Below are 72,089 nucleotides of genomic sequence, written 5' to 3'. Positions count from 1 at the left end.
TGTTGAGTTTTAGAAACTGTTTATATGTTTTGGATACTAACCCTTTATCAAATATGTCATTTGTGAATATCTTCTCTCATTCTGTAGGTTGCCTTTTAGTTTTCTTGATTGTTTCCTATGCTGTGCAGAAGCTTTTTATTCTGATGAAGTCCCAATAGTTTATTTTTGTTTTGGTTTCCATTGCCTTAGGAGACATACCTAGTAAATAGTTGCTATGGCCAATGTCAAGGAGGTTAGTATTTGTGTTCTCCTCTAGGGTTTTGATGGTTTCCGGTGTCACACTTAGGTCTTTCATCCATTTTTGGATATATTTATGTGTATGGTGTAAGAAAGTGATCCAGTTTCATTTCTTTGCATGTTGCTGTACAGCTTTCCCAACACCATTTGTTGAAGAGACTGTCTTTTTTCCATTGGATATTCTTTCCTGCTTTGTTGGACATTAACTGACCATATAGTTGTGGGTTCATTTCTTGGTTTTCTATTTTGTTCCATTGATCTAAATTTCTTTTTTCTTTTGTGCCAGTACCATACTGTCTTGATCACTACAGCTTTGTAATATGGAAGTACAGAATTATGATTCCTCCAGCTATTATTTTATTCCCAAGGTTGCTTTGGCTATTTGGGATTTTTGTTGTTCCAAACAAATTTTAGGATTCTTTGTTCTAGCTCTGTGAAAAAATATTGTTGGCATTTTATAGGGATTGCATTAAATCTGTAGATTGTTTTGGGTAATGTAGATGTTTTAGCAATATTTTTCTTCCAATCCATGGACATGAAATGTCTGTTCATTTCTTTGGGTTGTCTTGAATTTCTTTTTTTTTAAGATTTTATTATTTATTTATTTATTTATTTATTTATTTATTTTTTATTTATTTATCTATTAGAGAGAGAGAGCTAGTAGATGGGGGACAAAAGGAGAGGGAGAGAGAATCTCAAGTAGACTCCGTGCCGAGTGCAGAGTCTAATGCCTGGCTCAATCTCAAACACCTTTAGATCATGACCTAAGCTGAAATAAAGAGTTGGACCCTGAACTAAGTGAACTACCCCAGTGCCCCTGTCTTGAATTTCTTTAATCACTGTTTTATAGTTTTCAGATTATAGATCTTTTATCTCTTTGGTGAGGTTTATTCCTAGATATTATGGTCTTTGGTGCAATTGTAAATAGGATTGATTCTGTGATTGCTATTTCTGCCACTTCATTATTTGTGTACAGGAATGCAACCTATATCTGTACAGTGACTTTACTAAAATCTTGTATAAGTTTTAACAGTTTTTTAGTGGAGCCTTTCAGGTTTTCTATATACAGAGTATCATGTCATCTGCAAATAGTGACTTTTTCCTTGCTGATTTGGAAAACTTTTCTTTCTTTCTTTTTTCTTATTGCTGTGGTTAGGACTTCCAGTACTATGTTAAGTAACAGTGGTGAGAGTGGACATTCCTCTCTTGTTCCTGACCATAGAAGACAACCTCAAAGTTTTTCCCCATTGAGAATGGTGTTTGCTGTGGGTTTTCATATATGACCTTTATTATGTTGAATTATGTTCCCTCTCACTGTACTTCATTCAGAGTTTTTTTCATGAATAGGTGTTGTACTTTGTCAAATGAATTTTGTACATATACTGAAAGTATCATAATGTTCTTAGCCTTTCTTTGATTAATGTGGTGTATCACATTGATTGATTTGCAAATATTGAACCACCCTTGCAGCCCAGGAATAAATCCCACTTGATCTTGGTGAATGATTCTTTTAATGTACTCTTGGATCAATTTGCCCCATATTTTATTGAGAATTTTGCATCCATGTTCATCAGGGATATGGACCCGTAGATCTCTTTTTTAGCCGAGTCTTTGTTTTGGAATCAGGGTAAGGCTGGCCTCATAGGATGAGTTTGGATTTTTTCCTTTTTTTCTTTTTCTTTTTTTAAATAGTTTGAGAAGAATAGGTATCAACACTTTTTAAAATGTTTGATAGAATTTCCATGTGAGGCCATCTGGCCCTGAACTTTAGTTTGTTGAAGATTTTAGATTACTGATGTAATTTACTTGCTGGTTATCTGTCTGTTTAAGTTTTCTATTGCTTCCTGTTTCAGTTTTGGTAGTTTATATGTTTCTAGAAATTTATCTCTCTTTTCCAGGTTGTTCAGTTTGTTGGCATATAGTTTTTCAAAATATTCTAGTTTTTGTATTTCTGTGGTGTTGGTGTTAGTTCTCCTCTCTCATTTGCTGTTTTTATTTATTTGGGCCTTTCTTTTTTTTGTTTTTCGATAAGTCTGGCTAGGAGTTTACATTATTTTTTCTCAAAGAACTAGCTCTCCGTTTCATTGATCTCTTCTACCTTTTTTTCCCCCATGTCATTTATTTCTAGCTCTAATCTTTATTATTCCCTTCCTTTTGCTTTGCTTTAGGCTTTGTTTGTTCTTTCCCCAGCTTCCTTGGGTATAAGATTAGGTTTTGTAATTTGAGACTTTTTTTTTTCTTCTTGAGGAAGGCCTGTATTACTTTTGTCTTAAGACTACTTTTGCTGCAGGCGATTGGACGGTTTTATTTTCATTTTCTTTTGTTTCCAGGTGTTTTTTAAATTTCTTCTTTGATTTTCTGGTTGACCCATTTATTCTTTAGTAACATGCTGTTTAACCTGCATGTATTTGTGCTCTTTCCAAATTTTTCCTGTGGTTGACTTCAAGGTTCACAGCATTGTGGTCAAGAAGTATGCATGGCATTTTCTCTATCTTTTTGTACTTGTTGAGGCGGGATTGTGACTTAGTATGTGATCTATTCTGAAAAATATCCCATGTGCACTTGAAAAGAATGTGTATTCTGCTGTTTAGGACAGAAAGTTCTGCATGTATTTGTTAAGTCTATCTGGTGCAAAGTGTCATTCAAAGCCATTATTTCCTTGTTGATTTTCTGCTGAGGTGATCTGTCCAATGATGTAAGTGGGGTGTTAAAGTTCCCTACTATTTTTGTATTATTTTCAGTGAGTTCCTTTATGTTTGTTATGAATTGTTTTATATATCTGAGTGCTCCCATGTTGGGGCATAAATAGTTACAATTGTTAGATTTTTTAAAAGTATTTTATTTATTTGAGAGAGAGAGAGCATGAGTGAAAGGAAAGGCAGAGGGAGAGGGACTGGCAGATGCCCCACTGAGTGAGAAGCCCATAGCGGGGCTCAATCCCAGGACCCCAAGATCATGAATTGAGCTGAAGTCAGATGGTTAACTGACTGAGCCACCCATGCGACCCTAGATCTTTTTGATGGATAGTCCCTTCTAGTGTGATATAATGCCCTTCTTCATCTCTTGCTACAGTCTTTGGATTAAAATCGAGTTTGTCTGATGTAAATATTGCTACTCTAGCTTTATTTAGACATCTTCTTCATGATAGATGTTTCTCCATCACCTCATTTCAATACGCAGGTGTCCTTAGATCTAAAATGAATCTCTTGTAAGCAGCATATAGATGGATTTTTTTTTATCCATTCTAACACCATATGGCTTCTGATTGGAGCACTTATTCCATTTACATTTAGAGAATTATTGATAGATATGTATTTACTGGCTTTTTATTACTTGTTTTGTTATTGTTTCTTGAGATTTTCTCTGTCCTTTTCTTGCCTTTCTGCTTTTGGTCTTTCCTTTCCACTTAAAGAGTCTCTTTTAATATTTCTTGCAGGGCTGATTTTGTGGTCACGAATGCCTTTAGTTTTTGTGTTTCTGGGAAAATACCTCTTCTTCTATTCTGAATGACAGCCCTGCTGGATAGAGGATTCTTGGCTGCAGATTCTTCCCATTCAGCACCTTGAACATATCATGCCACTCCCTCTGGCTTGCCAAATTTCTGTTGAGAGATTTGCAGCTAGCAGTATGGTTCTTCCCTTATAAGTTAGGAACTTCTTCATCTTGCTGCTTTTAGGATTGTTTTTATTGCTATATTTTGCAAATTTAATTATAATATGTCTTGGCGTTGGCCTACTTTTGTTGATTTTGATGGGAGTTCTCTGTGCCTCCTGGATCTGGATGTCTGTTTCCTTCCCCAGATTAGGGACATTTTTAGCTATTATTTCCTCAAACAAGCTTTCTGCCCCTTTTCTCTCTCTTCTTCTATTGGGAATCTTAAAATATGAATGTTATTACATTTGATGGAGTCACTGATTTCCCTAAGTCCATTCTCATGTTCCATAATTCTTCTCTTTTTTTCAGCTTCATTAATTTCCATTATTTTGTCTTTTATGCCATTTATTCATTCCTAGGCTTCTTCCACCCCTTGTGTTCATTGTGTTATGTATGTTTTGAATCTCAATTATTGTATTTTTCATTTCTTACTGATCATTTTTTAACTGTTTTATCTCTTCGATAAGAGTCTCCTTGAGACCTTCCATTCTTTTCTCAAGTCCAGCTAGTATCTTTATGATTGTGGCTTTAAATTCTCCATCAGGCATATTACTTATATGTGTTTTGGTTACATCTCTGGGCATAACCTTTCCTTATTGTTTCCTCTGGGATGAATTCTTCCATCTTGGCATTTTCTCTAAGTCTCTGTCTTCTTCTCTGTGTTAGAAAAGTCTATTATGATTTCTGCTCTTGAGAATAACAACTTTATACAGAAGAGGCCATATAATTTCCAGGGCCTGGAGCTTCAGGAATTGTCTTTAGTATGTGCTGTATGCACTCTGCTGGTGTGTTCTGGCTGCTCTATCCTTCAGGCCAGACATCCACAGAGGCTCATCTTGCTGGCTCAGGGCAGTGTTTGGTCCTTGGCCAGTGTAAGGTGAGTTTTAACTAGGTGTGCTATGGTCTGCTTGTTAAATGAGACTTGATACTACTTTCACTAGAACTGAAGCTGTGCAGAACTCTAATGTTGGGAGACATGGTGTGGGCAGGAGTTTCTGCTGGTCTTCTGGGGAAGAGGCCTACTGCACTGGGACTGAGGTAAACATGCGTGAGGGGTGTGTGACTTTGGTGCAAGGAGGTGAGGCAGCCAGTGCCAGTGCTCTGCTATTTATTGCAGGTGGTTCTGTGCATATGCTGAGGGGAGGGGTAGGAAATGGCCACCAGCAACTTTGTCCCCAGGGAAGGGTCTCCATGTTTACTGGGCTCAGGGAGTTACTCCAAGCAAAACAAATAATCTCCCCTTGGTCATCTCTGGCATTTTTCAGATTGCAGTTTTCATGTTGTCTACCTCCAGATTGTTTTCCTTTCTTCACTTCAGGAGCAGTGAAGTGCCCTCCAAGCTCTTTACCATTTGAGACTGCTGACTTTTAAAACTCTAGGCTTTAGGCATCTGGTGTGGTCAGGGGCCTTTGCTGGTCTTGGGGACGGTCTCAGAGTGCTGGGACTGAAGGAGGTTTGACTGAGAAGGGCAGTTGTACCAGAGTGCAGTGTGTGTGTGGGGGGGGGGGGGGTCGGGCTTGGAGCAAGCTGGCTAGGCAGCCTGTGTCTGGGTTTGCCGTCCTCTGTAGATGACTCTGTGCCTATGGTGAGGGGCAAGGTAGGAAAACGGAACCCATTGGCTCTTTTGTTTCAGGAGAGGTTACTCCTCTCAGATGTGCTCCAAGAAGAGTGAATAGTGTCTCCCTGTGCACTTTAAGAGATCCTCAGATCAAGCCATCTGCCCCAGCATTGCTTTCCTACCTTCTCTCCAGGAGTAGGGCAGTGCCCTCAGTGCTCTATCCCAGCCAAGCCAATGTCTGCTAAAACTCAGTTTTCAGGTCCTGTTTTTTGAAGAAACTCATTAAAATTAGCCCCCCTCATTTCCTCTGTCAATGGCATTGGGGAAGCATTCTCAGGCTTTGGGTAAGTGTTCTCCTTGTACTTTCCCCCTCTCACATTTCTCCATGACCAGGACTCCCCCTCCACAGCTCCCGTGATCCATTACTTCCCCAAATGATGTTTCTGCATTTCTTACTTTCCTCAATGTGGATTCCTCTCTCCCTCTAGTTGTAGAGTTAGTTCTGTCAGTCAGGTCAATTTCTTCGGTATTCAGAATGATTTGATAGTTATCTAGTTGTTTTCAAGGGATGAAATGAGCCTAGGGTCTTCCTATTATGCCACCATTTTAGCATCTCCCCCTCCCAGCCATCTTACTTCTGATTAAAATCTCAAGTGATAATCAGCTCAGTACCTCTCACATTTTTAGATAACTCAAATTTTTAGAAAGGTCTGTTTTGCATTCTGTCCCTTTCAAAATGACATTAAAGATAGGTGACTAGAAAACAGGAGAGTCTACCTTGACATTTCCTGTAAAAACATAACTGAGTATTACTCATAATTGGATATATGATGGTGAAACAGCAAATTCAAAAGTATGAGAGGAAACAAACCTTTTTTTTTTTTTAAATGATAGTTCTGTGTTTCTGCTGACAGCTTTACTAAACTAAAGATTCTTCTTGAAACTAAGATAAGAAAAATGCCAGTAGACACGATGATTGGAGAAGGCAAATCAAGGCCTAAGTCTTTAGCTACTAAAGGCAAAAATGTAACAGAAATGCTCCCAAATAATTTGAGATTTAATGTACCAATGTATGTTACTCTTCAAAGATTACACCTGGAAATATTCTAAGGATCAAAAATAGAGCAAACTGTCTCCCTTCATTGTTTTCATTCCTGTTCATACAAGCTCCTATTTGTTTTCAAAGTAAATCATTTGTTCCTATTCCTTGCCTTAATGTAACCAAGAATTTTGGACTCATGATGTCTTCATACTCACTTAACTTTTATCGATTTTATTATAAAAACAAATATGTAAAAATAGTATATAAGAAAAACACAATATAAAAAAATTAAACCTTTGCTTTTGGAATATTCTTTTAAAATTTTATGCATTCTATCTACTTTAATATAAATTTCACACTAATTGACTAGGTCCTGCTGTCATTCTGCTCTGTTTTATTTACCTATGTTATCATGAACACCTCTCTCTCTCCCTCTCAGTTTATTTACTTATTATTTCATCTTCAGGTTAAATTGCAGTTTCTACTACCTTCAGGTTCACTCAGTGTCATGACAGTTTTTACTTTTCTTGGACACAGGCTAGGCTTGGTGAATATCAAATTAGTGAATACGAGTGATATTTTAGTGAAATCTTACATGATAAATAAAAGTTGAAGTAGAAAAGAGGTATAGGAAACATTTTAAGAAGCACTAAAAATACATTGACATTGGTTACAAAAGTGTGTGGGTGTTTTAAAGACAGAAAGATCTTTGTGTATATGTGTTTATAATTAACTAATTAGTAATAGCCTCATTTCTAAAAATAGTTAGAAAATCAAAAGTCAATCCTAAAAAGAGTCATATGCCCATAGTCTGACAATAATACTTTTTATTTTTGATTGTTATAAATACTGTTGATAAAATATTTAAAGGTATATAGTTTGATAGGTTTTCTAGAACCTATTATATCTGTTTTAGTTATGATAAACCTGGCATCTTATTTAAAAAGCCCTAACAACTAAAATTGCTAATAAGTGCTTTTCTTTGGTGGTTTGCCCCAAGGTTTTAAGGATATATATGCATTGGTTGACCTGTTAATATTAAACAATGATAAACCTAATCTATACAACTCTTAAAAAAGATCAGAGGCAATACATTCCTGTAAATGTATGCTAACTTGTAGAGTCAATTTTCCACTTGGTTCCAAACATATACAAGTGTTATTCAATACCACTTAATAGGTTCTGATCTTAAGGCTCAATCTCCCAGCAGACTCATTTGCATGGAAGGTATGCTGGATGCTGCTGAAGAGAATGGGGCTTCCAAAGTCAGTCACTTCTCTCAGCTGCTGCTTCAGAAGCAGACAAGTATAAACTACCGTCAGGTCTTAATGCCCCACACCACGAAAGACAGTGCAGAACTCTCTGCACTGAGAATTTAGAAAGTCATACTATTCACCCTCTAAAACATATGTTCACAATCAGTTTGCTGGCTTACATCATTTACGTGTAAGGTATAAGTATTTAGTAGCAAAAGAAAAAAAAGAGTTTTCAAATATAGTTCTGTTAAGTGATGTATTTTGGTATCAGGGAATTTGACATAAGGCATAGATGGAGATGTGCAGCTTTCATGCAGAGTAATCACACCAAGGACCTGGAAGATCTTAGTGCATAGGCATGCCTGAAGACCATGTCAGCCTTTAGGAGAAAGCCCCATTGCATGGAGAATTTGCAGAATGCTTTTGCTCTTTATGTCAGAAACCTACTTCCTGAAAACAATTAGTTAGATCTTAGCAAAGGATCTGCGTGATCCAAAGGCAGACTTACAGGAAAGAAAGCTAGAGACTCTCACAGTGCTTCTACCATTATTTACAAGAGGATAAGACAGTTGCGCTTTGGGAGTGATGGAAAAGGAAGCTCAAACCATGGGAGAGTGTTTTGAAAAGACTTCACCTGGTGTAGCTGGCATAGAGGTGGATTTCAGTTGTTATTACTACATATTTCTAAGAAGAATTTTAAAGTATCAGAGCACTGGGGCCCTCGAGGGTCACAGATTAATGTGGTTGATATGAAAAAAAAACAAAACAAAACTGTTTTTGTTCCTGCCTAACACTGACTTCTAGGGTTACATGGGGCTTAGATCTGCTCACTGAATTAAACTCGTAATATATTTTTAAACATACTCTGATAGAACTAGTAGAATAAATGAATTGGCTGTTGATGCTTTAAAAGGGCTACGGTAAAACCTATTCAAAATTTTCTGTCTCTATGTTTCTGTCTCAGTTTTTATTAAAGGCTTTCTTCAGGCAATTTTAAGAGAACACCAGAAAGAATTAGAAATGTGATGTTCTTCAAGTTATGTATATCTCAATTTTTAGGTATTTAGATTTACTGTGATATATGAAACAATCTGGCTATCCTTAGGATGTTTGTTAAAAATAGGAGCTAAAATGTGTACACATTTTGACATTCTTTATTTTTACTATATATATGTAACAATTGGGAACTTACTTTCACTCCATAAAAAGAAAACATATGAATTATGTCAGGTTGAATATGGATATTTCTCTATTTTTATAATTTTTCAATTTTACTGTGAAGCATTTTCTAATCTCATGAGATTTTGAGAAAGCTTTTCTTCCCCCAAAGATTAAAGTTACTGCTAAATCCCAGGTTTAAACTGATCTAGAAATTGTGTATAATATTAAGCATTTAAGTTTTCTATGACTCTTGTCTGACACAGAGAAGAGTTAATAAGTAGGAGTTAATGAGATACTGATACCACTTATTTGGATAAATATACATAAGCTACATATATATACATATATATACACACACACACACACACACACACACACATATATATATATATACCCACACATATACTTGAACTAAATATATATTTATATATATTACATGTCTTGGAGCCTCAGTTTTCTTCATTTACAAACAGAAATGAAATCACCACTGTGCAGCATAGTTGTTAGAATGAGAGGTTATGCCTCCCTCATTTAATATTACTTCCTAAACTCCCTTTCCTTGAATCCCATGATTTCCACATTTTCCTCACACTCTGAAATGGAGTCATGACCCAGTGGGTATGAAGTTCATGTGAATGAATCAGTGAGGTCTGACATAAGCCATGTAGCAGGTGTGGAGTTTCTCAAATTAGGGCATGTGTGTCCTTACTGAAGAGGGAGTTACTCTTTTTGGTGTCAATATAGTGCCCACTGGGGCATAAAACAGGCACTAAGTGATCAAACATAATTTTTCCAAAAATGCTATAAATCTAGATTTTTAGGTGAATATGGAATAAACATACATTTTTAAATTTTGGCAACGAATTCCAGTATTTTAAAAACAGTGAAAGGTTAACATAGCATGCCCATAAACAGTAATGGACCTTTATTTAATTGTGTACGATTGCTATTGTAAGGCATTACAAAGAGAAATGAAAAACAATTTTCTTTCTAATATTCCCAGATATATATATATATATATATATATATATATATATATATATATATATATATATATTTTAACGTGCTTATTTCAGATGATCATGCTTATCATTCGTTTAGCTGTCCCTGTTACTTCATGATAAATAATGTTATTTTCATGCCCCATGAAACATTGCCTAGGATTTGAGCTGTGTTCTTTGACTGCAGCGCTCAAAAATGAGCGAGCAGAGAGTGACATACACAGAGCTAAAATTATCCCATTCAAGGAAACAGAAGGGCAAAAGACGTCCAATAGATAAAAGGAGAGGTAAAGGTTTTTCAGTTTGTTTCCTTGTTTTCTGAAAACATTATGATGTGAAATAAGAAAAAGTGAAATCATAATAATCGTGTCTATATTTATTTGATATTTTATGTCTGGCTCTTTATATCAATGGGTATATTTAAATGTGATATTCAGTAAGTTTTATTATTACAGTGAATAGGGACATTCATTTTAATTCCAGAATGAATTTCCATTTCATTCTAATTCTGGGGGCTTTGCTGTGCTCAATGCTTACTACATATTTTGCTTTCTGATTTTGTACAGAATTTCCATGGCATATCGTTGCATTAACCCTAGGAGTTATATGTTTTTTCCTCTTGCTGGCAATCACAGGCTTAGGAGCTGTATGTGAGTATTGGACATACACAGTTCTTAAGAGAACATGAACTAGAGTGGTAAGTGAATTGTTGTAACTACTGAATTTCTGCAGAACCTTTGCAAATTATAAAGTCCGATAGAAATGTTAATAATCATGATGGCATTGATGATAATGTTGATGATGATGATTTTATTATTTTGCTGTCACTTAATTTTTATGCTACACAAAATAGGTTATGTAATAGTTGTAATAGCACAAAATTTGGCTGAAATGTGCCGTGAAGATTACATATATACTCATCCTTATATTTTGTGTAGAAGGAGGTTTTCTATATAGTCAGAATTGGAAAAAATCTTTACTTGAATATTACATTCCTTAACGTACCACAGTACTGTTTAAATCACAGAGAAATATTAGGTTGATCTAGTTTCTATATCTCTTTCTATATATTTTATATCAATTTCCTTTTTTAAAAGAATTTATTTATGTGACGCAGAGAGAGAGAGCACAAACAGGGGGAGTAGCAGGCAGAGGGAGAGGGAGAGGGAGAAGCAGGTTTCCCACTGAGCTGGGAGCCCCCTACATGGGACTTGATCCCAGGACCCTGGGATCATGACCTGAACTGAAGGCAGATGCTTAACCAACTGAGCCACCTGGACAAATTTGTCATATTTGTCAATTTGTACAAATGTCTATACAACACTTCCTTTTAATATCTTTTTCCTGATGTTTATTAAATCTTTGTTTCATTCATTCAACACAATTTTGGCTCAGGAACTATGGGTAATAAAGATACGAGAATTTTAAAAAGTCAGCTCACAATGAGCTCAGTTTAAAGGGGAAGATTTTTTTTAAATGAAGCATTTCTTAAAATAAATATTCTGAGTGCTGGGGCAATGGCATGAAGATATCAAATGGTTGGAATGTTCCATGCTGAGGTCAAGAAAACTTTCCCCCAGGAGATAATAACTGATATGATATAAAGGATAGATAGGACTTAATCAGGAAGTTCAGGGAAGAGAAGACTCATCTAGGCAGAGAACAATATGAACAAAAGAACATATTGATGTGTGAGGAGATTTAAGTTTCTGGGCAAATAAAAGAAGTAACTAGAAATAGGTTGGCTAGGTATATAATTTATGATAATTTTAATATCATGTTAAGCAATTTTAGATTTGTTCTAAAAACACAAAGAAATTTTGGGAAGATTTTACAGAGGGAAAAACATGATTTATATCCCATGAACACATAGGGATTTGGGAAAGGTCAATTTGAATAGACTGGAAAGTGGGTGGGGGGACCAGATAGGAGGATGTTTCAGGAATCAGGGTTAGTTAGAACGACTGAATTAGTGCTTTAAAAGAAGTAATGAAGCATTGGGACCATATATGAGAAATATTTAACATGTAGACTTGTTAGGATATGACTTTTATTGATTGTGGAGGGAAACAAGTGAATCGGTGATACCATTTGACATCAGGCTATATACTTCGGCAAATATATTCCATTAAATGTTATAGAAAACACAAGAGGAACATTAGGCTATGAATTGGGGTGTGTGTGTGTGTGTGTGTGTGTGTGTGAATAATGGTGAGGAGTGACGAGCTTGTGGCATATCAGTGGAGATGACCAGAAAGAATTAGATTGGTCTGAGTCTCTTAGAGTGAGCATTTGGCAGTAGACACAGACCATCAGCATGTATATGGTAGAATTAAAAGTCTGGAGATCAAGAGAGATGTCTAGATTAGAGATATGAATTATGGTTCCATCAATTAATGTAACTAGTATTGGTAAACATAATAGAGGAAAGCAGAAGCTAGAACATGTTTTACCTTATAAAACCAGAGAGAATAGATTTTCTAGAAGAACAAGAGTGAGGAGGATGGTTCTTAGGAAAATTAACATTTAGAAGTCGGTGGAAGATGGGTAAACAGTGAAAAATGGTGATGCTTTGGTTAAACAAGTAGGAGGGAATCTAAAACATAGCATCATATGGAAGGAGGGTAAAGATAGTCGTGGGTTCCAAATAGTATAAGAAGATCAAGTAAAATAATGGCCAACAGTATGCTTATTAAATTTGGCAAGAGCGAGGTCACTAATGACATTTGCTGGAGAAGATTCAGTAGAATGGTGGTCAAAGCCTGACTGCAATGGCTAAAACTTCAAACATCAGGAAGTAGAGACAATGAATACAGAATATTATTATTTTTTAATTATGGCTAAGCAAAAACTTTACCAAGTATTGAAAATATGTGGATCTACATGACCTCAGACATTGTAAAGGGACAATAAAGTGATAAAAGTACTTTGTCAGTTTGGTATTATCTCCTAAAGCGGAACACGAGTCAGTCGTTCTCACCCTAAGTATATGTTCAACATATATCCTTGCACATGCACAGAAATGCACATCTACAGGACTGTTCGTAGCAGTGCCATTCATAATATCAAACACCTCAGAACTACACAAATGACCATTAATGGGAAAGTAAATGAAACCTCTGCAATTCATTTCCCGATGGAGTTTATGTAGCAGTTAAAACAAACAACAGCAGAAGACACGAACAGACACTTCTCCAAAGAAGATGCAAATGGCTAACAGACACATGAAAAAATGTTCAACATCACTAGCCATCGGGGAAATACAAATCAAAACCACAACGAAATGCCACCTTACACCAGTTAGAATGGCAAAAATTAACAAGACAGGGAACAAATGGTTGGCAAGGATGTGGAGAAAGGGGAACCCACTTACACTGTTGGTGGGAATCCAAGCTAGTGCAGCCACTCTGGAAAACAGTATGGAGCTTCCTCAAGACATTAAAAATAGACCTACCCTACGGCCCAGCAATTGGACTACTGGTATTTACCCCAAAGATACAGACATAGTAAAAAGAAGGGGCACATGCACTCCAATGTTCATAGCAGCAATGTCCACAATAACCAAACTGTGGAAGAAGCCGAGATGCCCTTCAACAGATGAATGGATAAAGATCCCGTTCATATATACAATGGAATATTACTCAACCATTAGAAAGGATGAATACCCACCATTTGCATTGACATGGATGGAACTGGAGGGAATTACGCTAAGTGAAATAAGTCAAGCAGAGAAAGACAATTATCATATGGTTTCACTCATATGTGGAACATAAGAAATAGCACAGAGGACCACAGGAGAAGGGAGGGACAACCGAATGGGAAAAATCAGAGAGGGAGACAAACCATGAGAAACTCTGGACTCTGGGAACCAAACTGCGGATTACAGAAGGGAGGGGGGTGGAGGGATGGGGTAACCAGGTGTGGGTATTAAGGAAAGCACGTGTGGTGATGAACACTGGGTGACATATGCAACTAATGGATCGTTGAACACTACATCAAAAACTAATGATGTACTATATGCTAATTGAACATAATTAAAAAAAAAACTACAGTGGTATACAACAATGTGAATGAATCTTAGCAAAATAATAGAAATGAAAAAGGAGCAAGAGCACAAAATTTCTTGTATATTGTTATACTTTTTAAATAAGCTTAAATAGTTAAAAACAAACAAAATAAATAGTATTATTTCAGGAAATACATAAAGAATCAATGAAGGTGTATGTAAAACTATCAAGGGAGCAATGGGTTTTAGTTACACTGTTTGAGAGAGGCAGGAAGATGGGATGAAACGAAGTATAAAAAGTAAATAAATGTTATAGTTAAGGTGTTAGCTACAATTCTGGGTGGTTAACAAATTGGCTAAGTAAATAAGTAAATAAAAAGTTCTGAGAGTAATGTTGAGAGTGTTTCATGGACGAAGTATTACAAACAATCTTATGCTATCCCCAATCTAAGAGTTAAAAAAACAATTCTATTATAAAAAATATGAAAAAGAAAGCACCAGAAATTTTGTGGGATAGGTGACCTGAGATGGACATATGAAAAGAAGGGACCTGTGAGAAAGAAATATTGAGGGTTCAAAAAGAAATATAATAGTAGGAGATCACGATCACCAAAGATAAGAGGGTGAAATCCACAGCAGGGGTGAGAGTTTCAGACTTGTTCAATGAGAAGCACTTTTTTTTGTTTGTTTGTTTTTTTCCTGAGATAGATTGAGGAATACCTGTGTATTTATAGAAGGAAGTTGAGAGGAACATCTACTTGCTGGTGACTGTTTCCATGTGAAATAACAGAGGAGGGCATCTTCTGGAGAGGGACAGTCAAGGAGGTGCAGTAGATAATTTAGGAAAAATATAAATACTTGAAATAGCTGGTGAATTGAGAAGAGTGTGACTCAATAACTATGTTGTGTCATGTTGAGGTAAAATAGTGATGAAAAGCATAAGTGTTGGTCAGCATTAAACTGTATGTGTACAGTTTTGTGATTTTTTTGAATCTGATTTTCAGAAGCTTGTGTGGAGATGAGATGGTGAATGACAAGAGTATTCTGAAGTTGGCTTTTTTAAATTTTTTTTACATTTTTTCCTTATTTTTTAAATACACTCCACACCCAACATGGGGCTTGAACTCATGACCTTGAGATCCAGAGTCATGTGTTCTACTGATTGAACCAGCCTAGTGCCCCAATGAAGTTGGCGATTTAAAAAATATATTTAAAAAGACTATGTTGCAAGGTTTTTGGAGGTCCTTCCAAAATTAGTTCTGTACCATTTGTGCTTGGATAGACAGAAAGGAAAGGACACGGGAACTGGTTAGTCACAGAAATGGTAGAATTTAGGTAGTATTAGGTACTAGAGGTCTTAATGTGTCTTTTTATTTTAAAAAAATTTTTAAAAGATTTTATTTATTTACTTGAGAGAGAGAGTACAAGTGAGAGAACACAAGCAAGAGGAATAGCAGAGGGAGAGGGAGAAGGAGACTCCACACAGAGCAGGGACCCTCATGTGGCATTTTATCCCAGGACCCTGGGATTATGACCTGACCTAAAGGCAGTTGCTTAACTGACTGAGCCACCCAGGTGCCCCTTAACGTGTCTTTTTAAATTCAGATCCAGAATATGAGCATTGGAAAGGATGGCTGAATTGAAACAGTAGTTATATATATTGCAATTGATTACATTAAGAGACTGTGCAATTGATGTTGGAGTTTTACAAGTCGACGTTGCATTTGGCTGAGTGATGGTGGGTGGTAGAGGAATTGGAAATTAAGATTCTCAGTTGTGTAACAAAATCTTAAAGGATTTTTCTTTTAATATTCACACACTTACAGAGCAGTATACTTTCTGCTTTTGCATTTTTTATTTGTGAGTTTTGGGAAGATATTGCTATTTCTCTCAGATTTTTAACTTTCCTTTTGTATATTAGAAGTAGCTATCTGAGCTCTTGGTCCATGTAAATTCAATGAATCAATTATAAGCTTATTCTACAAGAGAGTCAATTGCTAAATGAATACTAAATACAAAATCTCACCAACTTTGAAATCTTTATTTGAAGAGTAGATGACATAGAAACTAGTTAATGTTTTATTTCCAGTTTATATTTTCTGATTTATATATGTTTTATATTTTGTGTTTTATAAGTCTTATATGCTTAAAAATAATGGAAACAAGTTATATTTTTATTTAAAAATCTTTTATTTTCTGAAACTTCAAAATATTTTAAGCTACCATTTTCTCTGTACTTTCATTTAGTCAACATTCACTATGCGATTTAGAATTAGAGTAAGCAAGTATTATAATGTGATCTATGAAAGACATTCATGACCCTAAATTTATAATATGGATTGATTGAAGCTTTTCAGAAGTGTTCTGCACACACAAAGAAGGATATGAATGATAAAAAAGAAAAAAATGTTTCCTTAGGAGAGTTTGAAGATCACTCAATTTTACCACCTATTATAGGTATGTACTGAATACTTACCGTAATAGTTTACAAAAAATTTTTTATGGAATTATCCCCTCTGTCCCATTTCAATATACAATTTTAAAACTTTATGTTGTGCTTTGTCAGGTCCTTTAATTTTGCTCACCCTTTTTTATTTTGAAATCAAATTCATTTTCTTTATTATAGCTAATTGAACTCTTGAGTTTCCCAGAGTCATGTTGATTTGATTATTTGAGTAATTTATGCTCATGGATAAATTTTCCCCAATACAGATCCCTTGGAATTAACACCATCTCTGTATATTCACTTTGTCGGTTTCCTCCTGCAAGGATATCTGCTCCACATGGCTGCAGTTTATTTGTTCTTGAGAAGTCAAAATTTTCTCAGTGCTATCCTAACAATGGTCTGAAGTCTGTCAGAGACAGTCCCTGTCTCCACAAGTTGGCCAAAGAGCTATTCCCAACATTCGACTTTTGGGAAATGGGAAAACCACCTATTATTTGATCATTCAGTCTGAAGTAAGTAAGAAATACGTGTAAAGTGCAGGTCTGTAAGTGTCTTGTGGTTGAGGATCATGGTGGCTTTTGTTTTCAAGGTAAAGACTATGACTTATTTCAAGAAAAGTGGTACTGCTGTGGAGAAAGCTGTTACTATTTTTCAAAAGAAGAGAAAACTTGGGAGAGGAGTAAGGAGTCATGTGAAGACCTGTGTTCTAGTCTCATTAAGCTTGGTAATAAAGAGGAGCAGGTATGTTTACTTTATTAAACCTGATTAAATGCTTTATGAGAAGTCCTATGTCTTGAGTTAAGATAATCAATTTGAATTTCCTCCAATATTATTTGGCCACTTTGTTTTGAAGCATTTGTTAATCCGTATAGATTTCTCTGGAGAGGAGATGAGGTTAACAAAGACCTGGAAGAACCATTGTTTTATTTATTTATTTATTTATTTATTATTTATTTTTATTTATTTATTTATTTTTTAAGTAGGCTCCAATCCAGCCTAGAGCCCACACGGGGCTTGAACTCATGACCCTGAGATCAAGACCTGCACTGAGATCAGGGGTCAGGTGCTTAACCAACCAAGCGACCCAAGTACCCCAACATCCATTGTTTTAAACAATGAAGAAGAGAAATGGCTCTGCTGTGCCATTTCATTTTTAGTCTTTTTATTGTATGTGTTGCATCTTCACATCTAATATTCATTAGATGGTTCAGGGCTAATACAGGGCAAAGAAAAACTGCTTTCAATGGTGTGAGCAATCTAAAGAGATAATTCTCATTGTACTGAGTTCTGTTGTTCCTTCTCTCAGTATTTGGAAGGAATCACACTTGTAAGGGAAGATGAGTCTCTCACTTTCATGAGTGGCCATGGGGAAAAGGATGAAAAATAGAGATTGAATATACTGGAGTGATTCTTTAAAAATGAACTTTTATTTTACTTATAATCCAGAATGGCAGAGGAAGCATCTCTTTTCTAGAAGAGACAATCTAGATCAAATTCACCATTCCTTATAAAGTTTAGGACTATAAAGTCAATTGAGTGGATTCTGTATATGTCCTTCTAATGATTCCATTTAAACACCAAATTCCAGTTACACTGTTTAGTCCTAGCAATGTTACTTCCAGTAGTATCTTGTGAAGGATGAATTAAAAGCCCTATGTTTGAAAAACAACAAAACAACAACAAAAAGAACAATACTCAGGGGTGCCTGGCTGGCTCAGTCAGTGGGGCATCTGATCTTGATCTCAAGAGTTGTGAGTACAAGCACCATATTAGGTGTAAAGCTTACTTAAAAATAAATAAATACATAAATACATAAATAAATAAACCAAAAATACCTATATTTTCTTGTTTATAAAATTCTTATTAAAATAACAATATGAATGGATCACTTGTACCTAGAAGAAACAGATGAACTAAGTAATCACATAGGGAGTCAAATAAATTTTAAAATCCAGCTACATGTTATTAATACCTTGTTTAATTTAAACCTCAATTGTTAACACTTAGTTCCTAAATAAATTGAGTTTTCTTCTCTCAGAAATTAACTTTATTTGTAATCTGTCCTTTCCCTGTAATTTCCAAATCAGTATTCTTCAGTTTTAGTGCTGCCATTGAAATTTCTAGGCTTCAGAGTTTCAATGAAACTTCCTATAATTGTTATTCCTGTATTGCCATGAACTAATCTAGAGCCTTTGAAATTCCTTGAGACTTTTGCTACTCATTAGAGCAAAACCTGAGTTTCATAGTCTATTTTCTGACAGCCTTGCTGTCAGGATCTAAACTGGAATACTGACACACTATACAAATCCTGCGACAGACTTTGCTGTAGGACAGCATTACTCTTACACTAATGGTTTAAGATTTTCAGTCTTTTGCTTGTTTCACAAGGTCTAGAAGTGTAATGAAAGCAGTGTCTTAAATCCATTGATACAGAAAACTGAGATTGGCTTTCATACATTTATGTATACCCTTAAATCTAACCAAAATATGTGAGTGAAAGAATCAATAAACATCTAACTTTAGTGTTTCTTCAGAGATCTAAACATGATAAGGTATATTATATTTTATATAATACCCATCCATTTTCCCTACTCTAAAAGACACACTTTTGAGATTATTGTCTTATACAATTTAATTATAGTAAAAAAAAATATTGGAGTGTGTGTGTGATTGTGTGTGTGTGTGTGTGTGTGTGTTTGAGAGGAGAGACAAAAAAAGAGTGAGAGAGAGACAGAGAGAGGTAATAAATACATTGCTTTTAGGAAAGAACATTAATTTGTTGCTTCACACTTGCATCCATAGGGAAATTTGAAGTGAATTAGATATGCCAATTGGAATAATGATTACAAATGATTTACAGGTTTTTTTTATGTTAAAGATATTTTTGACACTGCATTCATTATTCAGTGCACAACATTTTCAAAACTGAGTGTATTATTCCCACCTTGTAGTTATGGAAAATACTCAAAGAAGTTTTTTTCCCTTCATTTCAGTGCTTTAGTGTATATAGCAAATAAATGACATAAACTGTTGTAACACTTGTAGTTATGGTTTCTTCATTTTCACTGCTGTATAAGACTCCACAGTGTGGATATGCTCCATCTATTCTCTAGATGATGGGAATTTGGGTTGTGTCCAGCTTTTGTTGTTATGAATAGTCCTCTATTAAACATTCTTAGACATGTCTCTGTGCAACATTGTTCCATGTGTCCTCTCTTCTCTTTATGACAAATCATCCTAGGAGTGGAATCATTGATCAATAAGGTTTGTAGAAGTGCAATTTTATATGATTATTCCAGATTATTTCTCAATATGATTTCAGCAACAATTTTAAAGATATCTTTGATCTCTACTATCCCACAAACTTGGTGGTGTTGTTTTTACTTTGTGCCAATTGAATAGTAGTAAAATATACCCTTGTGACTTCAATTTGCATTTTCCTGATCTCTACTGAGCTTGGCTATTCCTATATTTATTGTCTATATTCTATGTTTATTTGAAATGGGTACTTATGTTTTGACAATTTTTTTTCTTATTAGGTAATTTTATTTTGATATTGTTTTATAGAAATACCTATTTGTTCTTCACATTACTGGAGATGTCTCCAGATTTGAAACTTGTCTTTTCACATTCTTTAAGGTAGAGAGAAGTTCTAGGTTTAGTGTGATCCTACTTACCTATCTACTTTATCATATGTGAAGTTTTTTAAAGTTCATGTCCCTTTCTGGGTATCCTTCATTCAGTCACAAAGACTTGAGTGATTTGTTCATTGAATCCTTTCCATATCCATTTCTTCTCTGCACCATGGAGAAAGTAGCTTGCCTCCTCCATTTATCATAGTGGTATTTGAAGATAAATGTGCCCAGTATTTTATGAGTCCTCTGTGGATGAGGTGTTTTCATTGATGTTATGGATAATACCAATAATTCTACTTTTCCCAGCAACCAAAAGCAAATCTCAGGCTTCAGACAGATCCAAAGAGCATTATTTATTCCCACGTTCTTTAATGGAGGGTCCTTCCAAACACAGTAAAGTGACATTTTGCTTTTCTATCTTTCTCTTGTATGTTCTGTGATACTAGCATGTTCACTGGTAGCAGGAAATGGTAAAAATGTAATAAGGAAAGAAAGGTTGCCTCTAAACCCAGCTCTCTCTGTCACTGAAACTTGTACCTATTTACTTGATATCATTCAAGAACTAATAAGAAAAGAGCTTTTTCTAATAAATCTCCTAGTAATCTTGTATCTCTAATGTGGTCACTTAGTGTCTTTCATGCTATTATTTCACACAAGTCTACATAATTTCTGATAGTCATGTCTCATTAGTAAATCCCGTACATTTGTTGGTTGATGTCCAGGAACCTAGTTTAGAAAAAAAAAAGATCTGTTATAACTAAATCCAAGTAACATGGGGGACAGTATGAGAGACCTGGGCAATTTAACATGCTGTTTATTGTTTGCCTGTAATATACCAGGCACTACTGTAGCCACTGAAGCTACAGTGATGAGTAAAACAGGCAACAGCATCCTCCTCTTATGGATAATATATTCTAATGCAGGCATGATAGTGCTCCTGAGGATGAGTGAGGACAAACCAAATATGCCAAGTAAATTATATGGCACATTTGAAGAAGATAAATGCTATGGAGTATTTTGAAGTCTCTTACTATTTGGTCCATCATAGTGTCTTTTGGGTATGAAGATAAAGAGGAAGAGATTTCACTGTTTTAAATGGGATGGTCAGAAACAGCCTCTTTGAGAAATGATGCTTGTACAGTATCTTGAATGAGCTAGGTCTGTGGATTACCTGATGGGACAGCATCCTAGCAGAGAAACAGCTGGTGTAAAGACTCTGAGGTAGGAGTGCATTTAACATGCTTGAGGAAATAGCTAGAGGGTCTGTGATGCTGGAGTTAAGTGAAAAGGGGAGAGAGAATTAGGTCAGAGAGTTAATAATGGTGAGCGTGGGTAGGGCATCAGAAAAACGTAAGAACTCTTTTTTCCCCCCCATGGGGGCAATGTGAGGCTATTAGAGGGTTGTTTTTTTTTTTTTTTAAGATTTTATTTATTTATTTATTCGACAGAGATAGAGACAGCCAGAGAGAGAGGGAACACAAGCAGGGGGAGTGGGAGAGGAAGAAGCAGGCTCATAGCAGAGGAGCCTGATGTGGGGCTCGATCCCACAACGCTGGGATCACGCCCTGAGCTGAAGGCAGATGCTTAACCGCTGTGCCACCCAGGCGCCCCCTATTAGAGGGTTTTGAACAGAGTGACAAAAGCAGACTCCCTGTTTTAGAGACTCCCTCTGGACACTCTGTTCAGATTAGATGGTGTGCGTTCCTTGGTGGGGTGAAGAGTGGGGACTAAAAGTTAGGATGCAGGAGAGTACTTAAGAGTCTGTTGGAGTCATCCAGGTGAGAACTCGTGACCTGATGATGATTGGTAAGGTTAGTGCTGGTAAAAGTGTCAAGATTCCACAGTTCTTTCAAAGATGTGTGAGAGACAGACAAATCAGGTATGCCTCCAGTGTTTTTGGTCCAGAAGTTGTAAGACTGATGTTGCCATTAATGTTAATACGTCATAACTGGAGTTCAGTTTTGGATACAATTTTAATGAATCTATTAAACATTTAGCTATGTATAGGGGTGTCACATGGGGCATTGTGATACATGATTATGAAGTTCATGTGAGAGGTCTGTGCAGGGAATGCAGATGTTGTACGCAGCCCAGCCATGCACAGAAAGTCTGATACATAAGGGGGTGGAAGTGATTCTCAGGAAATCTAAGGCCTGAGCCCTTGGACACCCAAATGTTTAAGATAATGACAAAATAATGGGTAGCTGAGGATAATAGAAAACATCATTGAGAAAAGTGCCTCAAGATATAGAAGAAAACCATGAAGGATCAGGTAAGGTAATGGAATCGCTGTAAAATAAGTACCACTGAAATAACAGGAGAGTTTAAAAGGTTGGTGAGTTTCCACTGACAATTTTATTACTTGAAATTGTTACTTCCTATCGGTTACATTCATGAACATTTGGAGGAAAGTTAAAACTAAGTAACATTTTTTTTTTCTGCATACTGTAGCGAATTCCCAAATTTAAAATCCAGGTACCTTAGTCTCATCAGCCAATTTCACAAAATTTTCATGCTATGTTTGCTGTGGAAGACATTAGGCTGAATAAGGAAAGTGCACTCTGTTTTACATACATATAAGCACCTTCTATTAGTTTTAGATACAATTACACTTTATAATCTTACAACTCTATGTCTGTCACAAGATTTGTATGTCCATTGAAATAATTGCACATATGTTTTAAATTTATGATAAATTTTGCCTGAGAAATGACTTTCTAAAATAAATATATTCTCTGGGGCGCCTGGGTGGCACAGCGGTTAAGCGTCTGCCTTCGGCTCAGGGCGTGATCCCGGCGTTATGGGATCGAGCCCCACATCAGGCTCCTCCGCTGTGAGCCTGCTTCTTCCTCTCCCACTCCCCTTGCTTGTGTTCCCTCTCTCGCTGGCTGTCTCTATCTCTGTCAAATAAATAAATAAAATCTTTAAAAAAATAAAATAAAATAAATATATTCTCTGATGCAGGAATTTCCAGCAGAGTTTATTGGAAGTAAAATGTGGACACCTCAAGTCATCAATTATTTTTACTGCTGATTGTAGTAAACTCTTTCGTTACATTTGTGAAAAAGAGTTCACTGACCCTGGTTATTAAAAGAATTACTGTCATCAAAGTTTTAATATTTTTTCTTTAACAGCTATTAAGGAAAAAACTTAGGGTACTCACTCAAATTGGTCCTTTATGCATGATTTATTAAGGGTTATGATCTTTCAAACATTCCTCAGCAAGGTTAAAACACTAAGGTTTATAAATAGGAAAATTATACATCCAAAAAAATGGGTTTATTGTTCAGAAATTTCAAGAACCAATACATCAGAGAATGTGAAATAAATTCATTTTGAGTGTAAGATTTTACATTTAAAAATAATTAAATGATCCTGATATAAATAGATAATTAATACATTCATATTGTTCAAAATATTAGAGATACAGAATGATGAAAAATTCTCTTAATCCATATTGTTCCCTACTCACCTAGTTCCCTTCTGTAGGCAAATATGTAACAGATAATATTCCAAAGATATTCTGGGAAAGTACTTGCAGCCATATACATGCCATCTGCTAAACAAAATGTTACATAACTACGAACAATAGTATTGCTTCTTTACATTTTAGTTTAAAAATATTTCACACACTTTGTTCCATATTAATACATAAGGGCTGCTTCCGTGTTTGTAAGCATCTGTAAATGCTACACTGAATGGATGTACCATTTTTATTTCCAATGGATAGTTAGGTTTGTCCCAGAATTTTATAATTGTAGAAAAATGCTGGAATGAATAGCATAGTATAGTATCATTTGCCATATATATGTATATGATATATATGATAAATCTCTAACAGTGAAATCTCTGTATCAAAAGGTGTGAGAAGGAAGGGAAGAATGAAGGGGGGGTAAACAGAAGCAGTAATGAACCACGAGAGACTATGGACTCTGGGAAACAAACTGAGGGCTTCAGAGGGGAGGGGGGTGGGGGATTGGAATAGGCTGGTGATGGGTAGTAAGGAGGGCACATATTGCATGGAGCACTGGGTGTTATACGCAAAATGAATCATGGAACACTACATCAAAAACTAAGGATGTACTGTATGGTGACTAATAGAACATAATAAAAAATTTTTTTAAAAAGGTATGTACATTAAATTTTAATAGACATGTAATATCTCAGTAGAGGTTGTACACCTATCATCTCCACACAGCAACATTCAAAATTTCCTGCTTCCTCACTTCTTTACCACCACAGTGTGTTATTGATCTGTTTGATTTTGCCAGTAAAATTTTCACCAATATAAAAGGGGTTATCTTGTGTCATTTAAATGTACAATTTCTTATTATTCGTGAGGCCAGCATCTCTTTCTGTTATTTCTTTTATTTAAACTATCTGTCCATGTCTTTGTGGGATTGATATCCCAAACTTAATTCTGAGCAAAGAAACCAGACGCAAAATAGTTCATCCTATAAAATTCCCCTATTTATAAGGTTCAACACCAGGTAAATCTAATCTCTGTTATTAGAAATCAGGAGGTCCCTTAAAAAGTTAAAAATTGAGCTACCCTATGATCCAGCAATTGCACTGGGTATTTACCCTAAAGATACAGACAGAGTGAAGAGAAGGGCCATATGCACCCCAATGTTCATAGCAGCATTGTCCACAATAGCTAAATTGTGGAATGAGCCGAGATGCCCTTCAACAGATGACTGGATTAAGAAGATGTGGTCCATATATACAATAGAATCTTACTCAGCCATCAGAAAGAACGATTACCCAACATTTGCAGCAACATGGACAGGACTGGAGGAGATAATGCTAAGTGAAATAAGTCAAGCAGAGAAAGACAATTATCATATGGTTTCACTCATTTACGGAACATAAGAAATAGGAAGATCAGTAGGAGAAGGAAAGGAAGAATGAAGAGGGGGTAAACAGAAGGGGGAATGAACCGTGAGAGACTGTGGACTCTGGGAAACAAACTGAGGGCTTCAGAGGGGAGGGGGCTGGGGGATTGGGCTAGGCCGGTGATGGGTATTAAGGAGGGCACATGTTGCATGGTGCACTGGGTGTAATACACAAATAATGAATCATGGAACATTGCATCAAAAACTGGGGATATACTGTATGGTGATTAATATAACAAAATACAAATTATTTAAAAAAAAAGAAATTAGGACAAAAATTCCTTCTGTGTGGATTTATTCCTAAAAAGAACAATAATGGAGGATGAATACTATTTACCATGGTGGGGAGTTATTCTTGTAAAGAAACAACATCCAAGGGACATTTCTCAGGTGCTGATAATAATGAGTGTAATAATCTGGGTGCTGGTTACATGGGTGGTATATTTATTCTTTCTGCTGTCATGATAAGTACCATAACCTGGGTGTCTTTGAACAATATACATATATTTTTTCATAGTTGTGGAGGCTAGAAGTTTAAAATGAGGTGTCAGGACCAAGTTCCGTTTGAGACTCTATTTTACTTGTTTGAGTAAATCTCTCTTGCCTCTTCCCAGTTTCTGTCAGTTATGATGATCCTTTTGTTTCTTGATTTATCTTTGTATTACTCTGATCTTTGCTTCTGTCATCACATGTCATTCTTCCTCTGTGTCACTGTTAAAATATCCATCTGTTTATACGGAGACTCTTAGGCCCTCTCCTAAGGACCTCATTTTAACTTGATTACATCTGTGAAGACCCTATTTCCAAATAAGGTCATATTCATAGGTACTAGGAATTATAATTTCAGCATATTTATTTTTACCTTTGTTTCTTGTGCTTTTGGTGTCATTTCTAAATGACATTTCTAAAAAAAAAGAAAAATGTTGCCAAGACCAATGCCAAGAGTTCTTACTCTATGTTTTCTTTACAGGGTTTTATGGTTTTAGGTCTTATGTTTATGTCTTTAATGCATTTTGACCTAATTTTTGTGACTAGGTTAAGATAGGGTCCAATTTCACTATCCTGCACATGGTTATCCAGTTTTCCCAACACCATTCATTCAAGAGACTATCTTTTTTCCAATGAGTTTTCTTGGTTTAGTTGTTAATATTATTCGTCCATATATATATATAGGTTTATTTCTGGGCTCTTGATTCTGTTCCATTTGTCTATTACTATGCCAGTACTCTGCTGTTTTGATTACTATAGCTTTGTAGTATAGTTTAAAATCAGGAATTGGGATGCCTGTAGTTTTGTTCTTCATTCTTGATTGCTTTGTATATTTTAAGTTTTTGTGGTTTCATACAAATTTGGGGATTGCCGTCTCTATTTCTGTGAAAAACGTTATTGGAATTTTGATAGGGATTGCATTGAATCTGTAGATGGCTTTTTGTTGTTGTTGTATGTTCCTTTAAAGGAACCCCTATTAGGCTATCGGTGGATTTTTCAGCAAAAACTTTACAGGCTAAGAAATAATGGGATGATATATTCAACATGATGACAGAGAAAATGCCAAACAAGAACAATCTCTCTAATGTATTCTTCAGAAATGAGAGACAGACTTTCCCACACAAACAAAAGCTAAGGGAGTTCATCACCACTAGATCTGACTTACAGAGAAATCAGTCAGAAGATAAGTAAAATATAGAAGTCTTGAACAATACTTCAGGCCAATTATACTTAACAGATATATAAAGAACACTCTAGTCATATGAGAATACACATTTTTCTCAATTACATATAGAACTTTCTCCAAGATAACAGATAGAATCTCAAAGGACTATCTGTAGTCAAACCAATCTTGAAAAAGAACACATTTGAAGGCCTTATACTTCCTTATCTGAAAACCTCTAACAAAGTTAGAATTACCAAAATACAGTTCCTGAACTTATGATGGTTGTGTCTCAATAAACTCATTGTAAGTTGAAAATATTGTAAGTTGAAAATGTATTTAATATACCTAACCTACTGAAACCAAAGCTTAAACTAGCTTACCTTAAATATGTTTAGAACACTTACATTAGCCTATAGTTAGGCAAAATCATCTAACGCAAAGCCTCTATTATAATAAAGTGTTGAATATCTCATGTAATTTATTAAATACTGTATTGGAAGTGAAAAGTAAAAAAATAGAATGGTTGTATGGTATAGAATAGTTGTAAGTGCATTGGTTGCTTACTTTTGTGATGACATGGGTTTTGGGAGGTGAGCTCGGTGCCACTGTCCAGCATTATGAGTGTATGGTACCACATATTGTTAGCCTGGGAGATCAAAATTCAAAACTCAGTATGGTTTCTACTGAATACATATCACTTTTTTACCACTATGAGGTCAAAAATCATAAGTTGACCCATCATATGTCCACCTATTTGAAGTTTGGTTCTGTCTGTAGGGTGGTACTGGCATAAAGACAGACATACAGGCCAATGGAAGAGAGTAGACAGTCCAGAAATAAACCTTTTCATATATGGTCAAGTGATTTTTAACATGCCAAGACCATTTAATGGAGGAAAGGACAATCTCTTCATCAAGTAGTGCTATAAAAACTGGCTATTCACATGCAAAAAAAAATAGAAAAGAAAAAAAGAAATTTGACGTTTACCTTATACCATATACAAAATGAACTTAAAATGGATCAGAGCACTAGATGTAAGATATGATATTATATAAATCTTAGGAGAAAACATAGCAGAAAATCTCCATGACATTGGATTTGGCAATGATTTCTTGCACATGACACCAAAGCATAGGCAACAAGAGTTAAAACAAATTCATTGGATTTCATTGAAACTGAAAAATTCTTTCATCAAAAGATACCATCAACAGAATGAAAAAACTTACAGACTGAAGAGGGTGGCAGGTTATATATCTGATAGCGATTTATATCCAGAATATATGGAGAATTCCAACAACTCAACAAAAACACGGAACGAAATATCCTGATTAAGAAACGGACAGAGAACCTGGACAGACATTTCTAAAGGGAATATTTCCAAATGCTCAACAGGGATATAAAAAGATGCTCAACAGCACTAATCACTGGGAAATAAAACTCAAAGACAGTAAGCTACCACCTCATACTCATTTGGATGGCTTCAATGAAACAAAGAAACAAACAAAAACAAAACAAAAAAGCCCACAAGAGATGAGATGGATCAAGGGGAAATTGCAAGAAGGTCATAAAAAGTACAAACTTTCATTTATAAGACAATAAGTACTAGGGACATAACGTACAACATGATGACTATAGTTAACTCTGCTGCATGTTATATTTGAAAGCTATTAAGAGAGTAGATATGAACAAGTCCCAGCACAATGAAAAAAAATCCATATTGGAGCACGTGGCAGGTGCAATTGGTTAAACATCTGACTCTTGGTTTTGGCTCAGGTCATGATTTCGGGGTCAGGAGATTGAGCCCCGTGTCAGACTCCATGCTCACCACAGAGTCTCCTTGGTTTTTCTCTCTCCCTCTCCCTCTGCCCATTCCTCCCTGTGCACACTCTCTTTCTTTCTCTCAAATAAATAAATCTTGAAAAAAATCTATATTTTAATTTTCTTTTTTTGAGGTATCTATATGACATGATAGATGTTATCTAAAGTTATTGTGGTAATCATTTCACAATATGTGTAATGAAATTATTCTGTACACCTTAAACTTATAAACTTAAACTCAATTGTATCTTAATAAAACTAGAAAATCAAATAAAATGGTGAAATATGAATAAGTTATGTTGCTTCTACCAATGTCAATTTCCTGATTTTATATCATATATATTTTTATGTAAGTTGTTATGCAAAGATCTGAAAAGTTATATAAGATGCTAGCTTTGTGGAAACTTGGTGTGTACCTGAGATCTCTGTAGAGTTAGCTTCTCTAATCTGGAGAAGGAAATGGACATCAAAATCCATGTGCAGAGTACTCCCATTAAATTCAACAAAAGCCAGCCATCGCCAAGACATATCAGTCAAATTCACAAGATACAGAGATAAGGAAAAAATCTTAGCAGCAAGGGGAAAAAAAAAAGAAGTCCTTAATCTACAAGGGAAGACAGATCAGGTTTGCAGCATATCTGTCCTCAGAATGGATGAAAAAACCAAGATCCATCTAGATGCTCCCTACAAAAGACTAATTTTCTGGGCTACAGGGCTGTTTCAATTTTCGCAAAGCTATCAACATGATACACCACATTAATAAAAGAAAGGATAAGAACCATATAACCCTCCAAATAGATGCAAAAAAAGCATTTGACAAAACACAGCATCCACTCTTGACAAAAATCCTCAACAAAGGAGGGATAGATGGAACATACCGCAATATCATAAAGGCCATATATGCGAGACCCACAGCTAATATTATCCTCAATGGGGAAAAACTGAGAGCCTTTCCCCTATGGTCAGGACAGGCAGGATGCCTACTCTCACTGTCACTGTTTAACATAGTACTGGAGGTCCTAGCCTAAGCAATCAAGACAGCAAAAAGAAATAAAAGGCATCCAAATCAGCAAAGAAGAAGTCAAACATTTACTCTTCACAGATATGACACTCTATATAAAAAACCCAAAAGACTCCACCAAAAAGTTGCTAGAACTGATACATGAATTCATGAAAAGATGCTCAATATCACTTATCATTGGGGAAATACAAATCAAAGTCATAGTGAAATATCACCTCACACCTGTCAGAATGGCTAAAATTAACAACAAAAGAAAAAAAAACAGGTGTTGCAAGGATGTGGAGAGGAGGAAAACTCTTGCATTGTTTGTGGGAATGCAAACTGGTGCAGCCACTCTGGAGAACAGTATGGACAGTCCTCAAAAAGTTAAAAATGAACTACCCTGCAACCCAGCAATTGCACTACTAGGTATTTACACAAGTAATACAAAAATACAGATTCAAAGGGGTACATGCACGCCAATGTTTACAGCAGCATTACAACAACAGTTAAATTGTGGAAGGAGCCCACATATCCATTGACTGATGAATGGATAAAGAAGATGTGGTATATAGATACAATGGAATACTACACAGCCTTCAAAAGAATGAAACCTTGCCATTTGCAACGATGTGGATGGAGCTAGAGTGTATTAAGCTAAGCAAAATAAGTCAGTCAGAGAAAGACAATACCATATGATTTCACTCATATGTGGAATTTAAGAAACAAAACAGGTGGACATATGGGAAGGGGAAAAGACAAAATAAATAAGGAGGGAGAGAAACAAACCACAAGGGGCTCTTAAAGATAGAGAACCAAGTGAGGGTGAATGGAGGGAGATGGGTAAGGGATGGGCTACATCAGTGATGGGTATTAAAACGGGCATTTGTTGTGATGAGCACTAGTTGTTGTACGTAACTGATGAGTCACTGAATTCTACTCTTGAAACCAGTATTGCACCGTTCGTTAACTAACTAGAATTTTAAAAAATTAAAAAAAATGGAATCTAGAATTCAATGTAAACTTATAGTTTCTAGAAGACTGCATGGGAGAAAAATTTTCAATCTCAAGTAAACATTTCTTAGGATTAAAAAAAAACCCTCAGAAATCATAAATTTAAAATATTATACAGTTTATCAAATTGGAAACTTCTGCTCTTCTAAATGTCCAAAATCTTCTAAAGATAATGTTTAAAAAAAATGAAAGAAGAACAGAGACAAACTGTGGGTTGCTGGAGGGGAGGAGGATGGGGGTACGGGATGGATTGAATAGGTGATGGCTATTATGGAGGGCACCTGTGACGAGCCCTGGTTGCTGTATGTGAGTGATGAGTCACTCAATTCTACACTTGAAACTAAATAAAATAAGATTAAATAAAATAAATTAATTGGTTTATCTAAAAAAACCCACCTTGTAATCATTTTTAAGAGTATATATTTTCAATTGATGATAAAAATTGTATTTCACATTTGTAATGCTAGGAACAATGTGAAAGTTACAGCTCATTTGTCAGAAACAATAAATCCAACTTTTCCTGCTCCCCTCCTAAAACAAGAAAGATAAGAATGAAAGACTGAAAACAATATTTACGTCTGATAAGACATCAGTATCCAACATATCAGGAACTTTTCTTATTCAATAATATGAAAACAAACAACCAAATAAAAATAGGCAAAAATTGGAATCAATACTTTATCATAAAAGATATATGGTTGACAAAACACACATGAAAATATGGTTAGAATTGTTTACACATTAGGAAAATTGTAATTAAAACCGCATTTAATTATACTACACCCTTCTGAAAATGGCTTTAAAAACTGCAGTATTAAATGTTGGAGGGATGCAAGCAATGGAACTTGCCTACACTGCTGATGGGAATGCAAAATGGTATATGCACCTTCCAAAAGCAGCTTGTAGTTTACCCATGGATAAGGAAATTAAGACCCAGAAGTTTGAATTTGCCAGAAAGTGCATAGCTAACTCAAACTCAGATCTAATTCTAGATACTATTTGCTTTCCACTAACCACACTTTCTCTCTCTCTCTCTCTCTTTTTTTTTTTTTAAAGAATTTATTTATTTATTTGACAGAGAGAGAGAGAGGCAGTGAGAGAGGGAACACAAGCAAGGGAGTGGGAGAGGGAGAAGTGGGCCTTCCGCTGAGCAGGGAGACCGATGCGGGCTGGATCCCAGCCTTCTGGGATCATGACCTGAGCCGAAGGGAGAGGCTTAATGACTGAGCCACCCAGGTGCTCCACACTGTCTTTCTCTTAAAAAATAAGGAATCAAATAGAAATGCATACACAGTTTTTTTTAATAATATTTTAATTACTGTTGGCACAGGGTTCCAGACAAAATGTGCATGATAGTGATTTAAGTTTTCAGGATTACTTCCTTAATGTGTGTGAGTTGCAGAAATAGACTATAGAGAAGTTTGCTCTTTAATCCTCACCGGAAGAACGGGTACTCTCTTACTCCAGCAAACTGTGCTCATAACGCAACAGTCTCCATGTGAAAGAGAGGTGGAGGGTCCGATGTACCTCATTCTGGGGCACCCAATACTCCAACCTGATATCAGTCAGAAGCTGGAATATGGGTACAGACCACAAAAGAACAAAGATATTCTGAAATGAGAGAGGAATACTCTAAGACTTTCAAGAATCTGGGTCTTCATAAGAAAAAAAATTGTACTTGTCTTCTGTTATTGTTCCTATTATCAGGTGGCCACAGAAGCAATTTTCTTCTCACAAATAGGGTGCATGAATCTGGAACAGTCAGAAGCAGCCAACTGCGTTGCTGTCATGCTTGCACAGTTTCCATCCTTTGACTCTTTCCAATTACTTGACACCGAAATGGGAGCATATAAATGATGTAAAATATACATTCATGAATGCAGACATAATAGAAAATATTGGTCCAAAGTTAAGGTGGTATGTCTTTTCTTTCATTTTAGAAACTCTACATTTGTGCCCTGGGCTATCCCAGAGAGTGACTATAAAGAAGACAGGCGTGAAGTTGGAAAGCCTCTCTCTCTCCACAGACTCATTTTCTGAGGTTAAGTCCTTTGGAGGTGTGTGTGGGGGGGGGGGGGGGTGGGAGGGTGTGTACGTATGTATGTATGTACATATGCCTGTATATGTATGTATGCATGTTTTTCCTCTATACTTTCAAGAATGCAATTCCCTATCTGTGATTATAGAATTTACTACTAAGTATCTATTGTAGAGACTTACATTTTGAGGAGGGGTGGTGAGTTATCTTCCCATGTCCAGGAACTTCTGATTCCTTCACGGGACAGTCCAATCCAAGTGTAATAGGTCACCTGACTTTGAAGGAAGCTCTGTAATAAAAAGAACATACTCAATGAGCAAAACTTTTTTTTATGATTCTGAAATGAAGTAATAATCTTATTATTTTAATATTGTGAATATCAAAATAAACTTCATCCTGATTCTATTTAGTTACAAAATAACAGAATCGCCAAATCTCAGTTATTGATATTTTATTAAATACAGAGGCATGAGACAGAAAGTGAGGCTCTCTTGGTGTAACTATGTTTATTTCTTTTATTATCTTATTTTTTAAAAGATTTTAGGCATTTATTTATTTATTTATTTATTTATTTATTTATTTATTTATTTAGAGAGCACAAGAGGGGAGAGAGACAGTGGGAAAAGGAGGAAGAGGATTTCAAGCAGACTGGGTGCTGAGTATGGAGTCTGATGGGGGTCTCAAACTCAGGACGCTGAGATCATGACCTGAGCCGATATTGAGAGTCAGATGCTTACCCAACTGAGCAACCCAGGTGTCCCTTATTTCTATTTATTAATTTCCTTTCAGAACTTATTCCTGTAGCTCAAAGATGAGTTTTGAGCAAAGTCTGAGTTGTACCTTGGGGTGCAGGTGTGATAGCTAAGATATTTGTGTCAATGTTGTTTTATAAGTTTCTCCCACAACCACTGTGCTTATTTCTCGCAAAATGGGCATCTCGAGGAAGGAGTCCTTACCCCATCACATGAGGTGTTGGTTTAGCTGGCTGCACTTAGTAAGTATAAAATAACCGATAGTCATCTTGTACCTCAATTTTTACAGAGCATCTCTACAAATACTATTTTACTTGATCTTCTTAAATATGTTGGGAAGAAAATACAGTCTGTGTTTTTGTGGGGGTGATTATGATAGTTCATTTGTTCATTTATTTGAGTACAGTTGGCACACAATGATCAATTTCAGGTGTGCAGTAAGTACAGTGGTTGTACTTTATGTGTTATGCTCTGCTCAGCACAGGCGTAGCTACCATGGCAGCCAGTTTTATTAGCTGCTCTCTGTCTTTTCCAAGTGGGGAGACTGAAGCTCTAGTTCATTCAGTCACACAAAATAACATGAAAGGGAGTTAAATCGGTGGTTTCTGTCTGCACTTTCTATTTTTCTCCATTCTGCTTCAATTTTCACCCTTACTTTTTATTTTTGTTTGTTGTTTCCTACTCCTTTGAGAAGATGATAAAAGCTTAGTCACTCTACTCAGAAATGTGAGCATCTAAACATAAGCTGTGGCACTGGACTTCAGGGTTTCCCCATATGGCTTTATTTGTCTATGAAGGTAACATGAAGGAAAGATTAGGGCTTCTAGACCCTGAAAATCGTACGTGGATCCTCTATATAACCATGGACCCCAAGTTAAGATTTCTTATGTCAAAAGATGCATCACCTGTGGGTAAGTCAATAGAGGATTACTGAAAACATCTTTTACAATGTTCTTCTGAAGTTTCTGTAAGTCTATAGAAAGGCTGAGGGTAAACAAACTTGGTTAAGGTAGAGACACTCATAGGAAGAGCCAAAGTTCCACAGGCTAACCCTTCTCAGCTCTTTTCCTGAGCTTCTATAATAGTTCTGGGTGGTATGAGTACAGTTACATAATATACAAAGTAGAGTTCTCATCTAAGAAGATCATGAGGTACTTTCTCACCTCAATGTGATTATTAATTTATGCTGAACAGATTTCATATTCACTCCATTATCTGGCTTCTCTCAATATATTATATTTTTATATAAATTCTTTACCTTGTCTGTAAACAAATTAGCATTATAAAAATTAATTGTATTAACAAAAAATGAAATTTTCTTTTTTCTTTGATATATAAAGGACATATAAGGTTAGAGTTTCAGGTGTACAACATAATGATTCACTCTTTGAATGCATTGAGAAATGATCACAATAAATCTAGTCAACCTCCTTCCCACACATGCAATTTTGTATTGGAGTAAAAAGGAGGTTAATTCAGACTCTACAAATGTTATCTTTCTGGATTCAAACTTTGCTGGGGTTTTTGATAGTTTTCATGGTCATATCTTTTTATAGCTAATTCAGAGCTGTTAAAATCAAGTATGTGGATAGTTGGACTAGTACAGAAAACCGAGAGATTCTTACTATTAATATATCTTTGGGAGGATATTAAAAGATTACCCTGAACCTAGAATGTTATATATTATTTTTATAGAAATGATGGTGAATTATTTCTATATTCAAAGCAAGACATAATGATAAGGATTATAAAACATTTAGTTCAGTTCTTCAGAAGCTAGCATGCATTGAAATGTTAAAGGAGTTGGAATGAACTGATCTTCAGTTCAACTTCATATAGAGATTTTTCTTTTACTTCAAGCTCAGTGATGATGCTATATTTCTTAATTTTGTTAGACGTAGAATGATTTCTCTCAAAGAGGCTGAAACTATATTTCTATGATTTCCTGATAGGAGACATGGGGTATCTGTGACAAAGCAATATATTTGAAAGATAAATATTTTCTAATTGCTTCATGCTTGATTTTACATTTGTTATACTATGGACATTCAAATAGTGGATGAATTAGACAAGTCAAATGGAATTCTAATCTCATTTTAGTTGGTGTGTCTGACTTTAGCATGACCACTGTCTGGATCTGAGTCAGCCTCTGATGCACTCAAATATTACTGAGCATTAAGACTTAGCCAACAACTACCGGCTAGACACAGTGTGAGGTAGAACAGAAAACAGAAAATGTACATCACCAGTTCCTTTTCATCTTCTATCTTGAGAAGGTTGGAGCCCATTGTCTTGCACAATTTCCTACTGTTTTCAAAGTTCTTCAATTCACTTGAAAAATGATAGCATTTATCTTCACAACATGACCATTGAGCTTTACATGCGTTGTTCTTTTTTCCTTGAAAACAAAAGATATGCCCTAGAGACCACTCAGTGTTCTCCCTGAGAGATATCTCTGGGCTGAGAGAGCCTAGTCATGTCAAGAACTTTTATTTTGAGAGACTAATGGGCTTCATTTCTGCTTTCTGAAAAGAGCTGTGGCCTGGGAAGGGTGTCACATTACTTATATACAACCAAAAATCTCTAGGAAAAACTTCTAACAAGATTGGTATTTTCCCCTCACAAGCACTAGTGAAAGGACTTCATAGTGGAAAGTGACTTCTCTGTTTCCTCCAGATGAGGAAAATCTGTAGGCGTAGAGCTGATCTTAACTTAGAACCTGACTATGCACCAGTATTAAAGGGCATAACAATGTTTAGAAAATTTGATAAAGGAAACCTATGGGGATTTTTTTGGTAGAAAAAATATTATTTTGAGAGATGGTGAATTAAATATATAAAAAATCATTCTTCCAGAAAAATCTAAGCTCTGAGAAAGACTGATTTTTTTTCAATTATATAAGAATGAAAATGGGTCTCTATAAGAAGTCTATAAGAAAGTCCAATTTGAGGAGAGTAGCAGGAGATTGGGGGAAACAGTAGAAACCTGTAGGTCTCAGCTTTCAATCCACATCTCCATACCTGTGTTAAGTGGAAGATCTTTGTAAGTCCTGCTGTCAAAAGTGGATTTTTCTTCTTGTGTTATGTTGTCCAATGAAAGATTCTGTGCTTGGTTTGTCTTCTGACCCTGGAAAACTTTAGTCTACATCATTAGCTTGAGGGAAACAACATGAGACTGAATAAAAGGCACAATTTTAATTTTACTGTTAGTTAATGTTCGGGAGTAAGGACTCTTTTTAGACCCGTGCTTTTTAGGAAACTCTTCTCTGCATATGATTTACACGCTTACATCTCATTTGTGGAAAATACAAACATCTTACTAGACCTTGATAATACAACAATCGGAAACACAAAGCTTCTTGCTTCAAGGAACTCACTGTAATGGGGAGAGCATGAAATCAGAGGACTAGATGGTGGGTGATAGGGAAAGGTAATGGAGAGCTGCTCTTAGAACTCAGAAGAGGGTTGACTGACCAAATGTAGGTTCTAGAATAGTGTGACAGGTCAGCAAGACTTCACATATTAGTGTTGATCTTAAAGTTGCTGTTTGTCTATGGATGAGAGATAGGAAAGTGAAAAGGATGGAAAATAAAATTCTAGATTTGTGCACTCAATTTTCTAAAATCGAGAAATGGAGACGACATGATGTATTAACTTGGTTCAAAGTTAGTACCTCCAGAAGATCCACTGTGTATAAGAGATTTTAGGGGAACAAGGCTTTGAAGGAAAACAAATATCACAGCATAAAAAAGATAAAATCTTATATAGTTGCTAAGTTATTAACACAGGACCCTAGTCTAAACAGCTTTATTTCCACACCAGTACACTTGTGAAATGTCAGTTATGTTCAGTATTCTGCTAGTTATTCTAATGGCCTTAGTCATCATAAAGACTGTGTAACTACCCCATTTATTGATAATCATTGATGTGGAGTTTGCTTAGCTTTTGAAATGTACTTAACAGTAAAGCCAAATGATCAGATCTTAAATATCACTTGATAGCTAAGCAAAGGATGAATACAAGTGCAAAGATATGGGGATCATGAAAATTAATTTAGAGGCGCAATTGCTTTCCTGAATCTTCTATGCTTCAGTCCTACAAGTATAACATTACCAGCTCTATACTTGGCTGTTTGCAGTCACTTCAAACTCAAAAGTTTTATACAGCTCAGTATCTTTTGCATAACAGTATAATACCCACGGAACTTTTCTATTGCTTTTCATGTAAGCCACCACTATCCACATAAAATGACCTCAGAATTTAGATTTAAAATGTCATTTATTCTTCTCCTTTACACCGAACAACTAATCAGCCATAAGTGCAGTCTGAATCTTTATTCTTCTGTAAATATCTGCATTTATTCCCATTTATTCATTTATAATTCTTCTTTAGGTAAATCAGAGTCTTACTCTTTGTATGAGAAACATTTTCTGAACAGTTCATTTTTCAATCTAACTAAGGAATATCCTTACTATCCTTCTGTGGAAGGTCTGTGATAAAAATTCCTCAATAGTTAGGTGGTTTATTCTTAGTTGTTTTGTTTTTTGATTTTGAAATGATAAAAGCAGTATTTGTGTGTTTACTATGTGACACAAATTGTGCTTAATGAATGAATAATATTTGTAGCAACATAGGATATTGGTTCTGGATCATTTCTTGATTAATGTATTAATTTTGTTCAATGATATTTTACTCTTTTATTTAGCCCTCTTTCTCCCTCTTTCCACAATATAAAAAAGGCATTTCCAAATAGAGCCTTTAAAAATATTGATGATGAATGCTTTTATCTTTTTTTAATTTTTATTTTTTTATTGAGATATAGTCGACAAACTAATTTTACATTGGTTTCAGGTGTACACGATAGTGATTTGACAGCTCTATTCATTATACTAGGCTCACCACATGTGGAGCTATCATCTGTCACCATGCAATGCTATTATGATACCATTGAATACATTCCCTATGTTGTATCTTTCATTACTATGATTTATTCATTCCATAACTGAAAGCCAGTACCTCCAGCTCCCCTTCGCCCATTTTACTCATCCCCCAACCATCTTCCCCTCTGGTAACCATTAGTTTGTTCTCTGCATTTATGGCTCTGTTATTTATTTTTGTTGTATGTACTTAAAAAATTCCACATATAAGAGAAATCATTTGGTATTTTTCTTCTGTGACTGACTTATTCCATTTGGGCATAATACCTTCTATATCCACCTGTACTGTTGCAAAAGGCAAGATTTCTTTCCCTTTTATGACTGAATAATCCTCAAGGGGACCCTTGTGCACTGTTGGGAGGAACACAAATTGGTGCAGTCATGTGGAGAACGGTATGGAATTTCCTCAAAAAAAAAAAAAAACCAAAAAAAAAAAACAAAAAAAAACCCCCAAAACCATATGTTCTAATAAATCAAATCCTGGGTATTTACCCAAGAAAATGAAAACAGGAATTCAAAAAGATATATACACCCCTATGTTTCTTGCAGCATTATTTAAAATAACTAAGAAATGGGAGAAACCTAATAATCGATTGATAGATGAATGGACAAAGATGTGGTGTTTATATGTAAAATGGAATACATCTTTAAATCAATGCATTTATCAGAATTGTCTTTTCAAGAGAATAGTTGATGGTTTATATGTAATTAAGGAGAAATAATATATTTTAGTAAGTATATAAGTAATTTTAAAGATGCTCCTTTTAAAACTAAAACTCTCATTAAGCACTGCTTTTTTTTTCTTTTTTTAAAAATTTTTTTATTATGTTATGTTAGTCACCATACAGTACTTCATTTGTTTTTGATGTAGTGTTCTATGATTCATCGTTAAGCACTGCTTTTTAAACACCAGTCATTTATTTATTTATTTGTTTATTTGTTTATAAATTGAAGTATAATTAACATACAGTGTTATTTTAGTTTCAGATGCACATTATAATGATTTAACAATTCTATACATTAATCATGTTCATCAAGATAAACATAGTGTTAGTCCCCTTCATCTGTTTCACCCATCCCCCACCCACCCTCTCTCTGGCAACCATGAGTTTATTCTCTGTATTTAAGAGTCGTTTTGCTCATCTCTATTTTTTCTGTGTTTGTTCACTTGTTTTGTACAGATGAGTGAAATCATATGGTATTTGCCTTTCCCTGACTTATTTCATTTTAGGTCCGTCCATGTTGCTGCAAATGGCAAGATCTCATTTTTTTAATAGCTGAGTATCTTTCCATTGTATATATATCACATCTTTATCCATTCATCTATCGTTAGCCACTTGGAATAACTGGTATTTTTCTTCCTTTTTTTTTTTTTTTTACTGTTTTTATTTTGATTTCGGTATAGTTAACGTACACTATTGTATTAGTTTTAGGCTCACAATATAGTGATTCAACAATTCCATACATCACCCAGTGCTCATCACAAGTGCACTCCTTAATCTCCATCACCTATTTCATCCATCCCCCTACTGCCTTCCCTTCTGCTAACCATCAGTATGTTCTCTATGGTCAAGAGTCTATTTCTTTTTTTTTTTTTTAAAGATTTTATTTATTTATTCAACAGTGATAGAGACAGCCAGCGAGAGAGGGAACACAAGCAGGGGGAGTGGGAGAGGAAGAAGCAGGCTCATAGCGGAAAAGCCTGATGTGGGGCTCGATCCCAGAACGCCGGGATCACGCCCTGAGCCGAAGGCAGACGCTTAACCGCTGTGCCACCCAGGCGCCCCAAGAGTCTATTTCTTAATATGTCTCTCTCTTTTTTCCTTTGATCATTTGTTTCTTAAAGACCTCATATGAGTGAAATCATATGGTATTTGTCTTACTCTGACTGACTTAATTCACTTAGCATTATAGTTTCTAGCTATAATAGCCATGTGGTTGCAAATAGCAAGAGATAATTTTTTGTGGCTGAATAATATTCATACACACACACACACACACACACACACACACACACACTACATCTTTATCCATTCATCAGCCAAAGGACAGTGGGGCTGTTTCCACTTCTTGGCTAGCTGCTAAAAACACAGGGGTGCATGTATTCATTTGAATTAGTGTTTTTGTACTTTTTGTAAACTCTAGTTATTTATATGCCATGTGAAAAATTTGCTATATTTGCACTCAATCCGTATAATTATATAAGCAGTATTTTATGTTAATTATTTTCAATTTAAATATGTTTATTTAAAGGAAAAATGTCTACTGTCAACACAAATGGAGCCCTGTATTTTTTGCCACAATAAGTTAAAATAACCAATAACTACTAAAAAATAAATTACATCCATTGATCTCAAAATCTCTTCAAGTTAAGGATGAATGCATTTCAAAAAGGAGTGTACTATTAATTAAATTGCATTTGTAAAAGATTTTAAGTAAAAAATCATGGTGTGAAACTCATCTCTCAGAACCTGAAGAGAGAAAAATGGGGGGAAAAACATAGCTTGGAAATTCTTCTAGGTGTTCTTTAATTAATAGGGAAAAAAAAAAAACACGTGAATTGCGGCACCATGAGGCACTCTGATTGTAGAACTTGAGTCATCCTAAGGTTGTTCCTCACCTTCCTCTCTGTAAGGTAAGATCTAAATGAATCGGACACAAATACAGCAGAATTGCTTGTCTCAACATTGCTATAATATGTTAGATGCAAGACTGAAATGTGAACTATATTTCAATCCAGAAGATACAAAGTAAGCATCCATTACATGAAAGATGTCCTGAAAGTGTTATAGCTAACAAATGAAGAGGTTTTAACTTCTAAAGAGTATATTAAAAATACTCATAGATGAGGCTTTCTGCCAGAATGGTGGCATGATAATCTCTGTAGACTTGCTCCTCAGTCAAACACATCTAACTAATGAAAAGCAGTATTATAAAATATTAACCATTTAAAGTCTTTGGAACGTGTCTAAGGGCATATGTTAAAATAAGAAACATTTATGTAAGAAAATGTACTAAACCTTGATAAGAACACTGAGAGTCTGTAGCCCTTGAACGATGACTTGTGAACTGAAAATTATTTGGTTGAAATAAGATTATGATTCATGAAGTAAATATAAGTAGGGGAACTTCAGCTTCTTTCAGGAAAGAATGAAAACCATTATTGGCTTCTTGGCATTTGGCGATATGACCAGAGATATATTTTTAGATGTTTATTTGGTAATTTCAATAGGAGTTTGAGAGTCTGTTGACTTCAGAGTAATTTAGGAGGTGACTGGAATAGTACAGGAAAAAACTATTGATGATTGTATTAAGCATTTCTGAGAATAAACAATTTAAAGACTAAATTTGTGCTGCAGAATGGACACATGGAAGTAGAACTAAGAGAACTGGACAGTTTATTGAAAGGGGTCAGAGAGGAAGGAGAGATTACTCTGCACCCAGCGTGACCGACCATCAACAAAATCTCAAACACAAGCTTTCCTGGAAATATCCTGAACATGATCGAAGCTTTATAAAGGAGGCATCAGGGCTTCTGAGGAATTTTGTAAATGGCCAAGTAATGACATTAGTGGTGAAGGTGGAAGGGCTTCCTGGGTAGAACTAGAGATCATAGCTACAGAACTAGCAGGAGAGGAAGACCACTAAAAATAGTCTTCCTAAAGTAGGAGAGTTTTGGTTCAAGGCCCAGATCTTGTTTAACTTACCCATGAATCCCAAGACTCCAGTTGCTAAAAGGAGAAGGAAACAGCAGATTCCAAGAATCACTACAGTGAGACACCAGGCAAACGGCATTGAAGACCCTGTCCAGAGAGAAAATGAGACACGGAGGAGGTCAGCAGAGAAAAGACTGAATTAAAGTGCAGGGTTTTGAGGGAGACTTCACCATAAATTCAAGACCCTCTCTCTCGAATGTCTTCAAACTGGGAATGATAAACTGAAAGGGACTTTGATCAGCTGGAAACAATAGTGAACTGAGAGTTATATGCCTGGGTTCTGCTCCCAGCTTTGTTCACATGTATCTCTTAGGGAACACACTGATTCTACCTTTATCGAAATAATCCCCTGATTTATCTCAATGGTTTAAGCGTTCAAAGTGGAATAGATATCTGGACTTGATTTCAAAAAAGTAAACATATTTCTAAAATATATCTGTAGAAATCACTTTTTTGACCCACAATCAGAAGGTATTTATTAGTTTGTAACATCAGATGATTTAAACATCCACAGTTCTCTCACTGGAGCCTCACTACTGTTCTCAACATTAGGAATAGCCACAGCTATTATACAGAAGAAATTATAATCACAAACATGTATCGAATAATGTTAATCAAGTGACATTGCTCGAAACATCATAGAATGAGTCAGAAGTGACATCAGGAGATCCACACTTGTTTCCAAACAAGATGAAAAGAAGAATTTCCGTACTTGACTCACTTATGAATGTATGACCACAACACTCAAACTACTTTAATCCTCTGGAATATACTAACAGTGGATATTTGGTTTTCAACACTCCTTTTTTATTGAGATTTTTAGATATAGCTTAAGCAACCTCATGAAACTGGGCAAGCTGACTTATTTGGGTCCATCGAGTCTGTTGTAAGTTACTGGAATCACAGGTCAAGCAACTGGGGACAGGTAAGCTAGATCTTCTACATGTACTTTACCTTTTTCTGTAGATGATAGAGTTTTTCTTGTCTGTGACTGATTGGAGTTTGAGGTATGTGTTTTCACTTCTGAATAAACTGGCTGATCTTTCATCTCTGAAGATTAAGACAGAGATGTGCTTACTGCTTCATATTCACATTATTTCTGAGAAAGCATGTAAGTTATTCATATGCGTGAATAGAGTTGGCAGAAGAGGGTTTTTCCCAAATAAAGGAGATCCGTGGAATTGTTTTCTGTGTAGTAGGTTAAGTCCATCAGGCAGATCTTTTAAATGACAAAATCTTGAACATAAGTTAGACATAATGAATCAAATGTTAAAATATAATGAAATTCTCCAGGAAAAAAATTAAAGATTTTATTTATTCACTTGAGAGAGAGAAAGAGAGAGAGAGAGAGAGGATGAGTGAAGAGGGGAAGTGAGAGCGAAAGCAGACTCTCCCCTGAGCCAGGATCTCAATGCTGGGCTGGATCCCAGAACCAAGTGATCATGACCTGAGCTGAAATCAGATGCTTAACTGACTGAGCCACCCAGGTACCCCTTTTAGAAAATAAATATTTAACAAGGAACAGAAAATAATATCAAGATTCAGTAAGGTCTGGGGGAAAAATACTCACTTTCTTTTTGCATTTTCTTCTTTGCTGGAGGATGTTTGATCACTGTGTATGTTGCATGTTTTTCATTCATCTTGGAGAAATTTTGAGATAGAATTCTAAAATACACAAAGTTTGACATTTGTTCTTTAAAGTAAGTTTTCACATTTTGCCCTTCCTGGGTTCTCTGTATACCACTGAAATTAGTATTTCATGCCATTTAATTGCTAATGTATGATTTTACCTTTTAGTTTTCTTCCAAGAGAGATTTTTGCCTCAGATTATTTTCTTTTATCAGTGATTAGCATATCTCTTTACATGATTAGGTAGTGTTCTTCACTTACCACATGTGGTATTAAATTAATTTTAAAAGTTGAACAATGTTACGATCTATGATATCTTTACACTACATTTAAAAATTGTCCCTATCCAGAAAGATACCAAAAAATTTCTATGAGTCATTTGTATTGTAAAAATACTGTTATAATACGTTATTCTAAAATTTCTCCCTCGTGATCTGTCCTGATGTATTTTTATTTTATTTTAGTGCTCCTATTACATGACTCAAAGACGGTTTGTTTCCCATAATCTCCTAAAGGATTATCGCCAAGTCTGCCAACATGATGTTAAAAATGAATGCCCTACAATTAGGACCAATTTGGTTTAGCTATCCTCCGATTGGGTAGGTTGTGCTATTTCCATAATATCGAAGGCATATGCTAAAAGCAACCAACTCTTCTTGCATATTTTTGAGGAGTTAAGTAATTTCTTTCAAGTATTTAAATATTATTTTATAGTCAAACAAATTTACATGAAATAGAATTCTGATTCCATAAGGATTTTTACAGTTTTTATGCTCACTTGTTTGGCAGTATACATTCACATTAAACACTTTTTACATATTTTTATATTTTCAGAGAATTACACTCTATGGTTATCTTTTATAGTGTAATAAGAAATATACAGGCCCTGTGTGTTCATAATGTTCACTTCTGATATTTAATAATTTCCCATGCGATAACTGCTCTTAAGGAATTATGATCGTGAGGTGCCTGGGTGGCTCAGTCTTTCAAATGACTGACTCGATTTCAGCGCAGGTCATGATCTCAGGGTCCTGAGATCAAGCCCCACTTTGGGCTTTGTGCTGAGTGTGGAGCCTGCCTTGCATTCCCTCTCTCCCTCTCCCACTGTCCTCCACCTCATTGCTAGCACTCTCTGTCTCTCTTCCTCTCTCTGTCAAAATAAATAAAATAAAATAATAAAATAAAATAAAATAAAATAAAATAAAAAAATTATGATCATTCAGAAAAACATTTATAATGACTTTAAAAATTGTTTGCCAAGTCTGGAATATATCAGAATGTAGAAGCTATAACACATAAATAAGCAAAGTCTTGATGTGCATGTGAAATAGAGAAACACATTATTATGTAGATAAGAAAAATTTATCATTCATTAAATAATTAGTTAATACTCATACCCTGCCTTCATTGATGTGACCGTTTGCTCTATTAACACATGTGGTTAATGCCAGGGATATATTGAAATATTTGCTAAGAAAACTATATTTATATTCAATGGTAAACCATGAAAAATTCACCTTTTAAAGTAATTTTAAAATCTGAATTGATTAGCTCGTCTGCCTGCAAGGCAAAATTGACTGCATTTTTTTAAATTTTTTTTAAAAGATTTTATTTATTTATTTGACAGAGAGAGAGAGAGACAGCCAGCAAGAGAGGGAACACAAGCAGGGGGAGTGGGAGAGGAAGAAGCAGGCTCCCAGTGGAGCAAGGAGCCCAATGCAGGGCTCGATCCCAGGACCCTGTGATCAGGCCCTGAGCAGAAGGCAGACGCTGAATGACTGAGCCACCCAGGCACATCTGCATTTTTTTCCTTTTAATCTCTATGCTTTGTGTTCTGTATACACAATCGAGCGGCACTAGTACCAGTGAGATGTGCTGAGAGCAAGAGCTGCAGATAGAGTTGGTGATACCTGTGTCCACGTAGTGCAGCTTCTGCTGGCTCTGGAATCTGATCCAAACAGAAGAGGGGAGCCCCAGCAGGTGGATGGAATAGACGTGGGAGCTGGGACCCAAGGTGATTCTTCTGGGCTCTATATGTTCTCTGCTCTTGTTACCCAAGATGCTTCAGTATTTGTCAGCTACATGTGAAACTGTGAGAAAGCAGTTCATATTTAAACTTCTGACTTCTCATTTGCATATTTTATATGGAAATAGGCATTTTTTTCTACAGAGAATATGAAAGGCAATATAATTTAAAGGGCCATGCCCATTTTGCACAGAATCCAAACACAGTATGTTAAAAAACTAAAAGACCACCATCACCACTAGACCATCACCACTAAATGCTAAGATTCTAAATATAATCCCTATAACAGACACTAACCTTTGGGGTTCTAAATAGAAACTGTCCTTAATGAGATACTTAAATCCCTCTTCTAAACTACTATAGTATCAGTTAAGTGAAAATCCATGAACACTAATAGTCTATCATTCCCCACATTTATCTGAAAGAGATTTTGAACAACAAATTCTTCAAGTCTTAAGGTTTATTAGATTGAGAACCACTCAATTCCTGGCTCCTTCAAAATACATCTAAATTCAATTGCTTTACCTTTTGAAACATTTTTTTTTCCATAACATGCTGTATTTTCTGTCTGCTTTTCAGCTCATTCCAGCAATAGTATACAGTATATTTAAACTAAATTCCAAGTCTTAATGATTTTTGGTGCCCTTCCCCTCTAGTCTGTAATTATAAAGAATAAAAATATGTTAGCTTCCTCCTTTGTAGTCTGAGGATGCATTGCCTGTGGTACCATAAGTAAACCGTCACAAATGCAGGTGACATATATGGATTCCAGCTCAGTGGAAGAAGATTGAAATAGCTTTATCTGTTTTCACATTCAATAATCACAGAAAAACACAGTAAAGGGATATATTTCAGTTGTGGATTCCACCCATATGGAAAAACTTTGGGAATGGCACTTTTGTAAATGTCCTCCATTGAGTTCTATTCTGGAGAAATGATGTAATGGGAAATCTGTTTTGATAGTAAAAGCAAGGGTTTACAGAAATGTTCAAACAGAATGAGTGCAGCAAAAGATGACTATAGGCATCCTGTGAAAGAGTAATCCTACTTTTGTTCTGGCTGTGTGTCCCTTTGGGTTTTCTATCAGCCATTTATCATTTTTGTCCTGCTCTCTCCAATGGCTAGAGACTACAGCACAACAGCCCTCGGGCAAGCTCACGATTCAACACCATTGTGACGGGAATATTAGATCCTGAAATCATTTGCTTAGGCCTTAGCTTCTCAAATTTGTTAAGTCCACCAAAAGTTTCCATTCTTCTTCATTACTACTTTCCTCCACTTAAGTCAGTTCTCTGTTCCACTTCTTGATCATTTCCTTTTCACTGGCATACATTTTTATAGCACTTCATCTTTTTAAACTCATGATAGACTGTAATAGTTATTTTCATCATACAACACATGTGCCCCATTATTTCTAAAATTTTCACCAATTCTTTAATCTTTCATAGTCAGCATATTCTCTTAGTCTTCACTATGATTACGCCTCACTTTACAAGTTATTTTCTCTAATTCTTTAATATTAATTCCCCCAGATTACTGAACACTTGACAAGAAGTCAGCACCCTGCTAAGCACTTTACAGGTGTGATTTCAATCCTGAAATAATCTGAAATTTCTAAAAATTAATCATATTTTTTATTATTAAGTAATAGTAAAACTAATAGGTATTGCTAAGTTTTTGTTGGCTTTTCCTTCTGTCTTAATATCAAGTATATATACATGTAGTTATACACAGAATCATCCAAAACTCATACTTCATTCAAAAACCTGTTATTTGCACTAAGGTTATATGCAACTGATGAAGCACTAAATTCTACCTCCGAAACTAATAATACAGTATCTATTAATTAAATAGAATTTAAACAATGAATTTAAAAATATGAAAAGTACAAAAACAAAAAAAAGAACCTATTCATGAAAGCCTTGAATAGCCATTAATTAACATCAAGAACCAAAAAACAAGCTTAAATAACTCAACATTTAAATTACGGAAGGGCACTTCAGTGGCTCAGTCACTTGACCATCTCACTTTTGATTTCAGGTCAGGTTTTGATCTCAGGGTCATGGATTCAAGCCCCACACTGGGCTCCATACAGGGTATGGAGCCTACTTAAAAAAATAAGTAAATAAAATTCGGAAAAGACGAGAGAACTAAGAAAATGTTAGTATTGGGAACACAGTATTTGTCATCTCTGAACCATACTTTCCTTAAAAATGATCAGTGATATTACATTTTTCAAAATAGTCTTTATGTTTTATTTCTCTGATTATAAAAATTAAGAATCAGTTTTATATTTTCTGGCTTCCCTTATACACTAAATACACTGCAAGTTTATTTTCCTTTCTGTCCCATGTAGTATTTGAATAGTAATTTGTTACAGCCACTAGCAGTAAATATTCTGCTCTTTGAAGAAAGAAATAATACTTTGTAAGTAGAGTTAAAACACAATTTTAACAAGACAATAACCACTCAATAAAACATTTATATATTAGGCAAACAGATCTTTGTTATAACATTTTTCAAAATTATTGATAGCTTTTATATCTTCTATTTTCTTCAAATGACTAATTGCACTGCGTGCTATATATTTTTGCACAAGAATGTTCCTTAAATGTAATTTAAAAAAATAACTTATTTTTTAATTTTAGATTTTACAGAAAAGTTGCCAGCATAGTATAGTTTCCTTATACTCCTCACCTAGTTTCCTTTAATGTAATCATGTTACTATAGTCAAAACCCAAACTGCTGAACATTGATACTTTGTTAATAAAGAATTTCCAGTTTGTATTAGAATTTTATCACTTCCTCAATTAGTATTCTTTTTTTAAAAGGCAGTATTTGAAATTTGAAATTTTTCTGTCTTTCTTTCTCCCATTTGTGGAAATTAAACAACACAGTGCTGAGCAACCAATGGAATGACAAATCAAAAGGGCAATAAATTAAAAAGGAACTGAGAAATATCTGATACAAACAAAAATAGAAATATAAAATACTGAAACTTATGCAATAGAACAAAAGCTGTTCCAAGTGAGTGGTTTATAGCCAGAAATCATACAACAAGGAAAAAAAAAGTTCTCAAATAAATAACCTAACTTTACACCTCAAGGAAACTAGAAAAAGAATAAAAAATAAGTCCTAAGTTGCCAGAAGGAAGAATAGTAAAGATTAGAGCAGAAATATATGATTAGAGAACAGGAAAACAATAGAAAATTAACAAAATTAAGTCTTGGTTCTTTGAAAAAATAGATAAAACTGAAAAACCTTTAGTTCAACTAACAGAGGAAAGATAGAAGAACGAAATTAAAAAAAAATTAAAAGTGAAAGTAGAGACATTGCCATTGATACCACAGATATGCAAAGGACATAAAGGGTTACTGTGAACAGGTATATATCAACAAATTGAATGACCAAGAAGAAATAGACACATTTTTAGAAACATACATCCTGCCAAGATTGAATTATGAACAAATAGCAATTTGAACAGACCAATAACATGTAAGGAAATTGAATCATTGATCAACGCCCCCCCCCCCCCCCAACAGAGAAAAGCCCAGGACCAGATGTTTCACTGGTGAATTTTATCAAACATTCAAAGAATTAATGCTAATCCTTCTCAAACTCTTTCAAAAAGTTGAAGAGGAAAGAATACTCTGAAACTAATTTTACAAGGCCAGCATTATTACCCTGTTACTAAAGCCATATAACGACCCACAAAAAAAGAAAACTATAGGTCAGTATCCCTCACAAATATAGATGAGAAAATTCTCAATAAAATAGTAGCAAAGCAAATTCAACAGCACCTAAAAGATTATACTCCATGATCAAATGTGAGTCATTTTCAGGATGCAAGGATGAGTCAACATACACAAGTCAAAAAATGCATTCCACCACATGAACAGAGTGAAAGATAAAAATCATCTGATCATTTTAATAGATGCAGAAAGAACATTTTATAAGATACAACATCCCTTTATAATAAAAAATCACAACATGCTGTGTATAGAAGGAACATACTGGAACATATAAATACCATATTTTACAAGTTCTTAGTCAATATCATCTCAAGGGTGAAAGTTTGAAAGGTTTTCCTCTAAGATCAGAAAGAAGACAAGAGTGCCCACTTTCAACACTCCTATTCAACAGAGGCAAGAAAAAGGATATAAAACATCAGAATTGGAAAAGAAGAAGTAATAATGTCTCTATTTGTTATCTACATGATCTTACATATGGAAAATCCTAACCAGTCCACAAAAACAAAAACAAAAACAAAAAAACAAAAAAAGCCAAAACACCTGTTAGATGTAATCAACAGTTAAGGAGAGGGTAATATGTAGAAAAGGGGGTCATTACACAAGTAATGAAACCACATCTGGTACAACATCTACAACTGGAGGTGCCGCGAGGTTAAACTTAGAATAATTCTTGCCATTCCCCAAGATCCATTCATTTTTTGCACAGGTCAAATAGGCAACTTGAATGAGGATGTAGTGGGAATCACCACCTCTGTATCCTTCAAGTCCTTGATGGTGGCATTAACCTTTGCAAGTCTTTGAGGGATGCAGCACTGCTTTTATTTTACTATTTCCTTAGGTAGAGGTGGTTTTGGTGGTTTCCACTTGGCCTTTCCCACCATAATATCTCTGATTCTACAGGTCAAGGAACCAACATGGTGATTCTGCTGGTGAGTAGATCTATTCCAATCATGAATTCTGAAGCTGGTGAAGTAATCACATGATGGGTTTGGGGACCTTCTTGGGTCACAGTGAGACAGAACTGAGCTAAAACTTTATTGGTCACATGACCACCTTGAGCTTATAGTCTGACTTGTGGACCATGCTGATGTTTGGGTTCTCCCAGAATTTAGTGTCAGTTTGGAGCCAGTGTACAATATTCCCCCCAAAGTATGATTATTTCCTTTCCCTTAACGCACAGTTTCCCCAGTAAAAGGTGGTGTTCCAGGGTAATTCTTCCAGGGGGCCTGGTCTCCTCTTCGTTCAGGCAGTCTGGGTATGTAAACTGGCTCAAGCCTGGGAATTCACTGAGGGGTTGTAACACTCCATAATTTTGTATTCAGGTTAGACATTTGTTCACTTGACCTAGATAGAACTTTTCTATTTGTACAGATCAAGTAAGAATTTATTAGGCTTCCTACCTATTTCACTTCTAGGTACACCAGCCAATGCCATAGGTCTGCACAAGTCAGACTATTCTGACTGCTAATTTGACTCTGTTCTCTATTATGGGAACTGTGCCCAGTTTGTATTTGGCCATTGATGGCCACCACTTGTCCCCTGCACCCTGGGATCAAATTACTTTTGTTGCATCTAGGTTTCCCAATTCAATGACTATAGTGCCCACTGTAAGTTCTTGCCTACAAAGAGCATTCACAGAGCTCTTCACGGATGCTGACGCTCCCTTCATACAGTTTTTTTCTCCCAGTAGTGGTGAAGGCTATGGCTATTCTATCCCATTTTTTGGAGTATGTTGTCAATGACAAATCCACCCTAACATTTCAATTTCCCTAAGTCTTCGAATCCCTGCCTCTGTGTTAAGCCAAGGCAGGTGGTGCATGTCTAATCTGCTCACTATGGGCCACAGTTTGGTTCATGTTTCAGTCAACCAACCAAAACCCCAAAAAACAAATTGTTACAGTTCTTGCTATCTCCCTAGTCTGCAACATTAAATGCAGAATAGGTGCTTTGTGAGACCAAGTCATTATATAGTTGGTGCCCAACTCACAATGGTCAACTTCTGCTTTTCCTACTTTATAATGGTGCAAAAGAAAAGTTTTTTCTACTTTACAATGGTGCACAGTCACTGCATGTGAATACACATTCAGTAGGAACTGTAGTTCAAGTTGTGAACTTTGATCTTTCTCTGGGCTAATGGTTTGTGATAGGATTGTCTCTCATGGTGCTAGGCAGTGGTAGTAAGTTGTAGCTCCCAGTGAGCCACACAGTCACAAGAGTAAACAACCAATACACTTACAACCCTCTGAACCCATAAAGCCATTATTTTTCACATTCAGTACAGGATCAGTACATTACACTAGATATTCAATACTAACACGCGCACACACACACACACACACACACACACACACACAAGCTTTGTGTTAGATGACTTTGCCCAAGTGTAGGCTAATGGAAGTGTTCTGAGCATGTTTTAATTAAGCTAGGCTAAGCTATGATGTTTGGGAGATTAGGTATATTATTATTATTTTTTAGGGATTTTCTTTATTTGAGGAAGAGAGAGGGAGAGAGAGAGCAATAGCACAAGCAGGGTGGAGGGTCAGAGGGAGAAGCAGACTCCCCACTGAACAGGGAGCCCAAAGTGGGACAGGATCCCAGCACCCTGAGATCATGACCTGAGCCAAACACATACGCTTAACCTACTGAGCCACCCAGGTGGCCCATTAAATGAATTAAATGCATGAGATAATTTTAATTTACAATGGGTTTATCAGGATGTAACACCGTCGTAAATTGAGGACGATCTGTATTCAGTCCCATCCAACATTATGTTCCTCCACCATTATCCTATACCCTTAATATCCATTCTCAGGTATGTTTTCTGGATTTCTGTGTATATAAATTTGTATGTATAGGAATTACAAACTCAAGTATTCTTTCAGAGTGTAGACCTTGTCATAATGACACCTAAATTGAGGGCCCTCTGGGACTTGAGTCTAGTTATAGGTACAGAAGCAAAGGGGGGGTTAGGGATGTGTCCTGAGGAGAACGGTTTTGTCTTGCATGGTTACTGCTTCAGGGGAGGCCATTACACTTTATCAGGCAGCGGAAGGTTGATCCTGTCAGACAGGGAAGGACAAGCTGCTATCGGTGAAAGTGGAGAAGCTGCTCCTAGTGGGAGTAGAGAAGACACTTCTCCCAGAGAGGGGACATTTCATCAGAATTTAAGTGTTCAAAGTCAGCAGCTTTATCAGGGTCTTCCTGTATGTTTTCATTCCAACTCACAGGTTCTCATTGTCTTCCAATCAATGCCCTCTCTTTAACACTAAACACACTGCGAGGTTCACAGTTCAGTTTGCTTTGTGTCCATGAGATTCTGCGTTTGATTTTCAGTCGTCTCAGTCCTGTGGCTATAGGCTATTAGGGCCTCCTTCTGGGCAGAGAGAGAAGCTTTCAGGTTATTTATGTGGTGCTTGAGTGGCTGCTCCATTAGACGTTTCCACCAATAGTGCACAAAGATTCTGATTTCTCTACATCTTTGCCAATGCTTATTATTCACTGTTTTGTTTTGTTTTTTAATTTTTTTAAATAATAGCCAACCTAATGGGAATAAGGACTGTAGCTTTATTTTTTAAATAATGTCTTTTTCTCTCTCTTTTTTTTTTAAATCAGTTTACCAAGTCATAGAATGAGTTGGGAAACATTTTCTTATTTTAAAAGTTTCTGGAGGAATTCATGTAGAATTGATAATATTTCTTCCATTGTGTGTATACAAGATTTTAAGTAGAATATCAAATAAAATATAATAAAAAATAAATTAAATAATTAATTTAAAAAGATTTAATAGACATAGGGAATATTCAGGTTACCTATAACTCTTGAGTGACTTTTGGTGGTTTGTGACTTTTAAAGATTTTCCACTTCAGGTAAGTGGTCAAATTTATTGGTATAAAATTGTTTGTAATAGTCTCTTATTTTCCTTTTAATATATGTAGAATCTTTAATGAGGTCATTGCATTCTTAAGTTTGATAATTTATGTCTTCTCTCTTTTTTTCATGATCAATGTAGCTAAATGTTCATCAATTTTACTGATGTTTTCAAAGACCCATTTGCCAACATGTCTTTTAAGTCTACTGTGATAGCTAAAGCTAGTTAATATTTTCCTCCCAAATAAATCCTCCACCTTACAACCATTTTGTTTTAATCTTACAAAATAGGTTCAAAGAGAGCTTTCCATTCTATATAATAAATTTTTGAATATAATGAACAGAAACTGCCATTAATGTGGATGTTCTTTCCACATATGAACACCTGTTCTATCCTTCAGGATGGACATCTGCAAAGGCTCTTCTTGATGGCTGTGGATAGTGTTTTGGCACTGGACAGAGTATGGGGAATTTCAACTAGGTATGCTTTGGTCTGCTTATTAAATGAGACCTGATGCTACTTCCACCAGAGCTGAAGCTATGCAGAACTCTGGTCAGGCAATATAGCTTGGGCAGGAATTTCTTCTGGTCCTTGGAAAAAAGGGCCTGCTGCACTTGGCCTGGTACAAATTTGTCCAAGAAGGGTAATACTAGTCGAATGCAGGATTGTGGGACCTGGTATAAGCAGGTTAGGCAGGCAGTGTCAGAGCTGTGCTGTTTACCATAGGTGGTATTGTGCTTATGCTGAGAGGTGGGGGAGGCAAATGACGCCAGTCATTGTGTGGTTAAATCATGGTTTCTACTAACTTATCATTCTTTTCACTCAATGTCATTACAGTTTTTACTTTTCTTTGACACAGGCTAGGCATCAAGAATGTAAAAAAAGTGATATCTTAGTGAAAGTTTACAGGATAAATAAAAGTTGAAGTGGAAAAGAGGCATAGAAAACATCTTAAGAAACAATAAAAATACATTACATTGATTACATAAGTGTGTGGGTGTTTTAAAGACAGAAAGGTCCTGCGGGGCGGGGGGGGGGGGGCGCCTGGGTGGCTCAGTTGGTAAGCATCTGCCTTCAGCTCCTGTGATGATCCCAGTGTCCTGGGATGGAGCCCTGTATCTGCCTCCCTGCTCAGCAGGAGGCCTGCTTCTCCCTCTCCCTCTGCCTGCAGCTCTCCCCTGCATGTCCTCTCTCTCTCACCTATCGCTGGCAAATAAATAAATAAAATCTTTAAAAAAAAAAAAAAAGAAAGGTCTTCTGGGATAATGTCTTTATAATTAGCTAATTAATAATAGCCTCATTCCTCAAAATAGTTTGAAAATTTAAAGTAAATCTTAAAAAATAGTCATATACCCATTCTTGACAATAATATTTTATATTTTTATGTGTTGTAAATACTGTTCTTAATATGCATTTCATTTATTTATTTTTATTATGTTATGTTAGTTACCATATAGTACTTCATTAGTTTTTGTTGCTTAAATTGTTCCAGGTATAGCCATTGGATATTCTTTCACCTGCCTGTCAATCCCTTTGGCATACCCTCATTATTTTAAGCACTCCCCTGTTTTCTAGCAGTACACGTGCTCATCTTGTGTATTTCCTACCCACTTCTCCAAGGAGCCCAGGTTCCCTTTACTGGATAATGGAATTATAATAAAAGTGTGGCCATCTTTGCAAAAAGAAAGAAAAAATATGGTCAATACAATTTTGAGAAAGGACAAAGTAGAACTCATATTACCTTGTTTGAAGATGTGTATAAAGACACAGTAATCAAGATATTGGTGAAAGAAGATAGATACTCAGATCAATGGAATAGGATAGAGAGTTTGGAAATAGATTCATACATAAATGGTCAACTGATTTTTGATGAATGTGCCTTGATATTTCAATAGAAGAACGGTGTTTTTTGAAAAAAAAACCAGTGATGCTGGAATAATTAGAAATTTATATGCAAAAACTTCAAAAAAAGGAATTCAACCCATACTTCGTGCCATATACAAAAATAACTTGAAAGGGAATCTAGAATTCAATGTAATGGAGATTAAGGAGCACAGCTGTGGTGACCACTGGGTATGTATGGAAGTGATGAACCACTAAATTCTACATCTGAAACTAAAAAATGTCAAATAAAATAAATTAATTGAAACTGGTTTGTCTAAAAAAAATGTGTAATCCCTTTTTCAGAGTATATGTTTTTAATTGAGGAGAAAAATTGTATTTCACATTTATAATGCTAGGAACAAAGTGAAAGTTACTATGTATTTGTCAGAAACAATTAATCCAACTTTTCCTGCTTTAATAAAAAAGAATGTAAGATGGAAGACAATATTTACAAAACACATATCTGATAAAATATCAGTATCTGACATATAAAGAACTTTCTTTACTCAATAATAAGGAAATAACCAAATAAAAATAGGCAAACATTTGAATCAATACTTTACCATAAAAGATATATCATTGACCAAAAAAAAAAAAAAAAAAACACATGAAAATACTGGTAGAATTATTTATTCATTAGAAAAATACAATTCAGTCTGCCTTCGGCTCAGGGCGTGATCCCGGCATTATGGGATCGAGCCCCACATCAGGCTCTTCTGCTGTGAGCCTGCTTCTTCCTCTCCCACTCCCCTGCTTGTGTTCCCTCTCTCGCTGGCTATCTCTATCTCTGTCAAATAAATAAATAAAATCTTAAAAAAAAATACAATTCAAAACCACATTTAATTATATAACACTCTCATGAAAATGATTTTAAAAACTGACAGTATTAAAGGTTGGAGGGCTGAAAACAACGGAATTTCCGTACACTGCTGATGGGAATGCAAAATGCTATAGGCACCCAGCAGAAGCAGCTTGTAGTTTATCAATAGATAAGGAAATTAAGACCCAGAAGTTTGAACTTGCCAGAGAACATATAATTAGCTAAAACTTAGATCTAATTCAAGATACTATTTGATGAAGTCGTAGAATATAAGTGAGGTTCAGTGGGGTGGAGTCCGGAGCTGACGACCAAGAAAGAATTCTTGAGGCGTCTTTGGTGCATAATTGGTGGTTTATTAAAGCACGGGGACAGGACCCGTGGGCAGAAAAAGCTGCTGCCCCGGGTTGTGAGAGGTGGCTGATTACATACCATGGGGTTGGGGCAGGTGAGGAGAAAGGGCTGATTATATACCATGGGGTTGGGGGAGGTGAGGGGAAAGGGAGGCTGAGAAAGCACTTTCATATGTCAAAGAAGACTAGCAGGACATGGAGGCCCCACCACCGTCAAGCCAAGGCTGTTTACACTATCACTGTGTCCTTATCAATGAGCTGCAGGTCCTTTCCTTAGTTTTAGGGCAGCCAGGAGTGCCGAGGAGTGTTGCATACATGGGGAAGGGGGGTTGCAGTGTGTCAGCTTCTGTTTTGTCTTCAGCCAGCCTTCTATTCCCTCATCACTATTCGCCTTCCAGTATACCACGCTGTCTTTCCTTTAAGAACTAAGGATTCAAATACAATTGTACACACAATTTATTAAGAATAATACTTTTAATTACTGTTGGCAGTAGATTCCAGACAAAATGTGCATGATAGTGATTGAAGTTTGCAGGATTACTTCCTAAATGTGTGTGAGTTGCAGAAAGAGAAGTTTGCTTTTTAATCCTCCTCAGAAGAACTGATATTTTTACTCCACCAAACTGTGCTCATAACATGTCAGTTCCATGGGAAAGAGGGTCCAATGTATCTACCTTATTCTGGTGCCCCCAATACTCCAAACTCGTATGAGTCAGAAGCTGGAATATGGGTACAGCCCATATAAGGGCAAAGATATTCTGAAATAAGAGAGGAAGACTCTAGGACTTTCAAGAGTCTGGGTCTTTATAAGAAAAAATATTGTACTTGTCTTCTGTTATTGTTCCTATTATCAGGTGGCCACAGAAGCAATTTTCTTCTCACAAATAGGGTGCATGAATCTGGAACAGTCAGAAGCAGCCAACTGCGTTGCTGTCATGCTTGCACAGTTTCCATCCTTTGACTCTTTCCAATCCCTTGACACGAAATGGGAGCATATAAATGATGTAAGATATACATTCATGAATGCAGACATAATAGAAAATATTGGTCCAAAGTTAAGGTGATATGTCTTTTCTTTCATTATAGAAACTCTACCTTTGTGCCCCTAGGCTGTCCCAGAGAGTGACTTATAAAGAAGACAGCATGAAGTTGGAAAGCCTCTCTCTCCACAGACTCATTTTCTGAGGTTAAGTCCTTTGGAGGACTCCTTTGGAGGAGTGTGTGTGTGTGGGTGTGTGTGGGTGTGTACATACATGTGTATATATGCATGTTTTTCTTCTATACTTTCAGGAATGTAAATCCCTATCTGTGATTATAGAATGTACTAAAAATTATCTATTTTAGAGACTTACATTGAGAGGAAGGGTGGTGAGTTATCTTCCCATGTCCAGGAACTGCTGATTCCTTCACAGGACAGTCCAATCCAGCTGTAATAGGTCAACTGACTTTGAAGGAAGCTCTGTAATAAAAAGAACATACTCTATGAGCAAAAATTTTTTTTTATGATTCTGAAATAAAGTAATAATCTGGTTAGCATTATTTTAATATTGTGAATATCAAAATAAACTTCATCCTGATTCTATTTAATTACAAAACAACAGAATCCCAAAATCTCAATTATTGATATTTTATTAAATACAGAGGCATGAAACAGAAAGTGAGGCTCTCTTGGTGTAACTGTGTTTATTTCTTTTTTTATTTTATTTTTTAAAAGATTTTATTTATGTATTTATTTATTATCTATTTATTTATTTAGAGAGCACAAGTTGGGAGAGAGACAGTGGGAAAGGGAGGAAGAGGATTTCAAGCAGACTGGGTGCTGAGTATGGAGTCTGATGGGGGTCTCAGACTCAAGGCCCTGAGATCATGACCTAAGCCAATATTGAGAGTCAGATGCTTACCCAATTGAGCAACCCAGGTGTCCCTTATTTCTATTTATTAATTTCCTTTCAGAACTTATTCCTGTAGCTCAAAGATGAGTTTTGAGCAAAGTCTGAGTTGTACCTTGGGGTGCAGGTGTGATAGCTAAGATATTTGTGTCAATGTTGTTTTATAAGTTTCTCCCACAACCACTGTGCTTATTTCTCGCAAAATGGGCATCTCGAGAAGAGTCCTTACCCCATCACATGAGGTGTTGGTTTAGCCGGCTGCACTTAGTATAAAATAACCGATAGTCATCTTGTACCTCAATTTTTACAGAGCATCTCTACAAATACTATTTTACTTGATCTTCTTAAATATGTTGGGAAGAAAATACAGTCTGTGTTTTTGTGGGGGTGATTATGATAGTTCATTTGTTCATTTATTTGAGTACAGTTGGCACACAATGATCAATTTCAGGTGTGCAGTAAGTACAGTGGTTGTACTTTATGTGTTATGCTCTGCTCAGCACAGGCGTAGCTACCATGGCAGCCAGTTTTATTAGCTGCTCTCTGTCTTTTCCAAGTGGGGAGACTGATGCTCTAGTTCATTCAGTCACACAAAATAACATGAAAGGGAGTTAAATCGGTGGTTTCTGTCTGCACTTTCTATTTTTCTCCATTCTGCTTCAATTTTCACCCTTATTTTTTATTTTTGTTTGTTGTTTCCTACTCATTTGAGAAGATGATAAAAGCTTAGTCACTCTACTCAGAAATGTGAGCATCTAAACAAAAGCTGTGGCACTGGACTTCAGGGTTTCCCCATATGGCTTTATTTGTCTATGAAGATAACATGAAGGAAAGATTAGGGCTTCTAGACCCTGAAAATCATACGTGGATCCTCTATATAACCATGGACCCCAAGTTAAGATTTCTTATGTCAAAAGATGCATCACCTGTGGGTAAGTCAATAGAGGATTACTGAAAACATCTTTTACAATGTTCTTCTGTAGTTTCTGTAAGTCTATAGAAAGGCTGAGGGTAAACAAACTTGGTTAAGGTAGAGACACTCATAGGAAGAGCCAAAGTTCCACAGGCTAACCCTTCTCAGCTCTTTTCCTGAGCTTCTATAATAGTTCTGGGTGGTATGAGTACAGTTACATAATATACAAAGTAGAGTTCTCATCTAAGAAGATCATGAGGTACTTTCTCACCTCAATGTGATTATTAATTTATGCTGAACAGATTTCACATTCACTCCATTATTTGGCTTCTCTCAATATATTATATTTTTATATAAATTCTTTACCTTGTCTGGAAACAAATTAGCATTGTAAAAATTCATTGTTTTAACAAAAAATGAAATTTTCTTTTTTCTTTAATCTGAGATATAAAGGACATATAAGGTTAGAGTTTCAGGTGTACAACATAATGATTCACTCTTTGAATGCATTGAGAAATGATCACAATAAATCTAGTCAACCTCCTTCCCACACATGCAATTTTGTATTGGAGTAAAAGGAGGTTAATTCAGACTCTACAAATGTTTTCTTTCTGGATTCAAAGTTTGCTGGGGTTTTTGATAGTTTTCATGGTCATATCTTTTTATAGCTATTTCAGAGCTGTTAAAAGTCAAGTATGTGGATAGTTGGACTAGTACAGAAAACCGAGAGATTCTTACTATTAATATATCTTTGGGAGGATATTAAAAGATTACCCTGAACCTAGAATGTTAATATATTATTTTTATAGAAATGATGGTGAATTATTTCTATATTCAAAGCAAGACATAATGATAAGGATTATAAAACATTTAGTTCAGTTCTTCAGAAGCTAGCATGCATTGAAATGTTAAAGGAGTTGGAATGAACTGATCTTCAGTTCAACTTCATATAGAGATTTTTCTTTTACCTCAAGCTCAGTGATGATGCTATATTTCTTAATTTGTTAGTCATGGAATGATTTCTCTCAAAGAGGCTGAAACTATATTTCTATGATTTCCTGATAGGAGACGTAGGGTATCTGTGACAAAGCAATATGTTTAAAAGATAAATATTTTCTAATTGCTTCATGCTTGATTTTACATTTGTTATACTATGGACATTCAAATAGTGGATGAATTAGACAAGTCAAATGAAACCCTAATCTCGTTTCAGTTGGTGTGTCTGACTTTAACATGACCACTGTCTGGATCTGAGTCAGCCTCTGATGCACTCAAATATTACTGACCATTTAAGACTTAGCCAACAACTACCGGCTAGACACAGTGTGAGGTAGAACAGAAAACAGAAAATGTACATCACCAGTTCCTTTTCATCTTCTATCTTGAGAAGGTTGGAGCCCATTGTCTTGCACAATTTCCTACTGTCTTCAAAGTTCTTCAATTCACTTGAAAAATGATAGCATTTATCTTCACAACATGACCATTGAGCTTTACATGTGTTGTTCTTGTTTCCTTGAAAACAAAAGATATGCCCCAGAGACCACTAAGTGTTCTCCCTGACAGATATCTCTGGGCTGAGAGATCCTAGTCATGTCAAGAACTTTTATTTTGAGAGACTAATGGGCTTCATTTCTGCTTTCTGAAAAGAGCTGTGGCCTGGGAAGAGGGCCACATTACTTATATATATCCAAAAATCTCTAGGAAAAACTTCTAACAAGATTGGTATTTTCCCCTCACAAGCACTAGTGAAAGGACTTCATAGTGGAAAGTGACTTCTCTGTTTTCCTCAGATGAGGAAAATCTGTAGGTACAGAGCTGATCTTAACTTAGTACCTGACTATGTACCAGTATTAAAGGGCATAATAATGATTAGAAAATATGATAAAGGAAATCTACAGAGATTTTTTTGTAGAAAAATACTATTTTGAGAAATGGTGATATAAATATATATAGAATCATTCTTCCAGAAAAATCTAAGCTCCGGGAAAGACTGATTTTTTTTTCAATTATAAAGAATGAAAATGGGACTCTATAAGAAGTCTTTAAGAAAGTCCAATTTGAGGAGAGTAGCAGGAGATTGGGGGAAACGGTAGAAACCTGTAGGTCTCAGTCTTCAAACCACATCTCCATACCTGTGTTAAGTGGAAGCTCTTTGCAAGTCATGTTTTCAAATGTGGATCTGTCTTCTTGTGTTATGTTGTCCAATGAAAGATTCTGTACTTGGATTGTCTTCTGACCCTGGAAAACTTTAGTCTACATTGTTAGCTCGAGGGAAACAACATGGGACTGAATAAAAGGCACGATTTTAATTTTAATATGTTAGTTCATGTTCAGGTAAGGACTGCTTTTAGTCCTGTGCTTTTTAAGCAACTCTTCTCTGTATATGATTTACACGCTTACACCTTATTTGTGGAAAACACATACATTAATGACAAAATATCTTACTAGAACTTGATAATAGAACAATCCGAAATGTAAAGCTTCTGGCTTTAAGGAACTCATTGTAATGGGGAGAGCATGAAATTAGAGGACTATATGGTGGGTGATAGAGAAAAGGTAATGGAGAGCTGCTCTTAGTACACAGAAGAGGGTTGACTGACGGAATGTAGGTTCTAGAATAGTGTGACAGGTCAGCAAGACTTCACATATTAGTGTTGATCTTAAAGTTGCTGTTTGTCTATGGATGAGAGATAGGAAAGTGAAAAGGATGGAAAATAAAATTCTAGATTTGTGGACTCAATTTTCTAAAATCAAGAAATGGAGACGACATGATGTATTTACTTGGTTCAAATTCAGTACCTCCAGAAGATCCACTGTGTATAAGGGATTTTAGGGGAACAAGGCTTTGAAGGAAAACAAAAATTACATTGTAAAAAAAGATAAACCCTTATATGCTGTTATTAACTTAAGACCTGTTGTGTACACATTATCAATTTCTACATCAATACATTTGTGAAATGTCAGTAATGTTCAATATTCTGCTAGTTATTCTAATGGCCTTAATCATCATAAAGACTGTGTCACTACCTCGTTCATTGAGAATCATTGATATGAGGTCTTTCAGCTTTTGAAATCTACTTAACAATCAAGTCAAATGATCAGATTTTAATTCTTTCCCAAGACTTTTGGTTTTTTATTGCTCAAAAAAGCTGCTGCTGCTGCTGCTTCTTCTTCTTTTTTTTTTTTTTACTTAGCTTTCTGGCTCTGTGCTTGTGCCTTCAACACTTTCACAATGATTTTCTGCTCCTCAATAAGGAAAGCATGCTTGATCCTGTCAGGAACACACCTAGCACACATGGAACCACCATAGGCCGTAACGACGTGTTTTTTCGTTTTAGACAACCTCATAAGGACTTTAGGTCTCACAGCACCAACTGCTCAAAGTCAGCCTGGGCACACGCCCATGCAGATTTTGGAGCTTTTCCAACCTTCTTAATATAAGGTAAACAATACTATTACCAGGGGTTCGGGACAGCCTTGTTTTGTTAGAGGCTGTATTGTAGGGCAGCCTAAGATGGTATGTCAAATGCTAGACCATTCTGAATGCCTGTGGATGCTGTCCCTGGAAGAGTGATTAGATTTTAAAACATCACTTGATTGCCAAGCAAAGGATGAATACAAGTTCAAAGATGTGGGAATCATGAAAAATAATTTAGAGGCACAATTTCCTTTCTGAATTTTTTCTATGCTGCAGTCCTTCAACTGTAACATTAACAGCTCCATACCTGGCTGTTAGCAATCATTTCAAACTCAAAGTTCTTATACAGTTCAATGTCTTTTGCAAAACAGTATGAACTTTTCTATTGCTTTTCATCTAAGCTACTACTATAGATTTGTGCACTCAATTTGGATTTAAAATTTGGACCCCAGAATTTGGATTTAATATTTGGTTTATTCATCTCCTTTATGTCTCTCAACTAATCATCCATAAAATGAATCTGCATATTTATTCTTCCATAAATATTTGCACTTCTTCCCATTTATTCATTTATAATTCTTCTTTAGCTAAATCAGAGTCTTACTCTTTGTATGAGAAATGTTTTCTGAACAGTTCATTTCTGAATTTATCAGAGGAATATCCTTACTATTCTCCTGTGGAAAGTCTGTGTTAAAAACTTCTCTAAATGGCTAGATCTTTTAGTTTTCATTGTTTTTGTGTTTGATTATAAAATGATAAAGCAGTATTTGTTTACTATGTGACACAAATTGTTCTTAATACTTTAATGCATGAATTCTTTAATATTTGTGACAACATAGAATGTTGGTCCTGGATATATGATAAAATCTCTTTGTTAATTTATTAATTTTTTATTGAAATATAGTTGACACAACTTTACGTTAGTTTCGGGTGTACACCATAGTGATTTGACAACTCTATTCATTATGCATTATGCTAGGCTCACCACACATGTAGCTACCATTTGTCACCATGCAACGCTATTATGATACCATTGACAATATTCCCTATGTTGTACCTTTCATTACCATGACTTATTCATTCCATAACTGGAAGTACCTCCTCCTACCCTTCACCCATTTTGTTCATGCCCTTACCATCTTCCCCTCTGTCAACTATCAGTTCTCTTTATTTATGGGCCTATTTGTTTATGTGTACCTCTTTAAATAATTCCACAAATAAGTGAAATCATTTGCTATTTGTCTTCTTCCACTTAGCATAATACCCTCTAGGTCCATCTGTACACCACTTTGTTTTCTTTTTTTTTTTTTTTAAAGATTTTATTTATTTATTCGACAGAGATAGAGACAGCCAGCGAGAGAGGGAACACAAGCAGGGGCAGTGGGAGAGGAAGAAGCAGGCTCATAGCGGAGGAGCCTAATGTGGGGCTCGATCCCACAACACCGGGATCACGCCCTGAGCCGAAGGCAGACGCTTAACCGCTCTGCCACCCAGGCGCCCCCACCACTTTGTTTTCTGTATTTATGAGTATTTGTTTGTCTCTATTTTTCTTTGTTTGTTCATTTGTTTTGTTTCTTAAACTCTACATATGAGTGAAATCATATGGAATATGACTGTACTTCTCTGACTTATTTCATTTAGCATTGTACCCTCTAGGTCTGTCTATGTTGTTGGAAATGGCAAGACCTCATTTTTTTTAATAGCTGAGTATCTATTATTCCATTGTATGTATACCACATCTTTATTCATTCATCTACAAATGGCTACTTGAGATAACTGCATTTTCTTCCTTTTTTAATTTTTTTATCTCAATTCCAGTATAGTTAATGTATGGTATTATTTTCATTTCAGGTGTACAATATAGTGATTCAGCAATTCCATGTATTGCTCACTGCTCCTCCAGATAAGTGCACTCCTGAATCCCCATCACCTATTTCACCCATACCCCCACCTCTCTCCACTCTGGGAACCACCAGTTTGTTCTCTGTACTTAAGAGTCTGTTTCTTGCTTTATCTTTCTCACTCTTTTCTTTTTTCTTTGATGATTTATTTTGTTTCTTAAGTTCCATAAATGAGTGAATCATATGGCATTTGTCTTTCTCTGACTGACTTATTTTGCTTAGCATAATACTCTCTAGCTCCATCCATGTGGTTGCAAATGACAAGAGTTCATATTTTTTTTATGGGTGAATAATATTCTCTTGCATATATATGCCACATCTTCTTTATCCATTCATCAGTCAATGGACACTTGGCCTGTTTCCATTTCTTGGTTATTATAAATAATGCTGCTATAAACATAAGGGTGCATGTTTTCATTTAAATTAGTGTTTTTGTATTTTTTTGTAAACCCCAGTCATTTATATACCATGTGACAATTTTTGCTATATATGTACTCAATCCATATGATTATATAAGCAGTATTTTGTGTTAACTATTTCTCAACTTATATAAACTTACTTTAAAAGAAAATGTATATCATCACCACAAGTGGAGCCGTGTATTTTTTGCCACAATAAGTTATAAGTAACCTGTAACTACTAAAAAATAAATTACATCCTTGATCTTCAAATCTCTTCAAGTTAAGGATGAATGCACTACATTTTTAAAAGGATTATACTATGACCTATTTATTAAATTCCATCTGTAAAAAGGAATTAAATAAAAACAAATCTTTGCATAAAACTCATCTTTCACAGGCTGAGGAGAGAGAGGAATGGGGGGGGGGGGGGACATAGCCTGGAAATTCTCCTAGGTGTTCATTGATTAATAGGGAATAAAACACTTGAATTATGGCATTGTGACACACTGATTATATTATTTGCAGCATCGTAAGGTTATTTCTCACCTTCCTCTCTGTGAGCTAAGATCTAAATGATTTTCACACAAATATATCAGAATTGCTTGTCCCAATGTTGCTATAACATGAAGATACTAAATAAGCATCCATTATATGTAAGATGTCACGAAAAGTGTTGTGGCTAAGGAATATACAGGTTTTAACTTCTTTTTTTTTTTTTAAGATTTTATTTATTTATTTAACAGAGATAGAGACAGCCAGCGAGAGAGGGGACACAAGCAGGGGGAGTGGGGGAGGAAGAAGCAGGCTCATAGCGGAGGAGCCTGATGTGGGGCTCGATCCCGTAACGCCGGGTCACACCCTGAACCGAAGGCAGACGCTTAACCGTTGTGCCACCCAGGAGCCCCAGAGGTTTTAACTTCTAAAGAATATATTAAAATACACATAGAGGAGTCTTCCTGCCAGAATGGTGGCATGATAATCTCTGTAGACCTGCTCCTCAGCTAAACAACTATAACTAATGAAAAGCACCATTACAAAAACAAACAAAAAAACCAACCATATAAAGTCTTGGGAACTTATCTTAAAGGTGTGTGTTAAATTAAGACACTTTATTTAAGAAAATACACTAAATCTTGATAAGAACACTGAGAGTCTGTAGCCCTTGAGCCATGACTTGTTAGCTGAAAATTATTTGGTTGAAATAAGATTATGTCTCTATCCTGTCAAATAAATAAATAAAATCTTTAAAAAAAAAGAATCTTTATTCTAATTTGTTATATTCTAGGTGGTTAAGTTTGGCCAATGGCAATTGACTAAAACAAAAAACAAAAAAAAAAAAACTGATATATCAAAGCTACAAAACTTGGAGGAGAATCCAACTATGTTGACTCCAATGCAGATTTTCTGAAACTATTCAGTGCTTTTTCCATTATATTATACATTGTTCAATTCAATTCAATTTAGTCAGGAACACCTTAGATTCTCAAATAGAAAGTGAAGAAATTCTACCATGATTTAAGACTGTGTATAATTAGAACAAATGGGTTCTTTCAGATGACATTCTTAGCTGAATACAGGTAGCAATTATTAAATATGAAAAGGTAAATAGGGAATAAAAATGGATTTGTTATGCACTATGATTTCTGAATGAAAAGGGAAAAATGTATTAACAGAAGAAAAGTTGGAAAGTAATGCCTATATCAATATAAAAATGAATTGATGAAGAAATGATATACTAATTTCAATTTTATTTAACAATTTAAGTATTATTTGTTTTTATATGTTCTTACAAATGTAAAGCATGTCCCTTATAGAAAATGTGAAAAATTAGATTACAAAGAAAATAAGCAGAACCCATGCTATACTGCCCAGTGATATTTATCAGCAACGTTTTAAAGTATATACTTCCAGGGGAGGGAGTAAAGATGGCAGAGTAGTAGGGGGTCCCTGGGCTTGTCCTGTCCCTTCAACAAAACTAGATTAACATCAGATCATTTTGAACACCTAGGAAATTGATCTGAGATTAAGAGAACAATCTGCACAGGGAGAGAGCATGTCAGATCCAAGGTGCAGAGACATGAATTGGGGGAGAGAAAGGCCATAGTGCCATGGTGGGGAGGGAGCCTTTACATGGAGAGGAGGAAGAGAAAAAGAGAGAGGGGGAGAGAGAGAGCAGCACTCTCTCTGGGTTCATGCGAGAAAAACACTTCCTCAAAAACATTGACTAGGAAGTTGAGAGGAACTGACTATTACAAGTTTGTGCGGCAGCAGAACTCAAATTTGAAGGTTTTGGAAGTCCACACTAATTGTTGGAGCTGAGCTGGCCAGGCATGGTGGTGCTCCTGGGGAGGAGGGTGGAGGCCTGGAAGTGGACAGCATGGTGTAGGGTTCCCCTGGGTCACGCTGGAAGAGAAGTTTCCCCTTCCTGGAGTACATTTGGAAGAGGGTATATTGCCTCTCCAAGGACAAAGACCCATTGGGTGCCATTGAGTGGCTATTCATTGACAGGGGACAGAGGGCAGATAACCTGGTCACTGCTTTTCCCTGTACTTTGCCATAAACTCCAAGCACCTGCATGGGTGTGTGACTGCTCTTCTGGAGCAATAAGTCACCAGACACAGAGTGGGGAGGCTCTCCTCTGGAGCAGAGTAGCAGGTCTGTGCTACCCTGGGTCCTTTAAGATTTGGAGTTTTGATTTTTTTTAATGTTTTTTTATTATATTATGTTAGTCACCATACAGTACACCCCTGATTTCTGATGCAAAGTTCGATGACTCATTACTTGCATATAACACCCAGTGCGCCATGCAATACGTGCCCTCCTTACTACCCATCACCAGTCTATCCCATTCCCCCACCCCCCTCCCCTCTGAAGCCCTCAGTTTGTTTCCCAGAGTCCATAGTCTCTCATGCTTCATTCCCTCTTCTGATTACCTCCCCTTTCTTTATCCCTTTCTTCCCCTACCGATCTTCCTAGTTCTTATGTTCCATAGATGAGAGAAATCATATGATAATTGTCTTTCTCTGCTTGACTTACTTCACTTAGCATTATCTCCTCCAGTGACGTCCATGTTGGAGTTTTGAATCCCAGCTGTACCCCAGAGATTAAACACAGGAGAACTGTGGTACTGTGCATGCCAAAGGCCTGGGCACAGACATGGCGAGGGCAAGGATCTCATTAAATCCTGGGACCAAGAGAGGGGATTGTTTGCTTTTCTGTGGGGGCTTCCTGAATAGCAGTGGGCCTTAGCTTCCCTCTCTGGGGAGGAGAGAGTGGGGTAAAGCCATTTCTGCCTCCCTCCCATCCCAGCCCACTGCTTCAGTGAGCAAAACAGTGCCCCCACTGGAGGCTGGAGCCACTTACACCAAACCCCACCCCCCTGCACCCTGCAGGCACATCTTTACTAGGACAGATATGACTGTGAGCCAGTGTAGTGAGCCTGTCCCCCAGAAGACCAGATGCAACAAGTCTACTGATCATCCAGTGCTCTAAAGCATCAGCTTTGCTTCTGGTGGAAATAGGACCAGACTTTCTCTCTCTCTCTCTCTTTTTCAATTACTATCTCTCTCTTTTTTTTATCCCTTGGAATCAGGCTTGTAATTTTTTTTATTGTTTTTTTCATTTACTTTTCTCTTTTTTTGGATCAGGTTTCTTTTCTTCTTTCTTTCTTTTCCTTTGGAATCAGACTTATAGTTTTTTGTTTTTCTGTTTTGTTCCTTTTCCTTTTCTCTTTCTTTGGATCAGGTTTTTTTTTTTTTTAAGGCTTATTTTAATAAACAAATCAAAGAACATCTGGTTAAAGGTCCAAACACTCCTCACTGCAAACAAAGAGGAACTCTGCAAGGACAGACCTGTGGGAAAGAGCAGACAAAACACAAGAGCAGAGTGTATACAGCATACACTAGAAACACTTCCTGAAGCATCAGGCCCTAGACAATGTATGACCCCTTCCTAACATAGCATTACTCTCAGGAGCAGGAAATGTAACAAGCTTTTATAACATGCAAAAGACAGAAACCTGGACAAAATGGCAAAACGGAGGTATCCTCCTCAAAAGAAAGATCAGGAAGAAATTACAGCTAGGGATTTGCTCAAAACAGACAGAAACAGTATTTCTGAACAAGAATTTAGAACAATAGTCATAAGAATACTAACTGGGCTTGAAAGAAGCATATATGACACCAGAAAAACCCTTGCTGCAGAGATAAAAGACCTAAAAACTAGTCAGGCTGAAATAAAAAAAAAAAAAGTTACAACTGAGATGCAAAATTGACTGGATGTAGCCACAATGAGGATGGAAGAAGCAGAGGAATGAATAGAATGAATGGGTGATATAGAAGATAAAATTATGGAAAATAGAGAAGCTGAAAAGAAGAGGGAAAGAAAACTATTAGATCACCAATGTAGGTTAGGGAACTCAGCGATTCCACAAAGCACAAAAATATCCATAGCATAGGAGACCCAGAAGAGGAAGAGTCAGAAAAAGGGGAAGAAGACTTATTTGAACAAATTATAGCTGAGAACTTCCCTAATCTGGGGAAGGAAACAAACATTCAAGTCCAGGAGGCACAGAGAACTCACACCAAATCAACAAAGACAGGCCAAAGCCAGGACATATTGTGAAACTTGCAAAATACAAAGATAAAGAGAGAATTCTGAAAGCAGCTAGGGACAAGATGTGCTTAACCTACAAGGGTAGACACATAAGGTTATACAGACATGTTTGGCAGGCCAAAAGGGAGTGACTTGATATATTCAGTGTGCTAAATGGGAAAAATATGCTGCCAGGAATACTTTAGTTAGCAAGGATGTGATTCAAAAAGGAGAGGTAAAGAGTTTCTAAGACACGCAACAACTAAAGGAGTTGGAAAACACTACACCAGGTGTTAAAATTAAATTAAAATTAAAAACCCTTTGAGCAGTAAAGAGACCAAAAGCAACAAAGACTAGAAAGGAACAGAGACAATCTACAGGAACAGTGACTTTATAGGTAATACAATGGCACTAAATTCATATCTTTCAATAATTGCCCTGAATGGAAATGGACTAAATGCTCCATACAAAAGACATATCAGAATGGATTGAAAGAAAAAAAAAAAACCCCATCAATATGCTGCTTAGAAGAGACTCATTTAGATCCAAAGTCACCTCCAGATTGAAGATGACAGGATGGAAAACCATTTATCATGCTAATGGACAGCCAAAGAAAGCCAGAGTAGCCATACTTATATCATACAACTAGATTTTAAACCAAAGACTATACTAAGAGATGAAGAAGAACACTATATGATAATAAAGGGGTCTAGCCAACAAGAAGATCTAACAATTGTAAATATTTATGCCTCCAACTTGGAAGCACCCAAATACATAAAACAATTAATGACAAACATAAAGAAACTTATTGATAATAATACAAAGATAGTAGAGGACTTTAACACCCCACTTACACCAATGGACAGGTCATGTAAGCAGAAGATCAAGGAAACAATGGCTTTGAATGACACACTGAACCAAAAGGACTTTAACAGATATAGTCAGAGCATTTCATCCTGAAGCAACAGAATATACATTCTTTTCAAGTGCACATGGAATATTCTCCAGCATAGAACACATACTGGGTCACAAATCAGCCCTCAACGAATACAAAAAGACAGAGATTATACCATGCATATTTTCAAATCACAATGTTATGAAACTTGAAGTAAACCAAAAGAAAAAATTTGGAAAAAACCACAAATTCATGGAGGTTAAAAACATCTTACCAAGGAATGAATGGGTTAACCAGGAAATTAAAGAAGAAATAAAAAAAAATACATGGAAGCAAATGAAAATGAAAACATGATAGTCCAAAACATTTGGGATGCAGCAAAGGCAGACAAAAGAGGGAAGTATATGGCAATACGGACCTTCCTAGAGAAGCAAGAAAAGTCTCAAATACACAACCTGACCTTACACCTAAAGTAGCTGGAAAAAGAACAGCAAAATAAAGCCTATAGCCAGCAGAAGAAGGGAAATAATAAATATTAGAACAGAAATCAATGATACAGAAATTAAAAAAAAAAAAGAGTAGAACAGATCAGTGAAACTAGGAGCTGGTTCTTTGGAAGAATTAACTAAATTGATAAACCATTAGCTAGATATATCAGAAAGAAAAGAGAAAGGACCCAAATGAATGAAATCATGGAAGAAAGAGGAGACAAGCAGCAACTAAAGGAACTAACACCAGGGAAATACAAACAATTAGAAGACAATATTATGAACAATTATATGCCAACTAACTTGGGCAATCTGGAAGAAATGGATAAACTCCTAGAAACATATAAACTACCAAAACTGAAACAGGAAGAAAAAGGAAATTTGAACAGACCCATAACCCGTAAAGAAATTGAATCAGTAATTAAAATTCTCCCAACAAACAAGAGTCCAAGGCCAGATGGTTTCCCAGGGGAATTCTACCAAACATCTAAAGAAGAGTTAATGCCTATTCTGAAACTGTTAAAAAAAAAAAAAGAAAGAAAAAAGAAAGAAAGAAAGAAAGAAAGAAAGAGAGAAACAAACAAACAAACAAACAAACAGAAGGAAAACTTCCAAACTCATTCTATGAGGCCACTATTACCTTGATTCCAAAACCAGACAGAGAATCCAACAAAAAGAATTACAGACCATTATCCCTCATGAAAATGGATGCAAAAATTCTCAATAAAATACAGGGCAAATCAAATCCAATGGTACATTAAAAGAATTATTCACCGTGGTCAAGTGGGATTTATTCCTGGGCTGCTGGGGTGGTTCGATACCTGCAAATCAATCAATGTGATATACCACATTAGTAAAAGAAGGGATAAGAACCATATGATCCTCTCAACAGATTCAGAAAAAGCATTTGACAAAATACAGCATTCTTTATTGATAAAAACGCTCCACCAAGTAGGGATAGAGAGAATATACCTCAACACAATAAATGCCATCTGTGAAAGATCCATAGCTAATATCATCCTCAGTGGGGAAAAACTGAGAGCTTTCCCCGTAGGGTCAGAAAAAAAACAGGGATGTTCACTCTCACCACTGTTGTTCAATATAGTACTGGAAGTCCTAGTATCAGAAATCAGACAAAAAAAAGAAATAAAATGCATCCAAATTGACAACGAAGAAGTCTAACATTCACTCTTCACAGATGATGTGATACTGTATGGAAAACCTGGAAGGATCCACCAAAAAATTGCTAGAACTCATACTGATATAGAACTGATATAGAATTGATGAATTCAGCAAAGTCATAGGATATAACATCAACAAACGTCAGTTGCATTTCTATGCACCAATAATGGAGCAGCAGAAAGAGAAATCAAGTAATCAATCCCATTTACAATTGTGCCCCAAACTGTAAGATACCTAGGAACAAACCTAATGAAAGAACTA

General features: G+C 35.9%; 1 pseudogene; it reads right to left on the bottom strand.

The window, feature by feature from the left end:
• Positions 1-62,136: 62,136 nt before the first annotated feature.
• Positions 62,137-62,488, bottom strand: LOC113257416 (60S ribosomal protein L34-like; annotated as a pseudogene).
• Between the last annotated feature and the right edge of the window lie 9,601 nt (positions 62,489-72,089).

This window comes from Ursus arctos, unplaced genomic scaffold (assembly GCF_023065955.2).
Source record: "Ursus arctos isolate Adak ecotype North America unplaced genomic scaffold, UrsArc2.0 scaffold_26, whole genome shotgun sequence".
NCBI lineage: Eukaryota > Metazoa > Chordata > Mammalia > Carnivora > Ursidae > Ursus > Ursus arctos.
This window is presented reverse-complemented; position numbering and strand designations above follow the sequence as displayed.